Genomic DNA, 63,686 nt, shown 5'->3' with positions numbered 1-63,686 from the left:
GATGTGCTCATTTTTTTTCTGACCAGTATTAAAATAATGTCTCCCAACATGACAAGGTTGGACAGATTTGCTAGTAGCCTCTTTAAAATTTTGTCAGTGTCCTAAGCTTGGGGTGCCTCAGCTGTGACACAGACTGATTGTGTATGCAGCATCCATCCAGGCCCTCTTGAGATTGCCCATCCTGGGGATTAGGAGGCAAGTGGAGCTGAGCAAACATGAAACTCATACAACCTCCTATGCCATAATGTTTATTGTCTCTGACTCAGGGGTCTTGTGTTTTCTGCTAGAATCTATGAAACTGTGGCTGACTGACTTACAATAGCCCTCCCAGTTCTTGAATAGTTTTGTTGAAGAAGACGAATTTCTGGAAGTGATAATGGCTTTCTAGAAGAGGAAGGCACATGCACTCCATGGGCAAGATTAGGGATGAGACTCCTCATATTCAGTTGTGGATGCTCTTGCCCAAACCTTGAGTGAGGACTAAGGGTTCTCCACTGTCACACCAGTTAATGAGGCTGAGGACCAGGAAGTAGGTTTGAAACTAGCCACCTGAGAGTGCTTTTGGTTACTTTACACATCTAGGTGGAAGGAGGAAGGGTCAAGGATGCCTCAAACTTGGCTTTGAGTGTAATGCTATATTGGAAGTTTGTTTGATTATCCCCACGCAGCTATCTGGCTGCTTGTAATGAAAAGTAAATGTGCTAGTGACTTCCAGTTTTAAATCCAACATGTGAAGTACTTGGAAGTTGTCACTTCCAACTTTACGACAAGAAAAAGCTGGACAAGTGAAAACTAATGACTTTTCTCAGACTCAATAGAGAACTAAGGATGCAGGGAGAAACTGCCACCCTGAAATCTGGGCAGAGTTGCATCCAGAGTGTCAGATTTAAGATATGCTTACTTGGAACAGCAGGCCCTGGAGCCATAAATTGGTAGAAACACTTAAGTGCTAATTTTGATGAATTTCTGGAGCCTGAGTTGCATGAGAATGAGTGTGAAAAACTCATGGGGGCCACAATCTTAAGGAAGTCTCAACATTTTTATGAGCTTTACTTCAAAGAACACCACTAGGTTCTGATGGTGAATATTTGAGAAATAGCCCTTGTGACACTAGCAAGGGAAAGGAAGAGTAATCACTGTGAAATACGCCTGGAGCCTTCTCTATAGCAGAGGCCCACTTTCCAGGGTAAAGAATTTGTCTGTGCCTAAATCATCTGAATGGAGGGCATCTTCCTGCTCTATCTCCTGTTAACCTTACTGTCTCACCTAAGAGGAGGAAATAAACAATCAACACATATCATGCCTTTAAGGAAATAGATTGGGAATGCTGAGCCAGGGAAGAGAGTAGAGACCAGTGAAGAAAAAAGATATATGACTGGAGAAACACTTGTGAATATCACAGCCCTGGGACAAAGGTCACTAATAGGCTGAGATTTAATTGGAAGATTATAGAATGCTCTGACCGCCCCCCATGTTACCACCACACCAACAGGGATCCACTGTAGTAACATCGATTACCATTGAAAGAGCTGTAAGAGGCAGGCTTCCAGAGGAAGAATTCTTAAAAAAACACAAAGTCAAAAGGGAGAGAAAAATATAGATACTAGAGGAAATAGAACCTTCTGGCACCTATAGCTACAGAAAACATTAAACATGGCCCAATTCTAGAGAAATTAACATAAATCCCCATACTAAAAGCCCATTTACCTCCATTCCTTTTACATGACACAGTATGTCCAGCTTTCAACAAAAACTACAAGCAAGACTCAAGCAAGGAAAAGCAGTCTGGAGAGAGAAAGAAATCATCAAAACCAGACTCAGAAAGGACACAGAAGTTGACATTATCAGGTAAAGAATTTGAGATAACTATGGTTGTTATATTAAGATCTCTAAATGGAAGGACATGCAGTATTCAAAAACATATAGGTCATTTAAGCAGAGAGATGGAAACTCTAAGAGTCAAAGGTAATGCGAGAAATAAAACATCATCCTATAGACATAAAGAATGCCATTGATGGGCCCATCCTCAGTCCGCTGGACATGGCTGATGAAAGAATCAGTGCACTTGTAGGTAGGTCAACGACAACTTTCCAAATTAAAACACTGAAACGCAAAGATTAAAAAAAAAAGATAAAGGAAGATCCAACAACTGCCTGTTGATTTACAAAGTAAAACATGCACGTAGTTAGAAGACCAGTGAAAGAAGAGAGAAAATGGAACCAAAGAAATATTTAACGCAATAGTGGTTGAGAAATTTTGAAATTAATGACAGACAACAAACCACAGATCTAAGATGCTCAGAAAACACCACACAGCATACAGAGAAAACAAACAAACAAGACCCTACAGGTAGGCATAACATATTCAAACTGCAGAAAACTGAAGATAAAGAGAAAATCTTGAAGAGTCAGGGGAAGTTAACACTTGTCCTGTAGAGGAACTTTCTGACTTCTCATCAGAAATCACACAAACAAAAGGAGAATGAGGTGACATATTTAAAGTACTGAAAGAAAAAGAAACCCACCAACAGGGGCTGGCCCCGTGGCTGAGTGGTTAAGTTCATGTGCTCTGCTGCAGGCGGACCAGTGTTTTGTTGGTTCGAATCCTGGGTGCAGACATTGCACTGCTCATCAAACCACGCTGAGGCAGCATCCCACATGCCACAACTAGAAGGACCCACAACGAAGAATATACAACTATGCACTGGGGGGCTTTGGGGGGAAAAAGAAAAAAAAAATAAAATCTTAAAAAAAAAATAAAACCCACCAACAAAGAATTCTATATCCTCCAGAAGTGAATGGGAAATAAAGAAAACCAAAGAAATAGAATTAAAAATTTACCCCTAGCACCCAAAACGTTTGCAAGAAATGTTTTAAAAAAGTTTTTCAGGGAGAAGGAAAATAATGAACGTCAAAAATGCAGAGATCACATAACACTTGTATGCAAATTTCATAGACACTTTATATATAATTGTGAAAAAAATGGAAGCAATTAACATGTTATTCAAAAGATGAATGGTTAAACATACATGATACATCCATATAGGATACTCTCCAGAGATAAAAAGAATAAGATATCAAGCTATGTAAAGACATCGATGAATTTTAAAATGTACATGGCTAAGTGAAAGAAGACAGACTAAAATGTTATGTACTGTGTGATTCCATGTAAATGACATTCTGGAAGAGGAAAATTTATAGAGAAATAAAACAGATCATTGGTTGCTAAGACTTTGGGAGAGGGAAGCTTGCTTAGTTGAAGCACAGTTGATTTTTTTTAGGTAGCAAAACTGCTGTATATGATACTGTAAAGATGTATATATCACTCTACAGTCATCAAAACCAATAAAATTTTGCAACACAAGTAATAATTCTAATTAAAAAAATAAAATCCAGGATGTTAAAATGGAACGCCAAAGAATTTAACTGGATTACAAATATGTGAAACAGCCTCAGTTAACAGAGTAGGGGAAAAAGGTGCTGATCTAAGTAACTGCAGCAATGAGTGGAATCAGTGAGACTAAAGTCCAAAGGAACTGCATAGAAGCCTTGCACTCTAGCTGGTAAAGTTATTTCCCACAATATGTATATACTGTGTACTATGTATATACTGTATACTATATACTATGTATACACTGTTCTGTGATTCAGTATGTGTTGAAATTCACCAAACACTCACTCCTCATCTCTTTTAGGCCACACTGATCTCCAAATTGTTCAGGTTTTCAGTCTGCAATTTAGATACAGAGTAAAATGGTAAGTACAAAGAATGAAGCAGATACAGAAATTTCATTGGTAATATTTTCTCTATAACTTTTACTTCCAAATTTTTACGTTACATAGTTTTATTTACTAACTTATTTTTAATTGCAAAAATTTTACTTACTAATTTAAATGTTTTAAAATTTAACTTTTCATTTACTAATTTACATGTTTTTAATGTTCTTTTAATATTTTCCTCAAACTCACTACCCTATCTCTAAAAAACCCTTCTTAGTTCTCAAGATTTCCATATAGCTTTGTCTTTATCTTTCTCTTCTCTTTCCTTCTCCCACGTCATCCAATTTCATGAACCCGTATTTATATATTTCTCTTAGCTTCCCTATCCTTTTATCTTATTTTTCTCTTTCCTTTACCAAAGATAACATATTAGCTTGAAAAGCACTGGGCTAGTTTCTATTACATTTAGGATTTATGTAAGCACTTACTTTAAGCCAATTAACAGAGCTCTTAATTTTGGCCATACTATCCAGAAGTAAAATATGAATGTATGACATTCATAACAGACACACATACAGAGTCTCCAGACCTATTGCTTTAAAATTACTCCTATGAATCAGGTAATGTAATATAAAGCTCCTACTTATGAATCCATATTTTGTTTTAAGCCTTTTTACCAATATTTGTGGAGAAGACACTCAAGATGCTAGATTTTTGGCGAGGGCACACTTATGGCCGTTTTTTCCTCTTCCCCTTTTTTCCTTCAATTCTGAGAATTAGCTACATCACAATGGCACAGAAAAACTACTCAAGTTTTCTCCCAGATGGAGTTTTTGGGGCATAAACCATCCAATTAAAAGCATTTCCAACAAGTTAAAATGCACCCAAGGGATGACTCTCCAGGGATGCTTGGGGGTTCCCCATGGCAGTAAAGCTGGTGTTTGACTGACAGCAGGCTGGAGAAGGGTGCAGAGCCCGACTGCAGTTGTCACTAGCTTTAAGATTTGGTGAAGTCCCACTCAGCGCAGGCATTTAGTCCCTGAGCCAGCACCAGGCAAACCAGGGAAGCAGGAGGCAGAGGCCTGGAGCTGGCTGGGGGCTGGGGCTCCCAGTGCCAGGGTTGAGAGTTAAGTATAGAAGCTCCAGGTTCTGCTCAGGTCTAGCCTGAACTTAACTTCAACTTGGTAACAACAGAGGAGGTGACAAACAAGACAGACAAGGAAGGGAAAAGAGGGGATTAGGCCTCACACTCACAGCTGTTTCCACAGCCTCTTCCCAACGACTATCAAGATAAGGGTCACACAACGGTTCCCAGTCTGTGGCACACAGTCCAGCAGGACAGTTCACAGAATAAATCACAGGTCTCCTATCCTTCTAACTGACTCAGTAGGTGCCTAAAATACTCAACGGGTTAACCGCCAAGAGAGGGCACCCCACTCATGGTCGCCGGGGTGATCAGGCCCAGAAACCAGAGTGGGGGCTTCCAGGGGTGGAGCCTTTGACTCTAAAGATTTTTTTTCTTGTTTTTAAAGCTCAAAAAGAGCCCCAAATGGGCATTGTAACTTTAAATTATCCTGGGTTATCTTGCCGGCTGTTTACAGTTATCTCCAATTTTTTAGGGGGCCTTTCCCAGGTGGCTGCAACAAGCAAGGTAAAACCTTATGGACAAAAGTCTAAGAACAAAGTAATTTGGATCCACTAAAATAAATGATCTCTAAGGGCCTTCTAGTCTGACATGCTTTAATTTTTGTAATTCTTGAGTTGCTGAGAACAATGCCTATTGAGGCTGACTGACCACCTCCTAAATGTTCTAGAACCCTTGGACCTGCCAGCTGCCTTTTAAATCAGAGAAGTAAGCAAACATGGCCTTTTCGTGTTGTCACAACACCAAATGAGGAAAATTAGAATATTAGATCAAACAATTCAATATGCATTGGCAACTACTGTGTGCTGGGAACTTGACATATTTTGTTTCATCCAACTCTGACGATTCAATACGGCAGGCTTCACGGCTTCATTTTACAGCTGAGGAAACAGAGGCTCAGAGAAGTGAATGGGAGGAAAGCTGTTGGGCTGTGCCTGTTGATAAATGCCAGAGTGGTAGGGCCTTCTGGAAAGCACTGGTCACACGATGCTAAGAATGCCCTGGTCTACCTTACATCTCTGAGGGGAGGTGGAATGGAGGGAGTGGGGTGAAAGGAAGCCCTGAACATGAAGCCAGGGCTATCAGACTACCTCGTAAGGTCCTGAGGGCAATGACTTCACCTTCCCAATTCTTTATGTCCAACATCTAGGACAGCTCCTGATAGACAATAGCCTCAGCATCCACCAGTCACACACTGGAGGGGACCCCACTGAAGTGGAACACAGCCTGAAAGGAGCCCCCAGAGTTCTGTGACTACAGGCTGTGCACAGCTTTACTCTTGTAGTGTGGGTAGAATGAATGCTTCCACAAGCGGGGCAGCCTTGGCCAGATCCACCATACCCACCACACTCACACTTCAACAGAGACTAGAAAAAGAATAGGCACTGAAACCAGCCTATTCAGGCAAGGCCCTTAGTAGGTAGTAGCCTTGGTCAGTTGTGTCATCTCCCTGAGCTTCAGTTACTTCATCTGTGATTCAGAAGAAATTGTACCTCTTCAGAGGAGTGTTACAAACACTGAAAGCCATGCCGTTCATATGGACAGTTCCTTGCACATAGCAGAGATGCACCTTTCTCACGTCCCGTCCTTTGTCAGTGGGTGTCGGGAAGCTTGCACGTGGTCTGTGTGAGATGGCATCAGGAGGCAAGGCTACCACTACAGCAAAAACAAATTTTGAGATGACTTCTGGAGCCAAATGACCATTGCTCTTGGATCACGTCCTGTCTGGAATTTTCTACTGCTTTACCCCAAGATGTGTATGCGTGTGCGTGTGCATGTGCGTGTGTGTTCGTTTGTAAGACTTGTACACTGCAGAAGTAAATACTCATTAGCTTTTCTCTGAGCAAACATTAAAAGAACAAAAATTCAACTTAAGTCACAGAGAAAAGCTTAGATATTAAGGTGACAATGTGACAGCAGAGGTTAAATGATGTCTGGCTGTGAAGAAAACTGCTGGACACAAACAGGAAAGCGCTATGAGGTCATTATGCTTCAATATATTGTTATAATCTCTATGCTAGGACTTCTCCATGCTTTGCTTATGGAAAATCTGTTTCCTTTCTCTCTCTGTTTTCTCAGATCAGTGGTGCTTTGCATACTCCTTGTGGCTGTGTCATTGCAAACTTGTAAGAAACGCTGAGCAGAGAGAGTTTGGTGTCTGCCATCTTGACGAGCTTTCTCTAGTAGAACCTTTCTGAAGGGAGGTCTGTGTGCAGTGAGTGGTTAACCTCCAGCGTGCCCTGGAGAGACTCGGTCAGTTGTGTCTGTCCCAACTTTGCAAATGTCTCAGCCTCTAAAGACAGAAAAAGCACTGAAGACGTGACAGAGGTTGGATCCCCAGCTAGGCAGACACTTTCCCAGATGTGTGACCCTGAGCAATTCACTACCTCCCCATAAAGTCATTCATATTAAAGGAGATAATACTTGCAAATTGCCTAGCACTATACCTGGCACATAGACATGCTACATAAGGGGAAACTGGCTTACGACTTTACTCTTATATGTGTTTTGGCTTACTGCATTCAATGGGCCAAATTGATAGGTGCCTATTCCAGGAACAGACACCTTCCAAGCCAACAGCTGGCTCACCGATGGTGTGGTCCTGGAGGGCAGAGGCCATGTCCTCCACATTTCTGTTCTTCATTTTCTCACCTGCACTTTCTCCTCACAGTAACCCAACTAAGTTGACATTACTACACCTGTTGTACAGATGAGAAACTGAGGCTCAGGGTGGTAAAGGTACTTGCCTGAGGCCTTACAGCTAGTGAGCAACTGAGCCAGCGTTGGAACCCAGTTCTCAACTTCAAGTCCGATAGTGCCCTGCAGGTCACAGTCAGAGCAAATAACCCACAGAATTCTCTTCAGTATGTGTGGTCTGCCTCCCCAGCAGGTCTGTAGGCCACTCCAAGCTAGGGCCAAGGGCTTCCTCATCTCCATCCCCAGCGCAGAGCCCAGATTCCCCACCAAGTGGGCACCTGGAAAACTCGTCTGTTGAATGGAGCCCCCATGTGAACATTTAGAAACCCAGCAGATTTTTGCCCACTTGTACTTCTGCCAACTTCATCACGCCTTCTGGAGACTGGAATAAAGCCGGCTTTCAGGACTCTTGGTGTGCTATGTTCAGACAAGAACAGCACAACTGCACAGATCCCACTGTCCAAAGTGTTTGCTAAGTGCTCGCTGATTCTTCAGAGGAATTTCCCAAGATCGTTAAAAGAAACAACAACAGGGTTTGAGATTCTAATTGGGACCAGAAATTGGACAACTTTGGAGCTGGCCAGAGAACTGTGAAGCTCTGAAAACAAACGCTCACCTTTCTTTTCTCCCTCTCCTTGCTCCCGGCTCTTGTTAGAGCCTTTCAGCTACAGTTCCAACTCTCCTTAGCAACAAAGGCAGGGTTCCCAGAGTCGGGTGCCTCAGGAATGCCAGCTCTTCCCTTTATTAGCATTCAGGGCCCTTCATCTGCCTGCACAGTTGGCCACGGACCGTGTAAAAGGCAAAGCAACTTGGGGCAGGCCCAGCATTTAGCATGGCTTGTGGTGAAACGGGATGCTTCCAGAAAGAGTTTCTAAACAAAAGGCATCAGTATTATTCATGGAGCCACCAGGCTGCCTGGGGCACAACATGGCTCTGGCTCAGCCACATGCTGTCTGCCTGGGCTCTGTGTGAAGGCATGGTGTGGCCTCCCCAGACACAGCTTGGCCCTAAATGCCAACAGTTTGGAAGGTCTTCCTCCTCTTCCCCCCGCACTACTGTCCAGTCTCTCCCCAGGCTCAGTTTATCCAGGTTAGACAATGGCTGGACTCTAACTGGCAGTGGGAGTGCCCGGCGGGGGGGGGGGGGGGTTGACAGGGTTAAATGTTCAGATGGTAGGACAATTGTGAACAGATGGCACTGCTGGGAATGGATTCCAGCAAATTCACAAGCACATTAAACTCTGACAAAGACATATCTGGTGGAGGGAAATTGGTACCTTGTACCAAGCCCTTGTTCAAAACACACACCCACTTTCCGACACAGTCTGAGAGTTCCACAAGGGGACCCCTAGCCAGGTTCTGTCTCATTGGAATTCCAAAATACTGATCAATAGCCAACCTCTGAGATATTCCAACCAGCAAAGCTGTTTCTCAACATTCTCATAGATCCAGCCCTAAGCAGAGTTTCCATCAGCCTCTCTATGTGTGAACTCCTTCAGGGATGTGCACCTCATTCTTTTGTCATCTTTTCTCTCCAGACAGCTCCGATTTGTTCTTCTTTTCTACCCTCCCTTGTGACCAAAGACAATGTTGTAAAGCTTGATCAATCATTGCAACAATGACTGCACCAACACTGTGCCTGCCCATTCTGAGAATCAGGGATTAAAAAAAAAAAGGAAAACAGGAAGAAAGAAAGAATAAGTGAAAGAAAGGAAGGAAGAAACAGAGAAAGAATGAAAGGAAGGAAGAGAGGAAGGAACTGTTTCATCCTCCAGAACTGACTGGAGTTGGGAGGGGGCCTCAGGAAGGAGGAGGAATTGGGGAAACAGATGTGTAAGCAGGTAAATTAGTTGGTCAGGACCGTTGTACCAAGTGCTACACACTGGGGGCCTTAAACAACAGAAATGTACGGCCTCACAGTTCTGGAGGCTCGAAGTTCAAAACAAACGTGTTGGGGCGAGCCCGTGGCCGAGTGGTTAAGTCTGCTTGCTCCACTTCAGCAGCCCAGGGTTTCACTGGTTCGGATCCTGGGCGTGGACATGGCACCGCTCACCAGGCCATGCTGAGGCGGCATCCCACATAGCACAACCAGAAGGACCTACAGCTAGAATATACAACTATGTACTGGGGGGCTTCAGGGAGAAAGAAAACAGGAAAAAAAAAGAAGATTGGCAACAGATGTTAGCTCAGGCGCCAATCTTTAAAAAAAAAGTGTCCACAGGATTGCTTCCTTGGACTGTGAGGGAGAATCTGTTTCAGGCTGGTTTTTTTTTTTTTTTTTTTATTAATGTTATGATAGATTACAACCTTGTGAGATTTCAGTTGTACATTTTTGTTAGTCATGTTGTGGGTACACCACTTCCCCCTCCGTACCCTCCCCCCACCCCCCCTTTTCCCTGGTAACCACCAATCAGATCTCCTTCTCAATATACTAATTTCCACCTATGAGTGGAGTCATATAGAGTTCGTCTTTCTCTGACTGACTTATTTCGCTTAACATAATACCCTCGAGGTCCATCCACATTGTTGTGAATGGGCCAATTTCGTCTTTTTTTATGGCTGAGTAGTATTCCATTGTGTATATATACCACATCTTCTTTATCCAATCATTAGTTTCTGGGCATGTAGGCTGGTTCCACGTCTTGGCTATTGTAAATAATGCTGCAATGAACATAGGGGTGCAACGGACTCTTGAGATATCTGATATCAGGTTCTTAGGATAGATACCCAGTAATGGGATGGCTGGGTCATAGGGTATTTCTATTTTTAACTTTTTGAGAAATCTCCATACTGTTTTCCATAGTGGCTGTACCAGTTTGCATTCCCACCAACAGTGTATGAGGGTTCCTCTTTCTCCACAACCTCTCCAACATTTGTCGTTCTTGGTTTTGGATGTTTTTGCCAATCTAACGGGGGTAAGGTGATATCTTAGTGTAGTTTTGATTTGCATTTCCCTGATGATTAGCGATGATGAACATCTTTTCATGTGTCTATCGGCCATATTCATATCTTCTTTTGAGAAATGTCTGTTCATGTCCTCTGCCCATTTTTTGATCGGGTTGTTTGTTTTTTTGTTGTTAAGCAGTGTGAGTTCTTTGTATATTATGGAGATTAACCCTTTGTCGGATAAGTGGCTTGTAAATATTTTTTCCCAATTAGTGAGCTGTTTTTTTGTTTCAATCCTGTTTTCCCTTGCCTTGAAGAAGCTCTTTAGTCTGATGAAGTCCCATTTGTTTATTCTTTCTATTGTTTCCCTCAACTGAGGAGTTGCAGTGTCCGAAAAGATTCTTTTGAAACTGATGTCAAAGAGTGTACTGCCTATATTCTCTTCCAAAAGACTTATTGTCTCAGGCCTAATCTTTAGGTCTTTGATCCATTTTGAGTTTATTTTGGTGTGTGGTGAAAAAGAATGGTCAATTTTCAATCTTTTGCATGTGGCTGTCCAGTTTTCCCAGCACCATTTGTTGAAGAGACTTTCTTTTCTCCATTGTAGGCCCTCTGCTCCTTTGTCGAAGATTAGCTGTCCATAGATGTGTGGTTTTATCTCTGGGCTTTCAATTCTGTTCCATTGATCTGTGGACCTGTTTTTGTACCAGTACCATGCTGTTTTGATCACTGTAGCTTTGTAGTATGTTTTGAAATCGGGGATTGTGATTCCGCCGGCTTTGTTTTTCTTGCTCAGGATTGCTTTAGCAATTCGCGGTCTTTTGTTGCCCCATATGAATTTTAGGATTGTTTGTTCAATTTCTGTGAAAAATGTTCTTGGGATTCTGATTGGGATAGCATTGAATCTGTATATTGCTTTAGGTAGTATGGACATTTTAACTATGTTTATTCTTCCAATCCATGTGCAAGGGATGTCTTTCCATCTCTTTATGTCATCGCCTATTTCTTTCAAGAAAGTCTTGTAGTTTTCATTGTATAGATCTTTCACTTCCTTGGTTAAGTTTATCCCAAGGTATTTTATTCTTTTCGTTGCGATTGTGAATGGGATAGAGTTCTTGAGTTCTTTTTCTGTTAGTTTATTGTTAGTGTATAGAAATGCTACTGATTTATGCACGTTAATTTTATACCCTGCTACTTTGCTGTAGTTGTTGATTATTTCTAATAGTTTTTCTGTGGATTCTTTGGGGTTTTCTATGTATAAGATCATGTCGTCTGCAAACAACGAGAGTTTTACTTCTTCGTTACCTATTTGGATTCCTTTTATTTCTTTTTCCTGCCAAATTGCTCTGGCCAGCACCTCCAGAACTATGTTGAATAGGAGTTGTTTCAGGCTGGTTTTTGACATTCCTGTAGTTAGCCTGAGGGTGAGAGTTAAGAGTTTGGGTTCAGGTTCAGGTTTGGGTTAGATTGTTGGAGTGCGGGTTCAGGTACCAGTTTGGGCTAGGGCTATGGCTGGGCTAACGTGAGCGAGGGTTTAGGGTTTGAGGTTTGGCTAGGGCTACAGTTTGGGTTAGGGTTTGGGCTGGAGTTTGGCTTTGGAATCGGTTGCGAGTTGAGGTTTGTCTTGGGGTTTGGGTTTGAGTTCAGCTTGGGGTTAGGGTTCGGGTTAGTGTTAGGGTTGGATTTAGCATTAGGGTTAGGGGTCATGGGTTAAGGTTAGGGTTCAGGTTCAGGGTTCAGGTTCAGGTTTAGGGTTAGGGTTAGTGTTAGGGTTTAGGGTTCACGTTGTGGTTCGGGGTTTGGGTTCGGGTTCGGGTTAGGTTTTGGGCAAGGGCTACAGCTAGGATTAGGGGTAAAGATAGGCTTGTGTTCTGTTTGGGGTTTGAGGGTTAGGGCTGTGTTAGGGCTGGGGTCATGGCCAGGGTTAGCGGTAGGGGGTAGGGTTTAGGGGTCAGGGCTAGGAGTATGTGTGTGGTGAGGGGCCACAGGTGCACGGTGAAGGTCAGGTTAGGGTTCAGGGTTAGGGTTGGTGTTAGCGATCAGGGTTGATGATTTTGTTGGCGTCAGGTGGGGGCAGGGCCGAGGGCAGAGTCCAATTAGGAATAGGGTCCGGGTCGAGGGCTAGGAGTGACAGTGAGGGGTCTGGGATTATGGTTAGGGTCCTGGTCATGGCTCACTAAATTTAGCCTACAGTGGCAGGAACCCCACCCCGGGTCCTGTCGACAATCGGCTCCTCATGCCGGGCCCCTGACCTACAGCCCACGCCCTTGGCCTCCCCAGCCCACACCCCCAGGCCGGAGCTCCAACTCTCTGCACAACGAGTTGAGGGCATGGGGCTCCTGCAGGAGCCAGGAACATGCCTCAAGCTCCTACCCACGGACGCTGCCACTGCCAGCACGGCCTGCGAACACACCAAGGACCGGACACGTGCGGTGTTCACCTCTTTGCAACCTCAGCCATCAGCCCAGGCCAGACAGCAGGGAGCGCGGTGGCCCCAGCGTGGCCGGCAGGGCCCGGGGGAGGCAGCAGCGAAGCACACAGAGCGAGGTCGAGGTGCGTACTAGCACTGTGTGCTCAGGCTCTGCTCTACTCAGCGCCCCCCGATTTGCCCCTGTTCTCCCGGGGGGCACTCCATTGTCACGTCCACTTACGTGTTCGCCAGGTTGGGGCTTCCGGGAGCCCCACGGGGGAGGCGGGGGAGGGGAACCAGCGGCGGGAAAAGGATCCCTTCCACAGCCTGCAAACAGCAAACCCCCAGGTCAGGAGGAGCCGAGAGCGGAACTGGAGAGTTGGACAGCCAGCATAATGTCTGGATTAGGGTTAGGGTTGGGGATAGGATTGGTTTAGCGTTGAGGTTAGAAGTTAGGGTTAGGGGTTCAGTTTCGGGGTTCGCATATTGAGTTAGGGTTTGGGTTTCAGATCGGGTTTGGGTTAGGGGTTAGGGTTGGCGTCGCAGTCGGGGTCAGGGGTCAGTCACGGTCAGGGTTAGGGTCAGAGTCAGGAGTTAGGGTTAGGGGTTAGGGTTAGAGGGTTAGGGCTAGGGCTTGGGTCAGGGTCAGAGTCAGGGGTAGGGGTAAGGGGATTGGGGTTGAGGTAAGTGCTAGGGGTGGGGTTAGGGTTAGATTTCGGGCTAGGGCTAGGGCAAGGTTAGGATTGGCTTCGCGGTTGGGGTCAAGGGTCAGAGTCAGGGGTTACGGGTTAGGGTTGGGGTTAGAGTTGGGGTGAGGGTGAAGTATTAGGGTATTAGGGTTGGCATTGGGTTTAGGGTAAGAGGGTAGAGGATTAGGGTGAGGGAAACAGTGGAAACTTGTTTCCTGCCACACCAATATTACCAGACTGTTCCTGTTGATTTTGTTTTGGGAAACAAAGTGGGAAGGGTGGGGTGATAACAGAAATTGACGGAATGGAAATACTAGTAAGAAGAGAAAATAAAATTATTCCCAGTGCCTCATATTCACTTATATGAAATTGGATCCCATTAGCCATAAAAGTAAATGACACAAGAATCAGGCATTTGAGTTTGATTAGTTGAGTAAAGTGGTAAAGTTATACTAGCCCTGTGTATTGATTATGGCTAGGTTTGTGTGTGTGTGTCCATTAAATACAAAACTTGGGCTGATGTACTTACTATGATACATATCACTTCGTTCCTAGCATGCAAACTTCTTTAAATGAACAGGAATGGCATCCATCCCAATTCATGCATATCATCAAGAGAGAAGAAAACCTTTTCTATGCTTTAAAAGTTCCTCTAATTTGCTTCTAATTTATTCATGTAGAAACAATCAAGAATTATTATCGTTATATAGATTATTCTCTGGTGTAATTGCAAACTATAGGTTGAATTCTCTGTGTAGATACTCTGACAATACAAACTATAATTCTTCCTGGCATAATCATCTTTAAAACATCAGTGAGCACTGTGTTGTTCTACATGAAACATCACTTTGCAAACTTTAATTTAAACACTAGGTGTCACTGTTATTTTTCCATTGGAATTATCATTTTTTTCTTTCCTTTTTTTTTCTGTTTAGACCTGGAAAGGTAGAGGGCAGTAATGGGAAATCATACAAAAGTGACAGTGTTTGCCTGATGACTCACAATTGAAAGTTGTATTATCTTCCTTCCTGCTTCTCACCTACTTGCTAAGCATCACTGGCAACTTAACCATCATCACACTCACCCTGGTGGACACTCACCTCAAGACCCCCATGTATTCTTTCCTTTGGAATTTTTCATTCTTAGAAATTTCCTATACTACTACGTGCATTCCTAAATTGCTGGCTACTATGGCAACTGGTAACAAAACCATTTCCTATAACAGTTGTGTTGCTCAAGTGTTTTTTGCCTTCCTTCTTGGAGCATCAGAGTTTTACCTGCTGGCAGCTATGTCCTACGACCGCTATGTTGCCCTCTGTAAGCCCCTGCATTACACCACCATCATGAACACCAAGATCTGCATACAGCTCGTCCTCAGCTGTTGGTTTGCTGGTTTTTTGTCATCTTTCCACCACTCATCTTAGGCTTAGTCCTTCACTTCTGTGCCTCCAACATTGTTGATCATCTCTACTGTGACGCTTCTCCCCTCATGCATATCTCCTGCTCAGACACACAGCTTCTGGAGATGATGGGATTCATCTCAGCTGTGGCAACACTCATAGTCACATTGGTAATAGTGATAATATCCTATACCTATATTGCCTTGACCATTTTAAGAATCTCTTAAGCTAGTCAGAGGAGAAAGGGTTTTTCAACATGTTCTTCTCACTTGATTGTGAGATCCCTTTCTTATGGCAGCTGCACCTTCGTGTATCTTAAACTATCAGTCAAACAAAGAATATCTCTTTCCAGGGGAATTGCAGTGCTCAATACCTCCATTGCTCCACTTTTGAATCCTTTCATCTACACCTTATGGAACCACCAAGTGAAAAAAGCCTTCATGAATATGATACACAGGGTTGTTTCTTTCTCAAGCAAGTGAATATACTATTGCATTATATATAAAGGAAATGAACAAAGTTGTCTGAAATAATACCAGTGTATCCAATAAAAGCTCCAATACATAACTTCCTCCTTTTTCCCCCTTTCATTTCTTTGATTTTCATCTTTATCTCTTTTCAAGTTTTATTTTCACAAAAATCTTTGTTCTAAAGATGTTAATTCTTTACATTCTTTAATAGAGACTTTTTTTCGCATCTTTCTTCCTTTTCCACTGGATGTATGACAGAAATTAAGTATTTAATCTGCTTCATCTGTCTTTCAATTCTAGTAGTCAAGACTACAAAATATATTTCACTTGGAATTATATTTAATGTAGCATGTGATGCAAATTTTATTACTATCCTTCATTTGTGATCACGTACAAACTACTTAAAACTAATATTCATTTATATTTTTTGTAATACTACCAACTTATTGGTGCACATTCTATTTAAAATAATAAGAAATTGTAACAGAGATTAGCCATAGTGTTGATGCTCATCTTTAAAAATGTTTATTTCTTTAAAGAAATTATTGTTGTTTTAAAGTACATTCTATAGAAACTAGTTATGTATAAGAAAGCATATTTGACAAATACTATCTAAAGGAGCAAATAAAAGATAGGCAGGAATAAAACTACATGTAGTATATAAGTGACTAGACAATTAAATAGGTTTATGTAGAGTATGTAGAATGAACCAGATCTTAAAAGATATTTGAGTCATGAATATAATTTCAAGAAAAATGGTCATTTAAACAAATTATTACATTTTTTCCTTGATAATTTAGACATAATTTTTTATCCATTTTTAGAAAGTACACCTAATAATCCTGAAGCATTATCTAACTTTTAGAAATTTTAAGAGCAAAAAAATATATATGTAACATTTTGAGACAATCTAATAAAAATAAAAGCTAAGGCTCTCTCACTATTCTGATTAATTTTGATTCTGTTATTTGCCAACAGGAAGAATTTGTTTAAAACACAGTCCAAGTTAAACCATTAATTTATCATTGAGCCATGCTGTGATGCTTTCTTATGTATTTTTAAATATCTGTCATCTATTCCCTATTTACCATATAGGCTGTTCTTTAACTCTTATTAAGGATCTAGCACTTCTAAACTAAGACTCCCCCGTTCCACTCCCAGGCAGATTAAAGTTACATCTATCTTCTCTGTTATTTCAGTTTGACTATGACATATCACTTCATATTGTATCTATTAGAACAGCTACCTGTTGGCCTCTGAATCCTGAATCCCTGCGTAGTTTATTATTGCTGTTTTTTGGTTTTGTTTTTGTTTAAATTGGGTCTCTAATAGGTAACACAACTTTTTAAGACAGGTACAACTTATTTCTTGAGAAAGCTTCCACCTGAAATGCTGAAACATTTTACCTTGAAACGCTTTCACCTTTTCTGTTCCAGTGAGGTCGGCTAGATAAGAAATATACCATTAAAATAAGACCTATATTTTATTCATTAGTCACTAAATTACAGGCACTGATAGGTGTTTTATACAATTCATGTAGTTATGGAAACAGTGTGATATAATACTTATTATTAGCATTATGCTTAAGAGCAAAAGATAACTCAGTGAGGCTAAGATCATTTTGAAAGATATAAAGCCAAAAAGAATAGTGAAAATTTAAACTCAGGAAGGCTTGGTTTTCATTACTCCAATTGAAGATATTGATATCTTTTAAACATTTATTTTAAGCCTGTTCTCCAGACATTTCTGAGTTGTCTGGTAGAGGATATTTCTTTCCTTTCCCTATTGAGCACTCTGAACGAAAACTAAAAGAGTATTTGTAGTATGGCTTTTATCCTGCTTGCTATCATCCTTACCTAAAGCTCCAACACTCTTGGGCTTTCTATCTTCTTGTCTCAAAACTAATAAGCTGTCTTGAGCCCTCTAAGTACTCAATCAAATATCACCTTTCCTAAGAACATTGTCTGTGTTTCAAGGCACAGTTAGTCACTCAATTCTCTGGGCAACCTCATCCTTAATACATTGTTTTTCAAGTAACTCACTGGCATCTATCCTAACTTGTCAATTGATATGCCCATAAATTTAGCTCTTTTGAATTAATTTTTCTGAACTGAATTCTCTTAGATATCTACTTCTCTGTCTGTTTATGGTCACAGTTGTGCTTTTGTTCATTCATCAAATTAATCCTCCAGAATTTAAATAAAATACCTATGACTAAAAGACTGTCATTTGGGGTCCGGCCCTGTGGCCGAGTGGTTAAGTTTGCGCGCTCCGCTGTGGAGGCCCAGGGTTTCGCCGGTTCAGATCCTGGGTGCTGACATGGCACCTCTCGTCAGGCCACTCTGAGGCAGCGTCCCACAGGCCACAACTAGAAGGACCTGCAACTAAGGTATACAACTATGTACCGGGGGGATTTGGGGAGATAAAGCAGAAAAAAAAAAGGAAGACTCTCATTTGTTATTTAAAAGAGACCTATAGAAACTCCCATACTTTGTCTCCAGAAACATCTCAACTTGTGGTCAATTAATAACATAAAATCTCTTCTCCTCCAAATAGAATTTTTATTTGAAAAATTTTTATTATAAATACAACATCAATATTTTTATTAAGTTGAAAAATAAGGTTAGTTCATCTTGGCATTAACTAGGTTTAGAACCTCTATAAGGTACAGATAATTCTTTCATAAAAATAAGTTCTACGGAGAAATCATTTTTCTATCTTAAATGTAATTTCCTAAATTTTAGAGTATATTTCTCATCTTTAGTGCTTTTTCCCCATATGGCATATTCACTGTTCCGTGTGAGGTAAGACAGATGCCAGCTCTTCAAGGAACACACTGAAAAGCTGAGGGTATTCAATGTTAGCCACACTCTGCCCTGCACCCCATCCCCCCCCAGCCCCCCCAGGGAAGAGTTGTGATCTGTTTGCAGTGACCTGTGCCAGCTTGATGGAGGGGCTGAAAGGGATAAGATGAAATTGCTCTTCTTACCCGTTTCACTGTGTTGATCTCAATTTTGTGGTCGTCTGGGATACTGCAAATCCTTACCTGGTCATAAAGGCATTTTAAATTTATATTGTTAGTAAATCTGCTTTTTGGTGAGAGGACAAGGGCTAGGTTTCCTATTCCACCATCTTGATGAATCATTTTCTTATTAATGTTTTGAGGATTCTTTATATAGTATAGATATGTGTCCTTTATCTGATATACAATTTGCAAATATATTCGCCCAGTTTGTAATTTGTCTTTAATTATAATGAGTGTCTTTCAAAAGCAGAAGTTTTCTAATGTAGATGAAGTTTCATTCATAATTTTTCAAATGGGTCATCCCGTTGATGTCATATCTAAGGTATGTTTGCCTAACCCAAGTTCACAAAGAGTTTCTCTTATGTTTTCCTTTAGAAGTTCTGTGGTTTTAAGTTTTACATGCATGTCCATGAGCCATTTATATTTAATTTTTATGTAGTTTGAGGCACAAGTTGACATTTATCTTATGGCATATAGATATTCAATTGATTTTACACTATTTGCTAAAAAGACTGTCCTGTATTCTCTGAATCACCCAAGCAGAGCTCTGTGAGACAGAAAACAATAACAAAAACCAATAAGGACAGGGCGAGCCCTGGTGGCCTAGTGGTTAAGTTTGGTGGGCTCCATTTTGGTGGCCTGGGCGCAGTTCCCATGCGTGGACCCACACCACGCCCCTGGCAGCAGCCATGCTGTAGTGGCAGGTCACATACAAAAAGAGGAAGATTGGCGGTGGATGTTAGCTCAGGGTGAATCTTCCTCAGCAAAAACAAAACAAAACAAAACATGGCAATGAAAACAAAAACTAATTCTTTAGAAGATAAATCTAATTGATATATCTCTAATTAGAACAGTCAGGGTAAAATATGAATGATGATTTTAGAATTGAGAAAGATGACATCATTACACATCCTACAAATTTTAAAGGGATAATAAGAATATATTATGACAACTTTAAGCCAAAAAATAGATAATTTATTTGAAATGGACAAAATCCTTAAAGCAAACTGCCAAAGATTGCCCAAGAAGAAATATATAAGGAAGAAATAGATAAGGGCTGAATTGCCCTATGTCTGTTAAAGTGATTGATTTGTAGTTAACAGCTTTCCCACAGGAAAAAAAAAATTAGCTCCAGATTTGGTGAATTCTACCAAAAATTTTTTAAAATACCAATTTACATACATTCTTCCAAAAATTTGAATAGGAAGTGAAAATTCCCAATTCATTCTTAAGCTGGCATTGCCATGGTACCAAAAACAAAGACAATAAAAGAAAATAAAACTACAGAAAATAGTCTTCATGAATACAGATACAGAAATTCTTTAAAATTATATCAAATTGCATCCAAGAATATAAAAATGATAATACATCTTGACTGAGGGAGGTTTGTCTCAGGAGTGCATTGTTGCTTTGACATGAGAAAAAACATTGATAATTCATTATGTTAACAAATAAAAGAAAAGCATTACACACAGATGAAAAAATCTGATAAAATTTAATATCTATTGCTGAGAAAAACTCTGAGCAAACTAGGGACAGAAGAGAACTCATTAACTTGATGGAGGGCACCTCACATTAATTGACAGCTAAGAGCATACTTACGTTAAAAAACTGAATGCTTTCTCCTCAAGATCAAGGAAAAAAATAAGATGTTCACACTTCTCACTTTTATTCAACATTCCGTTGGATGTTCTAGCCACTGTTAACAAGTAGAGGAAAATAAAAGGCAACCAATTAGAAAATTAGAAATAAACTATCTTTATTCACAGATAACATGATCTTCAAAGTGGAAAAAGTCAATGAAAGCTACAAAAATGTTACTTTAGTAATGAGTTTAGAAAATTTGCAGAATATAACTCAAATACAAAACTTAATCCTATTTCTATATACTATAATTAAAAATTAGAAATTAAAAATAAAAAATGCAATTTTCAATTATAAAACTTGAAATCAGTCTGGGATCAATCTGACAAAAATTTGTAAGATGTTTACACTGGAAACTATGCAACATTGCTGAGAGAAATTAAGAAAACCTTCAATAAAATGAAGAGAAAACATATGTTCATGGATCAGATATAATGTTCATAGATCAAATTCAATGTTTTTCAGATATTAACTATCCCGGAAATGATCTATATTCAATGCAATCTCACTTAAAACCCCTGAAGGTGCTCTGTGTGTGTGTGTATTTGTGTGTGCAAAATTGACGAGCTGATTCTTAAATTCATATAGAAATGTGAAGAATCACCTGGAATCACCAAAATGGCTTTAGGAAAGAACTATGTTGGAAGGTTAACACTACCTCATTTTAATATTTACTATAAAGCTCCAATAATCAATGCGGTGTAACGTTGTCTTGAAGTAGATAAACAGATCAAGAAAACAGAACAGAGTCCAGAAATAGACAACAGGAGTATGAAAAGCTGATTTTTAACAAAAGTTCAAAGACAAATCTGTTGAGAAAGGATAGATTTTTTCAAGGAGTTGATCTGACGTTTTTCTTGTATAAGAGCAAAGCGTTTTTGGGCTGCCATTCAACCCTGTGAATTCCTATAGTAGACCTGGAGGTTTCTTAAAAATGCATGGCAGTAAGCAATTTTTCTTCCTATTTAAACACCAATAAGAAGTCTTTTTTGATTTGCCTTTATTGACTTTTTTATTAGCCTAAATGTATATAAATAACCTAAATATATATAAATGAACTTGTAAACTAAATTAATATATATTAACTAACTAAATATATATCTTTTAAAATATATATATATTAACTTAAATATATATGTAACTTAAAGTAGAAAAAAGTACATATTCTTTAATTTATCCATTTGTAAATGGTTTCTTCAGTCTGAAATTGCCGATGATGCATAATTACATGCTACAGTCAATTCTAAATTGTTTCCCATACATTAGTTCTCTTTATACGATATTCCTCAGAATTTTTCCTTTGGAACTTGAGGGATTTTTTTTGGTTTATATGCATTTTTGCCCATCCCTCCCCAATGGACTCTGCTCTGCATATATAATTTAAATAAAAGCATACGAGTTATTTTAAATACATTTTTCTATCATTTTTATTCAACCTGTGCAAATGCGCTAAGTTGGTTTGTCTTTTGAGAATGAGTATCAGGGTGATTTTTCAAAACCAGGATTTAGGATTACATTACAATTCCTGTGATGGTCAATGGCTAAGGCAGTATTGACTTCCAGTGATTAGATAAAGATTCTAATTATAATAGTTTTTAAACTTTGTACTGAGAACACACCATTATTATTATCAATTTTCTTGACGGGCTTTGCTATCCTCCAATGGACAGCAGTTGTTTCCCAGTATATACAACAAATAAAACAAAGCAAAATACGATAAAAACAAGCAATATATTTTAGTTAAAAATATTGTGTCTTTTTTCAATTAACCTTTTGGAAATGTATTCTTGTTTGTGTGTATATAATTTTGGGTGCTGTTTTTTTACTTCCTCCATATACGTTATAAAACTATTAAATATCCCAGAAATTATATTACTCCCTATCCTTTCTACATGTAAGGATTCCATTTACTTGCATGTTGTACTGTCCCTCTGTTGTGTCAGACATGCCAGTCTACTTCATTATATGCATTACCTGCAAACTTTTAAAAGAAATGGGTTACTAGAACACTCTTCACTATCTTTATTCTTTTGTATTTGACATTAATATTGCTGCCCTGTCTGTTACTTTCTTTCCTTATTTGGAAAAAATAAGCTTTTCCAAGCTTTATGTCATTATTCAAAGCTAATGTTAGTGAATAGTTTTAATATTTTTAATGGCAACTGAAGTCTTAGAGACTTCAACTACTAACTGGTCACAAGGTTTAATTGTAAAAATATGTATTTCTGTCCTTGCTGTGACTCCCATCTTTGTCTACCTCTGATTTGAGAAAGTGTGTTCTAGGAGTTAGTCATACAATTTCTGTTACCATGTGGGTCTAACAGACTGTTCTAGAACTATGTTATCTTAAATTACAGGGGAGAGTTGCTCAGTATTTTTTCCACATTGCTTTACCCGGGGCAGCATGTAATTCTTAAAGAGAATCAGAGAAAATGAAACTTAGATGCAATTGTTTATGAATAAAATACATTACAACACCTGTTAATACACGACCATATGATGACTCTACCATTAAAAAAATTTGTAAAACATGAAAATTTGGTAGTCAAATTTAATTCCCTGAATTGGACTTATTGTGTATTTGACTTAATTTCTGATTTTGAAGTTAAGTTCAAATTATAGTTGCCTTACCTTCTTGAAACTATTTTATTTATTGTTCCCCATGTGTGCAAGGAAGAGATGTATGTTGACAAAATTAATTACGATTTTATCCTCTTTTATGGTCATATTTTATTATCAATAGGGAGATTTATAACTACTGATTTTTATGGGAAGAGGCAGTGTGGACATATTGTGCTTCTGTAAAGAATTTCCACATTCCCTCAAATTCACGCTCACTGTGAAGTTTGGTACTCAGGTATCAATGATTTTAATGACATCCATCTTCTGTTCCAGATAAGTTGCATTTTGCGAAATTTTGTTCTTATAATTGTTGCCATTCAAAACCTCAAAATAGGTTGTTATTCTTTAAAATGAAATAAAAAGTGCAACTCAAAAAACTCAGGACATCACCTGATGAAAGATAAGCAGCTGCTCCAAGAGACAGAGATTCCATATTGCCAACTGTACCCTTATAAGATGCTACAGTTTTATCGTTTTCTACTTACTACAGACTCAAGGGATCTATTGAAATAAAACGAAGAAAGAAAAACTCTTCTTTTGAGATGAGAAAAGTACTGATTATTGGCAATAGAAGACACCGTTGCAATCTACTTTTAAATGAAAGCCAAAGTGAAAGTATCCCAGAAGAGATCAGAAGTAATTGAGAAAAATCAGTGAAATATTGAACAGGATCGTCAGCAGTTCACTGTCCCCGGCAACACTGGGCAATCTCAAGCTGGTTTACACCAGCACAAGACATCGCCTCACTTCCAGTTAGCGACAGAGGCAATGTTAGACTTTATTATAAACTGTTTTCCACTCTGGTGTATGTATACATTATCTATAAGTATTAATTCTACATAATATATCATCGGATTAATAAGGTGAAACTTGGGGTGGATTTTTGATGAAATTTTTTTTGATCCTTCAAGTGAACTGAATTTTGTCTATTAAATACATTTTACCTTGATGCCCAAACCCTGAGACAATCCAATGCCCATCAGCTGGTGAATGGTTTAACAATTGTGGTATATGCATGTAATTGGAATAAACTAATGATATGTAAAAGGCACAAATGAATCTTAGAAACATGCTCAGTAAATGAAGCCAGATACAATATCTAGGTACTCTGTGACTCTATTTATAATTCTGGAAAACACTAAACTCTAGGGACAGAATCTTGTCAGTGCTTAGGGGCTGAGGGGGAGGAAAAGTGGGTTACTACGGAAGTGTCCTCATGAGGGGCCTTCTTAGGGTGATGGAAACATTTTATATAGAAAACATGTCGGAAACATATATATCATTTTATATATGATAGTGCTGGTTGTATGGCTATATATGTCTGTTAAAGTTCATCAAACCGTACACCCCGAAAATGTGAACTGTTTTGTAGTTAAATTCTATCTCAATAATCTATGTATCAAATATATTTGGATGCAACTTGCCACTTTTTTAGTAGGCTATTGAGAAGATTACTTAGATCTATACTGTCCAATATGATAGCCACTAGCCACATGTGGATACTCAGTATACATATAAATTTAAAACTATGAGCATTAAATTAAATAATTCAGTTCCTCAGTTGCAGTAGCTTCATTTCAAGTGCTTGATAACTATAGGTGGCTAGTAGCTACCATATTAACCAGCATTGACATAGATAATTGATATTTAGCTGTCATCTTTTCTAATGCATACATTTAATTGTGTAAATTTTCTGTAAATGTGTCTTTAGTAGATATCTCATAATTTTGATATGCTACATTTTATGATATAGCCCCGAATTTTCTCTAATTCCTTTCTGATTTCTTTTTTTTGGTGAGGAAGATTGGCCCTGAGCTAACATCTGTTCCAATCTTCCTCTGCTTTTTGAATGTGGGACGCTGCCACAACATGTCTTGATGAGCAATGTGTTGGCCCACCCAGGATCTGGACCCACAAACCCTGGGCCGCTGAAGCGGAGTGTGTAAAATTCACCATTATGCTGCTGGGCCAGCCCCTCTGATTCTTTTTTTTAAACCGATTGGTTATTTAGAAGTATTTTGCTTAACTTCCAAATATTGGGGACTTTCTAGTTATTTGTCTGTCATTGATTCTTGCTTAATTCCACTATAATTAGAAAGTATACTTGTAAGGATTTAATCCTGTGGAATTTTTTTGTACTTCATTTATGCTAAGCTCATAGTCAATTTTGTAAGCATTTCATGTACTTTTGAGAATATTAGGTATTTTGAACTTGCATGCAGAATTTCCTACTTATCACGTGGTAAAAAAGAACAAAGCTTAAGTTCTTTTGTATTTTTGCAAAGACTAATACATTTATAACAGTTTAGTTATTGTAATTTTCATCTCCATAATTCCGTTTTGGTTTCTTATTTCATTTTTCTGGTTTCCATTTTGTCCATACATTGCTTTCTTGACTTCTCTACATCTTCCTTCAGTTCTTTTAGAAACTTTAAGATAGTTGTTCTCAAGTCTTTGTCTAGTAGCTCTGTGTAGTAGATGTAGCAGATTAAGTCTTTTTCAGGGACACTTTCTGCTGCTTTATTTTGAATGGGCCATACTCTTTTGTTTCTTTTTATGACCCATGATTTTTTATTGAACATTGGACGTTTCAATCCAATAATGTGGTAACTCTGGGATTCAGATTCTTCCCCCTTCCCAGGGATGCTGGTTTTTTTGTTATTGTTTCTGTTTCTATTTTATTTTATTTTTATTATTGTAGGCTTTCTCTGACCCAAGTAGCAGCCTGAGTATAAACTCAAGGTCTTCTCAGGTTTCTTCTGAGACTGTGCCTTCCCCTGTGTATGAACAGTCTCTTTCTAGTTTTCCCTGTATATACATTTACTTTTTAATGTCCTAGGCTTTAATGTGTGGCTCCCAAAAGGGGAAAAAGGAAAATGAAGAGAGGGAAAAGGGCACTAGCCCTTTCAGTCCCCTGAAAGTCACTTCAGCTAAAGAGGGAAGGGCTTACTATAACGTGGGGAAGGTTTGACAACAATGGCCGCTTACCTTTTTGTCTGCACCTCTGTGGTCACAAGCAGCAACAAGGGATCAGATTGCTAATATTGGGAGGACAGGATCCTTTTTGCCCACCTTGGCTCCTGCAAGCTGTGTGCAAGCCGCTCCAGGAACAGGTACACAGCTGCCTGCCATGGGTGTCGGGGTGCAGGATGGGTAGCTGCTACTGAGCCAAGAGCTGAAATTATGGCAATTAAGAATTTGTCGTCCTACCCTCCCCCTGGAAGTCGCAAGTCTTCAGCAGACTCTAGAGTTCCCAAATGATTACATCAGACAGATTCTGTCAGTGCAGCTGTTGTCTAGGTGGGAGACAGATTCCTGGTGCCTCCTAATCCACATCTTCCCCAAATTCTCTCAAAAATCTACTCATTCTCATGACAGGCTTGTAAACTCCAAGTAAATGACATATTTGGCTCAAGCAGATTCGTGGTCAGTCAATATACTCCCTTTTTCCCTACATTAATCAATCAATGTATCAGATATCAGGTTTTTAACAACTGTTCTCTAATAATTTTGACCACAATTTATCATAACTCAAATATTCTGAATTTTGAAGATAATCTCTAACATTGATTTTTTTCTACATTGGAAGAAAAAGCTATGTCCTTAAGATATTAATTTGGTTCGGTGAGTTTTTTTCTTTTGCCCCATTTAATGTCTGATTGACTGGGCTGCAGAAACATCTGAAAAAGAATTCCCTTTAATCTTGTGACAACTTCTCCTCTTTTTCGTGGAAATCATTTGTCAAATGTCACATAATTTGTTTAGTATTTGAGAAGTTAAAACTAATAAGTAATTATCACCAAAGACTATTATTTCCTCAAAAAAGAATCAATGTAACAGTCGTGAATAGCCTCTTTGGAAATCCCCTTTCTAATCCCACTTACAAACTACTTAGCTGTACAAGTAGTTAATTGATCATTCCAGCATTTATTTCCTAGTTGGCTAAAAGGAGATAGTAAGAGCTTTGTTCTATTATGGAGTTATTCTTAGCTTTGATGAGATAATATTTATATAGGGCTTAGTACTTAGTAGCAACCAATACATAGGATAATTTGTTAATTTAATTATCACACTATCTAAGGAATATAAGGAGAAAGAAAAAAACTCAGAAAATTAAATAAAACAAATTTGATGCTATGAGTCAGGATATAGTACTTGAAAAAAATTGATTTCCACAGAAATTGACCATAAAAATTCTGACCTTTATATCTGCCCATGATCCTGATCACCTAATTGATCAACTCTCTCAGCATACTAATTAATGCAAGAAACCAGAATAATGAGAATAATAAATCTACTAGTGAGGACATAATGATGATGATGATGTAACTGATGGACGGATAATGGTTTCCAAACATAACAGGGCCTCATCCCTGGAACCTGATGTCCAGAAAAAGGTCCTTACAGACGTGATTAAGTTAAAGATCTTAAAATGGGCACATTATCCTGAATTATCTAGATGGGCCTTAAATGCAGTCACAAGTGTCCTTATGAAAGAGAGGCAGAGGGATATTTGACACAGAAAGAAGAGGAGAAGACAAAGTGAACACAGAGGCAGATACTGGATAATGTGGTCACAAGCCAAAGAAAGCCAGCAGCCCCCAGAAGGCAAAGAAGAGGCAAGGAATGGAGTCCCCACTTAGTGCCTCTGGAGGGGGAACAGGCCTAACAACAACTTGATTTTGGCCCAGTGAAACTGATGTCAGACTTCTGGGCTCCAGAACTGTGAAAGAATAACTTCATTGTTTTAAGCCACTCATTTTATCTTAATTTATTACAGTATCCACAGAAAACTAATGCACTGCTCACTAAAAGAAATGACAATATATACATAGTTATAGTATCAATATTAATAAAAATCTAGCCTGAGGAACATAAGGAAGGGAAAGAGTCTTTTACTTCCTAAAATATGGCATTCAAATGTCTTAAAAATAAACTTCCTGGTACAAAAAGCCTAAAAGTTCTGAAATAAATTGAAAAGGAAAATGAAAAGGTGAATGGCTGAGCTGGTGGAATAGTAAGTGAAATCTGCAATGTCTAGAAAGATAGAGTGACCGAGTCCTGAAACAGATCATCACAGATAAGAGTCAGGGAACAGGTGTTGGCCCAGGTATTGGACTTTGCTGGACTTCAGAAAATGGGGGGATGAAGCAAAGTTTGGGTGCCATATACCGTTGTTTGTTGTGTTGCATGTAGCTACATGGAGCTGGAACCGGGGAAAGCTATCGTCCTCAAAATTTGAATGAGAAATATAAAATCTTCCCCTAAGAGAGAGAAATGTGGACACTTAACTCCTTTGACCTTGAGTATGGGTGGAAGAAAGAAAGCTTCCTTTAGAACTTCTTTCTCATCCCTACACTTAGACATATTCGGAAGCAGATTGCATACTTCCCCAAAATTTTAATGCCACCAAATCAAAATTAAGTTGACAGAGGTCCCAGTGATGAACACCCAAACACCTAACAGCTGCAAATGCCAGTCCTCTTTGTAGAACTCAAATATGCACGCGGATGCCATTCTAAAGAATGTGACTGCACAGTAAAATATCTCATAGTATTTGCCTGGCAGGTCATTACAAGTAGTCACAAACAGAAACAACAAACTGCTGAATAGACTTATAAAAGTTGCGGAAGTTTGAAGAATCATACAAAGTCTATCAAATAATGTATAATAGCTTAATGAAATAAAAGTAAGGCAATTTTATGTAGGGATAAGAGACTACGGAAGAGTAAGTTTTAGAAAAAATAGAACTTATTGAAATGAAAATAAAAATAGTTGAAACAAAAATTTATATATAGGTTAAACAGCTAATTTACATATTTGAGGAGTGTGTAAACAGGACAACACTTCTCAATAACTTATTTAGAATACAGCATAGAAAGGCAAGATAATATAAATGTGAGAGTTCACAAAACACTGCATATATGATGAGATGTTCTAATATATGATGGATTGGATATTAAGTAGCAGAACATATCTAGAACAAGGAGAAACATTTATTAGGAGATAATAGCTACTAATTTTCCATAATTGATGAAAGAGACCAATTTATATTTTTAGGAAACCAAATAAATATTAGGCAAGTTTAAATAAAAAGAAATACACGAGAAGTCAAATCTTAATGAAATTACTGAAACTGCAAGGATAAAGAGAAGATTTTAAGGGCAGTAAAAAAGTAAAGATAGATTTAGAGACACAGGGCAAATAATAATTCAACAGCAATTTTGTGATACAAAGATAGTTTAATGATTTCTTAAAAATATGGAGAGAGAACTGTCAAATTAAACTTGTGTATGCATCAAAATAATTATTTAAGAATTGGAGTTTAAAGGTTTTTTTAGGCAGAGAAATAGCCATGAGAGTTAGTTTTTCAACAGCATCAGAAAATGAGAAAAATATAAGCCACACATTCAGAGGCAATATTTGCAGCCAGAAATGATTAGCATCTGCAATATATAAAAACACTCTTGTGAAACCATAGGGAATAGATAAACAATCTACCTAAAACTGGCTTAACTTCACAGGACCTGACATATCTGAAGATGAGTTTCAATTTCTTTTCTCTAGGGAAATGTCGTTAACGTCACTATGAAGAAAGTAATTTCAAAGAACTTTATATAGCAATCCTCAGATGGAAAGCAGCTGGAAGAATGGGAAATATGAAAATCATAAGCTTGACATAAATTGGAGAGATAACAAGGTAGGGAAGAGTTATCAGGCCAGAATACAGGGAAGTGAGATCCAGGAAAATAAGTTTAGACTTTGGGCCTCCTTTTCCCTGAGGGAATTGCTGATTCAGAACTGTCATCACTGAGGAAAGCTCAGTGTTTTTGACTGATTCCTGGGTCCAGGGAGTCAGACACAGGGCGCATCAGAGGAGACTTGGTGAACACCTCTAATTTGGGGTTGAGAAACTCTAGTAAGGCACACTCTCACGAGTACTGTATTTTCAGCTTCAAATCATCTCAACATGTGCATTTGGACTGAGATTATCCTTGATTACTAGCGGCCTCAGGTGCCTGGCAAAACCAAAATTTAAACAACTTTGGAGGAAATATCATCATCCTAATCCACATTTTTTTTCCAATTGCACATCAGATGAATACGGTGGACTAACTTCTGTGGTGCTGGATTGATGTGTTGGTTTGAACTTGTGTTATTCAATATATAGAGACATTACAGAAGCACATACAGATGTAAATATCTGTATATATGTGTGTGTATATAAATGTATACATGTGTATAAATATGAGTGTGGGTATATATATACACTCTGTATATATTTATATGTATATTGTGTATGAGTATATATGTGTATGCCTAACTGTGTGTGTGTTTATGTGTTTGTGTAAATCTGGCCACTGTGAGGACCTGGGAATGTTGATCCCCCCAACAATGAGCATATGTAACACTCATAGAACTCAGATCTTGGCTTCGAAATAACTTTCTTCACTATTAAAAAAAGCAGGACTCCTTGAAGAAATGGTTTAGACCAAGGATGGTGTAGAAAAGGTACAAGATGAGCCATTTTGTGGTGCCAGGGAATCAAGAAGCCCTCAAAAATTGATGGAGCATGTGAAAAGGACAAGGGAACAATCTTGAAGAGTTCTACACTGGCCAAGTCTGGGGCAATAGAGCATCAAAATAAATAACGATAATAATGAATAAAATTGGAAACCACAAATCCGTAATGATATGAAATAAATAATTAATCTATAAATTGGAAGTTTTTCCAAGGATTGAGATATTTATATAGTATTCAAAGTACTTACACAAAATACTAATTTCAAAGACAAAAGAGTAGCTTTAGGGTGAGCAATCCTGTAAACAGCCATATTAATCAAGAAATAAAAGAAAATATCACCAATCATGGGAAAAAATGAAATAGTGTCATGCCTGATAGGATTCCATGAGAAGACATCATTACTTCTGTAATATTCCTGCCAAAGGTTAATAAATTTAATATAATCATGCAAAAACTTCAGAGAAAAATTCAGAGACATAATATATAATTACTGGAAAATAATTTCCAGTCAACATTCTTGAGAGTTAAGGAAAGACTAGGGAACTATTCCAAATTAAAGGAGATTAAAAATTTATGACAATTAAATGAAACGTAATTCTAAACTGTATTCTTTTTTCTATAAATGAAATTTTTAGACAGCTGGTGAAACTTGAATAGGATTGGAAAATTAGATGTTAATAATGTAGCAATGTTAATGTCCTGATAATTAAGGTTGTATTGTGCTTATCTAGTACAATATTCTTTTCGTCATAAATACAGACTACTAAATTGAGTAGCAGATGGGGCATCAAATGGCTCAGGAATAAAAGGTCCTTGTTAAATATTTTTTCTTTGTTTTACATTGTTTCAAAATAAAAATAAATAGGGGACCATTTAATACTTTATTGTTAGTGTGCTTGAGTCTATTCTCACTCTTAGCTACCCTGAGTCCAGCAGAGCAGAACCCTGCCTGGACTTTTTGCACCATCCTCTCATGTTCTGACGCTATATCAGACGATGCTCCACTGCGATTCAGAGGGATTTCATGGATGATGTATTTGGAAATGGGATCTCAGTGGCATAGCTTTCAGCGTCACAGCAACAGGCAGCTGCCACAGTATGACAATCAACAGACAGACAGGTGGTGTGGTTCTCTGACTGGGAAACGAACCCAGGCCATGGTGGTTTCCCATTTTGGGGATGGGTCACAAGCAAATTAATGGGATCCTAACATATATGTTACCTAATGGAGGAAACAAACAGGCTCCTTTTGGGGCTAAACCTCTTTCCAGTAAAATTGCTCATATCGTCCCCGAGCCGTGGAATATCTGAAATTCTTGTTGGCGTTAAGTATAGAGTTTAAGTCACTTCTAGTTCCCTTTGGGGACAATGTCTCTTCAGTTTTATAGTTAAAACAATTTACAGTGGTTTTTAATTCCTTATTTCTTTGTTTTCTTTTTTTCTCTCTCTTTTTTTAACTTAATTGGTATGTTCAGTCTCCAGAGGGCATTTCTTTTTCTTTCCACTTTCTATTTCAATTAATCCCTTTGTGTCTCTTATGAGGAAAATGATAAAACTGTGGCTTTCGTTAGTGTACAATTGGAAGCAAAAGTTCTTGGTTACAAAATTTGAGTTCCTTTCATCTGAGAGATTTCCCAAAGATTTTTCACTTAGAATTTTTATGAAGATGTTTTCCTCGATTTAAATATGCAAGAAAAACCCCCAGAAAATAAACCTTATCTGGCATGAAAGAGGATTCTAACTGAATTATCTGTAGTATCTGGGTCCTGTGATTTTAATGAGTGTAAGTGAAAGTAGAAGACGTTAGCAGATGCATATAATTTCCAGATTGCGTATCTGTTTTGAATCTTTTTCCAGAAAAACATCGGAATTAAATTTCTTCTTGAAATACTTGAATATTTTATAGTATTATAAAGGGAGAATATTCTTCATTTATTTTTGACTCTTGTTTCTACCATATTCTCAGAAGGGGAAAGTTATATCAATATATCCTGGACATGGTAAGTCATTTATAACTTAGAATAGGTATCTAGATCATAAATGAAAGCAACTCTGCAACCCCCAGTCAGGTAATATTCACTGATTTTTAAACTGTCATATTCTTTTCTATTTTTATGTAGATCCAATATTCAATACTTCCTGATTAAATACAACTAATTATGAGAAGACTGATGTATTTGAAACCCCTCCAAAATAATCATGAAATGAAATGAGATGAAGGAACAATGGAGAGGTACCGCAATCGGACAAAATAATTAATGGTGTATATTAGCGTATTTCAATCAAAGAGGAAATAGGTAATTTCTATATGTTCCACATATTTAAAAAGTGCTTTGATCAACTAAGAATTTTTGCATAACATTGCAAGTTGACACTAGCGTACTAGTCTAGATGTCACAAGAGTTTTTTCAATAATTTATGAAATACACATAGAAAATACATTTCAAGTAATACTTATGTTCTCTCTGTTTAGAACATTTAAACAGAATTCAGCTCATTTGGGAATGAGTGGCTAAAATTTAAATTCTCTCTCAAGTTCAAATGGGGAAAAAGGAAGGATTTAGTAACGTTGTAAAGATCACTGTGGCTTAAATGTCAGTTGGAGGCTGCTTAGGTTGATCTATGCTGTTGTATTAGGTATCATCTGTCTTGTCAAATTGGATCAAACTTTTGAACTTGTTTACACTTCTGATTTTTTTTTAATGTCTGTAGCTTTTAAAAAATTTGGTTATTTCCACTTTTGGAGTTTTCCTATTTCTATTTAATCTGACTCAAATCTGAAATGAAGAACCAGTCAAGAGAGACAGAATTCATTCTCCTGGGACTGACTGATGACCCAAAATTGCAAATTGTGATTTTTATATTTCTCTTTCTAAACTACATGTTGAGCATGATGGGGAATTTATCCATCATCCTCCTCACCCTACTGGATCCCCACCTCAAGACTGCCATGTATTTTTTCCTCCAAAATTTCTCTTTCTTGGAAGTTTTATTGACAACTATCTGTATTCCCAGATTCTTGGTCACCATCGTGACTAAAACCAAAATCATTTCCTACAATGGTTGTGCATCTCAGTTATTCTTTTCCCTCTTCTTAGGAGTTACAGATTTTATCTACTGGCTGCCATGTCTTTTGACCGTTATGTAGCAATCTGCAAACCCTTACATTACCCCATCATTATGAGCAACAAAATGTGCTACCGGCTGGTCCTCAGTTCGTGGACAGCCGGCTTTCTGATTACCTTTCCACCCTTGGTCTCGGGACTGAAACTGGAATTCTGCACTTCCAGAGTAATTGATCATTTCATATGTGACACTCCCCCTGTGCTGCAGATTTCTTGCACAGACACGCGTTTCCTCGAATTGGTTTCATTTGTCTTAGCTGGTGGAACGCTCATGGTCACGTTGCTCTTAGTAGGTTTTTCCTACATGTATATTATCAAGACCATTCTAAAAATCTCCTCTGCTCAGAAAAGAACAAAGGCTTTTTCCACGTGTTCTTCTCATATGATCGTAGTCTCCCTTACTTATGGGAGCTGTATCTTTATTCACATGAAGCCATCAGCAAAAGAAAGGGTGACTTTATCCAAAGGTGTAGCTGTTATCTACACCTCAGCTGCCCCTTTGTTAAACCCTTTCGTTTATAGTCTAAGGAACCAGCAAGTGAAACAAGCCTTCAAAGATACTCTCCAAAAGATTTTTTTTTAATCAAAAAATGAAGAAAAAGTTTAGTTTTAAAAATCTCTTAGAAAAGATAAAAAATATTTACTTATTTTTTAAGCTTACTTAATCTGTCCTTCGATTAATTAACCTTCTCCAAACATTTTAACCAAACCTTTCAGCACAATGGCCTTTTCCTTCCTACTTCTCTTTATGATTAGCATTCCTTTTATGCTATAGTGAGAGTCTTCTCTTCTAGTTATCAACACAAACGCTAAGTTTTATTTACAAGAGATGGTACTGACCTCCTCCTCCAAAAATAACTATTTTTTTAGTAATTAAAAAAAATTGGCACCTGAGCTAACATCTGTTGCCAATTTTCTGTCTTTTTTTTCTACTTCTTCTCCCCTCAAACCCCCAAGTACATAGTTGTATATTCTAGTTATGAGTGCCTCTGGTTATGCTGCGTGGGACGCCATCTCAGCATGGCCTGATGAGTGGTGCCATGTCCACACCAAGGCTCCAAACCAGTGAAAGCCCTGGGCCGCTAAAGCGGAGTGTGTGAACTTAACTGCTTGGCCATGGGGCAGCCCCTCATCAGAATTATTAATGACTGTGTTAATTCCTTTTGATCTCTCTGGAGTGAGCTACAGGAAACCTGCTTAGAGGTTATTGAATAAAATAACTTGAGGATTTACGTGACCTTTTCATATTGCAGGCCTCAGCACTCTGGTGGTTTCTCAAAGCTACATCTCTGTAACCACTCTTTTCTACTGGAACTGTTGAAGTGATAAATCATTCTATCTCCAAGACCTATAATTTCTAAACAGTCCTCTCCACCAAAAGAAATATATTGGTATTCAGCCAGAATTCCAACTTGACTTGGTTTCTGGTCTTCTGCATTGTGTCTTGTGAGGCTGTTTTTTAAAGCATCTGGGGATTAGTCCTGGGAAATAGAACTAGCATAAAAGAAAAGAAAAGATTTCGTTAACCCTGTGACTCTTGTGGCTAATGAAAGCAATCGCTGGTGCAGCTCAAGGTTAAAAAGAAGAAGAGGGGAAAGGGTAACTTCTCACCAAATCGCCTGATCTCAGCAAATTATTTCATTAACAAATAATTCAAATTACCGTTTCTGCAGTGGCTCACTGATTCAGCAGAGCCAATTCGGCCCCCCAGGAATTTCAGATCAAATGAGCATGCTGTGGGCTACATAGACCCTCAGTGTTCACACTGGCTTTTCTTTCCAGGGCCATTCCCCACATTCCAGGTAAAACAAATGCTACTTTGTGGTTTGTGACCCTCATATCAATCTACTTGAATCGCTCCCATTCTGATAGCAGTTTTGAAACCAACCACTTAACACCCTCAAAAAGAAGAAAAAAAAGACAAAGAAAGAAACATCTGAGAAGTTGAAGAGTCTGAAAGAAGTCCAAGAGCACCAGGAGGCCAGCCGTCCCGGAGACGTGGGAGACAACAACTTGGCTTCCTTGCCCTCTGGTCTTGAAATATAGGGACACAGACTTCAGTAATGGACAAGGCATTTGCAGAATTCAGAGGCCAGGAATACAGGGATCCCCTCTCCTGTGTTGTACTTCTTGACAAGTAGACTGTGTGACAAATTAAAGGTGGTATTGAAATAGTGCTCAGTCTTCCATTGCAAAAAGTATTGAACAGCTGTCACTCCTTCAACTGAATCCATAAGTCTCCCAAGCCTTACAAATAATTATAGCATGCCTAAATTACTTTCCTAATAAACCACTTCATGAATTTAAAAAGGAAGTAATCACAATCAGTAACTACGGAATATAGCTGCAATACTGTCAGTGACAGGAACTGCAACTAGTACTTCGAGTTATTCTACATTCAAACTAAAAGAGCTTCATAATGTATTGGCACAATGAAGAAAGTAATGTGAGACCATTACAAATGGAATAAAGCAAAAAGGAAGACATATGAAGATCAATTTTACTTTTTACGTTTGTTTTTTCATAAATCACACAGAATTGAGGCATTATTAATGATTTCCTGGGAAATTATCCAAGTGTTGAACCTAACATAGTCATTGATAGGTCACTGATAACATAGGTCATTGATAACATACATGGATAGGCAAGCAAATGGAGTTAGAAAAACTTAAGCAATATAACACCAAAAAGAAAAAAGAAAAGGAAACATAATATGGACTTTGGTGATGAATGAGTACATATCTCAATTAACGAATTACGTGAGATGTTAGCTGAAGTCAGAAATAGAAAACAAAATATTTAAATAGTCTATTAGAGTAAAGTCTTTGATATGTGGGTCATGTATTGACACTAACTAAATTGTGCAGCTAAATTTCAATGGCTGATAAGCCTCTTGTTATGTGGTAAGTAGCATTTATTCAAGTACGACCAAGGGAAGAATCTCCCAACATTCTTACAAAGATGACTGATGAATTGGAGAATGTATTCATTTTGATGAACTCTAAATTTGTGAAAAGACTTTCACATAAAGTTTTTTAATATGGAATATTCTGTGGCTGAGAATGAAGAAAAACATGAACAATAACTTGTGCTACCAACTTGTAGTCAGCTCTTGGGTAACTGGCTTCCTAATGATATTTCCCTCCTTGGTCTTGGGAATCAAGCTGGATTTCTGTGCTTCCAAAGCTATTGGTATCTTCTTCTGTGACACTTCTCCTATCTTGCAGATCTCTTGCTTCATAGAATTGATGGCTTTTGTCTTAGCTGTGGTGACACCTGTTGTCACTGTGTTGTTAGTGGGCTCCTCCTACACGGACATCATCAAAACCATTCTAAAATTCCCTTCTGTTCAACAATGAGCAAGAGCCTTTTCCACCTGTTCCTCACACGTGGTTGCTGTCTCTATTGCTTATGGGAGCTGTATCTTTATGTATACGAGACTGTTACCGCACAAGGGCATGATCTGTTCACCACGAGACGAAAGCCAGTCGTCAAGAGGCAAGATGGTGGCAGAGAAAGGGCATTTTATTACAGCTTGCTAGCAAGAGGGAAGATGGCCAACTAATGTCCAAGAGAACCATCTTCAGGGGGGCACAGAATCTTGAAGCAGTTATATAGACCAGTGGGTTATAGGGGAGGGAGTTAGGAATGTTGACCCTCTGGTGTTACAGACTGGGAGTTGCCAATGAGATCTTTCAGTTCTCATTGATGATGGCTATCAGCATAGACTCTCTGTTTGGGGGGGTCATCACATTCCTAAGGAACTAAAAAGAACAAAGTTATCGTCTTATCATAGCTGGCAGGTGTATGCACTAGCAGGGGTCATAAAATCTACAGAACAGGTGCAAATCCAGCTGGGTTAGTTAGTCAGAGGTCATTTAAAGAAAAGGTCCCTTTTCTACAATGGCTTCCCTTATGTCAACCTTGTGTTGAGCCAGTATCAAAACCATCAGCAAAGGAAAAGGTAACTTTAACTAAAGGTGTGGCTCTACTCAACAGGTCTGTTGCTTCTTTACTAAACCCCTTCATTTACACCCTAAGGAATCAGCAGGTGCAAGAAACTCTCAAGGATATGTAGAAATTGCTTGTAAAAGAACTGAAAACTGTGCATTTTAAAAAGACTGCCTTCTCTGCCTGAGCACCTGTTTTTGGGTCCACCCATGCTATTGCATGCATCCTTAGTTCATTCTTTTTTTCTAATGTGATTTAGCAAATCTCAATTTAGCATATTTGAGTTAGCAGATTTAGAACCTCTGGTGTCCTTTCGCCATAGTCAGTTTACCCTCCCCTGTTCCCACAGCTTGGTATTCTTAATTCTGCATGAGATCTCTTCACAAAACTGAATCGTTTACTTTGACCAGTGTGAAAAGTCAGTACATACTATATTCCAAAATGTCAACTCTTGAAAGTCTCTATCCTCCCATTATGTCCTTTTGAAATAAACTGTCTGACAAAGGGAAGTTAGTTGGAAGGGATTATTCCCCATGCCTTGGTGACTCTACTCATCAATTCCCATCCTCCAAGGCAGCTGAAATTACAGGAATTGTCTTTAGAGAAAAATAAGGAGGATACACATGGAGGAACACCAACCACCGCTTTGTTGTTCTTTCTAGCATCTCATCTCAACTCCAAATTAACTCCATCTACTATTTTTCCTTGATGCAGCAGTTTGCAAGACTCAGCCTGCTCTTCTCTTTGGTGCTAGCAGCTCATTTGAGCTAGTGGAGTTTTCACCCAAAAGGACTTGCTTTTGAGTAGTACACTGTCTTACTTCCTGTCTTTACTAACCATGAATCGGCATATTTGGTTTAAAGTTATACTGCCAAATATATATGAGATCAGAAAATACTGCAATCGTGGGAAATTACAAATTGAAGATTCTTGAAGTATGGATTCTATATCACTCAGGGTTCAGTAGAAAGTAGAATTTCTGTATGTATTCTGAAAATAAAGGGGATACTGGAAGAATTGCAGCTTTTAAAAATAATGGGAGAGATGGGGGAGCAAAAGTTTGAACAACAGATAGAATGTTGAGAAAGCTAATACCACAGATCTCAAGATGAAGCCCTGTACAGAATTGTTGAAGAAAGCTTAGTGGGAAATTGCAATAACTCAGTAACTTCTGAGAAAGCATGTACCAATAGTCTAAGCAGTAAAGTGGGTAGCTCTCACTGAGAATCCACTATGGATTTTGCCTCTGCTCGCCAGTATGACTATGAACATCTCTGGAGATGGATAATAGCCTCTGCTTCTCTTCCAACTTCCAAATTTTGCACAAAGTCTTCTCATTGACAAACTATAAATTAGAAGCATACAGGGAAGGGGACTCTGGGAGACGGCATCCACTTTCTCCTCTGCAATTAGAGAATGACTAAGAAAGTCATGTGTGATGTTGAGTTGGCAACAGACAATTCAGTGCAGACACCTAAAGCCAAAGACCTGGTCTCAGAAATTGCAAAGCATTGCTTCTGTCACTGGCTCTGCCCAAAGACTGAGGTCAGTAGTGGAGACAAGTGAGGAGAGATGGGATTCATTTTGCACCTTCTCGTTCAATTTACCATCGTTAAATAGGACACTGTTTGAAGTGTCTGACATTATGACTGCTTAAATCCCTGTAATACATTCAGAGTACTTCAGACATCTTTGGCACCCTGGTTGAAAAGTGTGTTCTACAGGGCACACTAGATGGTTTTCTGATGGAGAAAAGAACGAGGGAAAACTGTGGTAAAAGTAGGCAAACAAATTATATTACTACTAAAGTAATTTAATTTTCCCAGGAGACTTGCAAATTTAGATATTAAGCTCTAGAATTGTGTCCCAGGGAGAATGAGACCTCTGCTACAAGGTCTTCTAGGATAAATTCTTTACACTCAACAAATTCTAGACCCTAGGAAGAAAACTCTGTTTGTTCATTTGTTCATTAATTAATTCATTCATGCAATTTTCTATCAATTTTTTTAAACCTGTGCAGATTGCACGAAGTGGGTTTGTTTTTTTAAAATGAATGTCAGGGTGATTTTTCAAAACTAGGATTTAGGGTTAAAAAATTAGAACAAATGTATATCTCAGAGTCATTTTGCCAAAATATTGAACATATATGTACACTAATTTTTGACTTTGATATTTATTTTCCTACTTACAAATAATTTGAAGTTCATAATATCCTGTATCTCTTAGTTATACTGAAGGTATGTGTAATGACTCATTTCATATACTCTCCTTGCTTATCTTTGTTATTTAAAAAATAAGTAAAAGAGGAATATTTATGCAGCTAGCATTACTCTTATGCATCCTGGAAGTTTAATAGGAACGTCATAAATAATAATATATCTTTCATAGAGAATAGACCTGATTACCTCTTTTTTACAAATGTGTAAACTGATGTTCAGAAAAGTTGAGTAACTTGCCTGAGGTCTTCAGCTATAATAGCCAATATAATAGCTTGATTTGGAAAAAACAAAACAAAACAAACAAATGAAAAATTTGTGTTTGCTCTATTCTATACATATTTGAAACTCTGTAAGGACCTGAAAATTTTGCATAGCCTTTATTAAGGACTTGCACAATTTTATTGGCTTTTTTCACTCACACTATCTCATTTGGGCATGTTTATATTATGATAGTCTCATCAAGGAAGGTATTAACTCCTAATATTATAATTGGCATGTAAAGTACAACATTAATCAAAACAAGAAACTCTTCAGTTGCCATTCTTGGTGAGCAAGAAGGGAGCAGGAAAAAAAGTACTGTGTCTTAGCTGTATTATGGTACCAAAGATTCTTTTTGGAAGGCAGATTAAAAACAATGGAGTTAACGAATGTATTTAGTACAATGTGGTAGATTACTAGTTTAAAAAAATGGCATGGTGGGGCTAGCCTGGTGGCGCAGTGGTTGATTAAGTGCACACATTCCGTTTCAGAGGCCTGGGGTTTGCTGGTTCAGATCCTGGGTGCAGATATGGCACCGCTTGGTACTCCATGCTGTGGTAGGTGTCCCACGTATAAAGTAGAGGAAGATGGGCACCGATGTTAGCTCAGGGCCAGTCTTCTTCAGCAAAAAGAGGAGGATTGGCAGCAGTTAGCTCAGGGTTAATCTTCCTCAAAAAAAAAAAAAAAAGACATGGAGTATTGGGTAGAGATCTGCGTCAGGAATTAAGATATTTGGTTGCTAAACTCTACCTGAAAAATAATGTTAAGGGAAACAAACATCACACTTAATGTTGTTGTTTGCATGTTGTTACTTTTTTCTGCCTCATTGGACGCTGTCCCCCAAGTGTCCTTTTCCGATTTCAATACTAGTGTGTATCGTGTTTTGTATTCCTTAGTGTTTTGTGTACATTCCTGGTCTGGCAATTTCTATTCACTGAATTAGACCCCTTGAGCCAGAGGCAGAGAGAAGAGATAAAAAATTAACTGGCTTGTACTACGTAAAACTCTATGTAGAAGCTATACCAGAGAGTTTTAAAGCACCTTCTGATATTTTTTTCTCTTTACTATCTTTTCTCCTTTCTCACTCTCTGTAGTTAGAGAAATACATTCCCTCTGGAAAAAATGGAAAATTTCAGACGAAAACATTGACAGTAGAATGCAAATTTATTCAATGAGAGCAAATGTTTTCAGAAAGGTGGTTTCCCTGGCTTACAACAATGGCAATTGCTAATATTTTTTATATCCCAGCCATTCTGAATGTCAGCGAGCCTGTATGAAAATCACAGGTAAGTCGGTCATACAGGAGGCAATGGCGGTCTCCCGAACCTTATCATTGATTCATTACTTATCAGCTTAACTTTTAATCAAATTGACTAGGATATATTGGAGTTATATATTGTAACTGGCTAAATTAAAAAATGTAAAAAGTGGTTAGTGTATATTTTTATTATAGCAATTTATTCATTCTCTGTTAAATAAAGGCAAGAAATTACTATCCCTTGTCTGTGTGTTTCTAATTTAATACAGGCTATGTAGTACTTTGTTTAAGACTTTAATTGCAGGTGGTTTTTGATTGTGTTTGATGTTTGGTAACTGTACAGATATGTAAGGTGCGCAACCTCTCTGAGCCTTGTTCTGTATTTGGGAATAAAGATAGGAGTTTCGTAGGTGTGTTATAAGAGCTAAATGAGATGAAATACAAAAGTCCTTAGTATTTCTCTGGAACAAATAATGCTTTTGCTAAATCACAATTACTATGAATATCCTTCCTAGCAGTTAATTCCAACTAAAGGAAAAATAAAGATAATAAAACAGCTATTCTAAAAGAATATTAAGTGCAATGTGTTTTATAGAGTACTTTCATTTGCATTATTTCAATTACTTCTCAAAAACACCCTTGAAATTTCAACTCCATTTTAAACAAAGAAAACTGAAACTTAAAGAAATTAAGTAACGTATCCTAAGTCACAAATCCATCAAGTGGCCCACTTGTATTTTAATCCATGTTTCTCTAACTGCAGAGCCCATATACTTTCTCTGATAATAGTTTATTCCAGAATGTCATAAGAAATTAATAGTGTTTTGATACTATACTATAAAATACTATAAAAGATACTGTAAAAATAATAATCTTTATTTGTCTTGCCTTGTTTAAATTATAGGTGACTAGATAATGAATGGAAGATGTCAGGTTATGAGTTGATATTCACCACTAACCTCTACAGATAAGAGTGTCACTATGTCTGAAATTATTATTAAATGTGATGATGATCTCTCTTTTCCTTTGATTTGATTTGATTTGATTAACCCTGGTATGAATGTTGAGAATTGAACCTGCCCATCATTACTGAAATGAAGAAATAGAAACTATTCAGATTTCTCCAGGGAAACAGTCGACTAAAATAATTGTGAGAAAAGAGTAAAAAGCATCTAATAAAACAATCCTTCCAACCACTGGATCTCCTGAGGGGAGGAGTCTTTGCTTCATTCAGGCCAAGAGAAGTTATTAAAGGAACCTGTGTCATAGCCTAAAGCCCAGAATGATTGAACAGTGTGCAAAATAAATGTAATTAGGAAGCGGAACTAGATTTTACCCATGGCATTGAATTAAGCAATTTTCCTTTTCTCTAATGTATTAGCCTAAACCCTGAACAACTCTTTAAACTCAAAGTAGAAACTAGAAACAAAGTGATATGAACAATAAAGCACATTGCTTTGGAGATATGGTTTGTGAAATTTTTGTAATGGCCTCTAATGAGGTTTAACTGAAGAAGAAAGAATTTAGTAAACATAAAAATAGTTGAAGCAAGTAGACTTTCAAAGTTATTGCATTGATGAAGGATATTTCCACCCGATGTAACCACACGAGAAGTAAGATGAAACCAGTCTAAGGCTCTTATCTTCAGTCTCTTGGAGGAACATCCTTGGTCTTCAAACTTAATGTATCCTTTAATATAGAGTCCTTTTCTCACCTTAGGTCTCAAAGATATCAATAGCTAGTTTATCTAAAGAGTTATTGTTAACGTTAACTTGATGATAGGGATTTTGGAAGGGCAAGATATATAGGTGTTTTCAGAATGGCGCCTTGAAGATGCTTTGTGACTAGCTTATTTAACAAATATGAAATATCATTGTTGATTTTCATTTTTAATATCTCAAAGAGTCTGTCTCAGTGATTCTTAGAAGGTAAGTAAGAATTGATTTTGATGAAATGGGTGGAAGGAAATATAAAGCTTAATAACCTAAACCAAGTTCTTCCTGGGGGAAATATGGACCCGCATTCAGAAATAAAAAGCTGAAAAGATGAGCTAAATGCTTGGAGATATCCTTCACACTCTGCCTGAGTACATCCTTGTGATGGCTAAAAGCTCTAGGAATCATATGTACCTTGTTAACCATTGGTGTATTTCTCTCAAAAGCCTGACAAATGAACGAATGAATGCAAATAGTTCCTATCAGGCTTATTTGAAGTTGGTAAGTGATTACAATCCATTGAATTTTAATCAAGTTTTTACATAAAAAGTATAGTATATCACCTCCAATTCTGTGGTATTGGATTATCTCTTGCTAGGGTTTCTTTAAGCTTATTTTTTCTGGCCCCAGAAGACTGGCTATATATATATTCATTTTCAGTGATGCTCACATGAACCCCGACAGATATTAATACCTCTCTTCACAGCTGTTCATATACTCCTTCACAGGCTTAATCAGTAGCCAAAAGATGTAAGTCAATGTATATTATTCAGAAAAGTGTTAAAATTAACTGGAAACTTAAGAGGAAAAACATATGCAAAAAAGTTGAAATAAGGTTAAAAATATAGTGCAATGCTACATTATTCACTATGGAATTGTAATGATATAATATTTTTAAAAAAGGTACCTGGATCTCGAATGCCAGTAAGTTATTGCAAAAATTTCAATCTTGAGATTGAAATCAAATCTTGCGTATTTGATGAAAATGCTTTTAGTGATTTCAAGATATTAGGAAACACTAATGCTTTCAACAAAAAGCAAACCCTGCTGAAGGCAGAGTGATGTTAATGAGCAGGAGGAAAACTAATTAAAAGGAGGAGTTTTAAAGAAATTTAAGGAAAGTAATTTTGAAACTGTATTTTATGAAGTTTTCTTTTAAATTTTATATCAAAAAATTTGGCTTCTTTTACATGTCCTTTATCATGAATTTACTTATACAGGAAATTTAGGTCAAGTAGATAAATACATCTTGAAAAGTAGGTAAAGTAGGAAAATACATCTCATAGATACAACCGACACAATATTCAGCCTAAAATTTGTCATAAAATAAAGAACTGTACCTGATGGCAGTAGGTGATTCAATGACAAACTCAACATTAATTAATTAATTAGACGAGCATCTGTTTTAACCTACTATGACTATACTAGGCACTGGATTGTGTTGCAATAGCTTTGAAGCTAAGACTCTGTCCTAACTTTCAGAAATGCACAGAGTAGTGGAGGAGCTGACAGGAGATTTCAGCACAGAATGTGTGGTGGGCTGGGAAGAACGAGTACAAGATTCTTATGGAACTCGCGCCATAAGTCTTAAACGTAGTATTGTGGGAACAAGGAAAGAGGTGATTTTGAGAGTTATTGAAATCTGCTACTCACAATGCCAGTTATTTACATATATCTTCTTTAATGCAAGCTTCACAATCATTCTCATAAAGAGTACTATTACTAATGAGGGGCAGAGAAATGAAGTGGCCATTGGTAGCAAAATTGGTAGCAATGCTGCAAATAAATAACATGCCTCAAATGTGGTGATCAAATCCTAGCTGAAGATGAGAAAAGTGGATTGGGTGTGTGGGTGGGATGGGGGTGGTGATGGAGTGAAGAAGGCAGATGCACATACACAAAGTGGAAGAACAAGGCTAGGATTCAGTTGCCTAGAGTGCCTGACAGGTACTGTATGACCAGGTGATTCTACCTCATTTTCTTTGGTTGTTATTGTTCTATGTGATTCTCTTGGTGATAAATTTACTAATTACTACTTATCTTAGACACAGCTTTTACACAGGACACCATCTTAATCCCAAAGTTTTCAGCTCAGTGGTTAGGGAACATTTTCTCCATTGAACAAAGTCTTATAAGGCTTTTATTAAGTGCTAAGCGAATTTCTAAATGCTTCACATACATTAATTCACTTAATGCTCACAGTATCCTTATGAGAAGGCTTGTATACAGAGGAATAAACTGTGTATCTATAGATGAAGCACAGAGGGAGTAAGTGATTTTCAGACCTGGTAAGTGGCTTGGATTCAAACCTAGATACCCTCACTCTTCCTTATGGAAATAGCCATGGTAATACCATTTAAATTTGATGTTTTAAAAAAATTAAAACTATTTTAAAAACACATACGAATAAAGAAATTAAACAACCTCAGCTTTCTTGGAGAGTACTTATGTAACTCTAACTGAGGGAAATTCTTCAATATAATAATAATAATAGCAATTTTAAATAGGGAACTAAGTTGTATAGGAATAAAAGTCATAAAAATGACACATAGGCTGAAGTGTCATAAAATATTGCCAGGTATTCAGATATAATCAACCTCAATTTTAAGCCCTCCTACCTTAAATTATTTTCCACCTCTTTCTCCCCTCTCTCTCTACATCTGAGGTTGCTTGTGGCAATGACTTTAGTGTTTCTGAGTTCCAATGAGGTAGTAGTAGGAGTTGGAAAAACTGAGTGTTAGCAAAAGCTGATAGATGGCTGAAGACAAAACAGTCACTTAAAAAAAAGTTCGTTTCTCATTTTTGAGGATTCTTGATGTAATTAAACTTTTAACTTACATAGAAAGGGATTGGAGCCATAACACAAAGATGGTTCTCAGTGGGAAGGAACCTTGTGGTCACATCCTTGAGAGTTCACAGGTAATATGTGGAGTCAGAAAAGTCTGGGAAGAAATCCCTGCCCAATTACTGCAAGCTTTGTGATACTGACTTTTTTTTAAGTCAGCCTCAACCAAAGAGTTTTCATCCGTAAAAGAGTAGAAATTAATGGATCGCTGTTATCAATTTGCTTTAAATTTCCCCTGAGGTGAAATGACATACTATTTCAGCCACATTATGGCTCCACACTTGGATATTTGTTAAGTGACTCTTCTAGTTTGTTTTTTGTGCTTCCTCCCATAGATCTGCAGGAGGAAAACAAATAATATCTGAGAATGAGAAACCGGACAGAAGTAACAGAGTTCATCCTCCTGGGACTGTCAGATGACCCAAAGCTCCAGGTGGTGATCTTTGTCTTTCTGCTCATCACCTACACGCTCAGCATCACTGGGAACCTGACCATCATCACCCTCACCCTGCTGGATTCGCCCATGTATTTCTTCCTCAGAAATTTCTCCTTATTAGAAGTTTCATTCACAACTGTCAGTATACCCAAGTTCCTGGGCACCACTATTTCAGGAGATAAAACCATTTCTTTTAAAGTTTGTATTGCTCATTTTTTCTCATTCTCTTGGGAGTCCCTGAATTTTACCTTCTGGCTGCCATGTCCTATGACCGTTATATTGCCATCTGCAAGCCTCTGCATTACATGACCATCATGAATCAGAGAGTCTGCACTCTCCTTGACTTTGCTTCTTGGCTGGCTTCGTTCTTAATCGTATTCCCATCACTCATATTCATACAGCTCGATTACTGTAAGTCCAATGTTGTAGACCATTTTACCTGTGATTATTTCCCCTAACTACACCTTTCTTGTTCAAACTCAAAATTCCTAGATATAATGGGGTTTTCCTATGTTGTGTTTACTCTAATGTTCACCTTGGCATTAATGATTTTCTCCTACATATATATCATCAGAACAGTTTTGAGAATTCCTTCTACTAGTCAGAGGACAAAGGCATTTTCCACGTGTTCTTCCCACATGGTTGTCATCTCCATCTGTTATGGCAGCTGCATTTTCATGTACATTAATCCATCAGCAAAAGACAGAGTGTCTTTGAGCAAGGGAGTTGCTGTGCTAAACACCTCAGTGGCCCCCATGCTGAACCCCTTTATTTACAGCCTACGGAATCACCAAGTCAGGTGAGCCTTCGTGGACATGGCGAGGAAGAATGTATTGGTCACAGCAAATATAAACATGCAGTGTCATGAATGAGACTCACAGTGAGTGGAAATTTAAAACACTGACATGAATTTTGAGTGGCCTCTTCAAATCAATATAGCCTTCCTGTCATCCTTGTTTATCTCTTTCTTTTTTCTCACTGTTTACAAGCATATTTGCTTAATATATTTATTTCATTAAAACATTTTCCTTGTGTCTTTGTGACTCCTGCTTCTTTGAACAATACGTTTTTAAATTACAGCCCTTTCAATAATTATTTTGAACGTGAAATCGTGTTTGAGTTTTGTTCTGGAAAAAAAAGATGAGTCCCAGAAATCTTGGAATGGCTTTACCAATATTGATAAGATGTTTCACTTGTTATACACAGAAAACATAATTTTATGTTATTCATTTATTTTTGATAGAAATTCCCTTCTCTCTGTTGCTGACGTTTTAGGAAATATATGAAAAGTTGCTATCTAATTTAAAGAAATGTAAATGCATCCATTTGAAAAGCAAAGAATGTTTTTAATACTCATTTTAATTGGGTATGTCCATCGAATTTATCTATTAGTAAGGAGGCGTAAACCATTATCAGGATAAACTATTTTAGGGATAGGTACTAAGTGTATCTCTATATTTTTGAATCCCAAGATATCTCTCTATATAGAATGATTGATAGGAACGTATATACATACATATGTACCTACATATATGCATACATATATACACAGATGTTAAAAACTAGTGAGAATGTATGTTAGATAGCTAAGATAAATTCATTTTCTATAATTGAGTAGAAAATACACTATTTTCTGTCTATCAGTAGCTAAAAAAATAATACACAGGTCTCTTTCTCAAGTTTTGGACTAGCTTGAAAATAGCAATTATTTATACCTAAACAGTTATTTATGGTTAAGTTTTGTAGAAAATAAAAGCTTTACAACAAAGTAAAAGTTTTCCAATGTTTATAAAATTATGAGTTTATCTGTGAAAAGTTCTTTTCTTTCTGTTCTACTTAGTGCAATAATGATTGTCTAAAATATTTAGGCAAGATATGTGTTGTATGTGTGTGTGTGTTTTCCCATGAAGTCAAAAGCTGAAACAAGGGTTTATGATAGTAAATAATATTCTAAATTTTATCAACTGCACTTTTTAGTAATAGAAAACAAATTTTAATTTTAACTGGTAGTGCAAAATTCTTAATGATCGTCATGCAATATATCCTACTGGGATAAGATAATAATCCTACTTAGCATAAGATTTACTGAGAAAAAAGTGATAGAAAATGGAAATGAATTCAAAGTGTTAGATGTAAGATAGGAATGGTTTCTTAATTTCACCCTTTCCAAGCAGATTCAGCAATTAATGCTAAAGAAGAAAAATGGTGAAAACCTGAGATTTCCATATTCTCTGAGCATATATTTCCTTACCTATAAGCCAGGCATAACATCTTAAACAAGACAATGTAGGGATGGGATGAAATCTGTAATGAACATAACATAATGAGCTTTCAAGTAATAATTATGATTATCATTATTTTTATACATACTGGTATAGTTGTGAATATGTTCAGGTTTAAAATTCAAAGAGAATTTTTATATTCCTTCAGAACTTCACTCAAACTGACAGATACAGTCATAAATATAAAAATTAAGTGGCAGATTATTAGTGTTTGAAAGGATGTATAAATAAACTCCATAACAGATGAGGAGGAAAATTGCCACTCAGTTGGGGATATTTATGGAAAGCTGACAGAGAGGATTGTACATTCACACAACACTGAGGAATGTATTATACATTAGCAGAGTTGGCGTTGCTAAGAATTCCAAAATGGGGGGAATTTTTAAAAGCCAGAGAAGGGAGAGTATCTTTGGAATATTGATATTGATGTATAATGCAGTATTATTAGGAAACAGGTTATATACGGGTGATAAACCAGGAACAAATTATGAAATTCTTAAAAACTACTCTAAAATATTCGTATGGTCTATGATAATTGATTTAGAGTTATTTTAGATTCTTCGGGAGATTTTTGTGATATAAGTCTTAAGGGTGAAAGCAAATTAGTTATAGGACTGCCAGCTCATTTTACTGTTTCCCCATCAAGGGGACTTTCTCTAACTTCCTGAGAAATAGAGCACGCCCTTACCTCGCCCTTCTAACCCAGGCCAAGTGGGAAATCCTCAGAGGCCGATACTGACGCATTTTGAAAATTGTTGAGGGCAATTAATAAAACAAACCATGGACTATTTATTTTACAAGTGGCCTTACAAAATATAGCCAGGCTCTCTCACATACGCAGTGTAACCTATGGAGTCATACAAACAGGTTGGAAACTCTGATAGCGATTCTTCTGGACAATCATTTCTACCAAGGCCAACTCCAACACTACCCTTTTCTGACATAGTTACACTAATTTCTGCCACCCAAGTCCTTGGTACTTCTTTCAGTAATATCCTTATTTGGCTTTTCAAATATCTGTGGTCTCATTCCCAGTTTTTAAATCTTCTCTTATTATGTAACTGATTCTGCTCTCTCTCTTGATTTTGACTTTGCCTTTGTTTCACTGGACGCATGCCAACCATATTGACACTCCTGAAGTTCAGCCTTAATCCATTTTTATCTATTACTCTCTCACCATCTATTCCTTCTCCTGCTTTAGCTTAGAATCTGTCAGCTACACAAGTCTTTTAACACATTCTAGAAATTCTATTTTTCTACGCCTTTGCACCTAAGATTTCCCGTTCTTACTCATCTTTCAAGATCCAATTTGAAAGCTTCTATAGTTCCAGAGTTATTTATACTCAAGTAGCATGCTGCCTTAGATTTGGTTCAAGATATTTTAGCAAAGAAAAAAAAAACAGGTGAAGTAAGTTGGGTAAAGTGCTGATAATTGATGAATACGGATGGTAAGTATTTAAGAATTTATTGTATTATTCATTCTAGTTAAAGTTTAAAAATATTTGTTAAAAAAAGTTGGTTTAAAAGGTCCTGTTACAAATATTACACTTAATTAGAAATGTTACAAGCATATTCTATGAAAGGAGGTGACTGATAAGGATGCCCCCTTCCACCGCTTTGCTTCAACATTATGCTGGAGGGGTCATCCAGAATGCAGTAAATACAGAAAAATACATGCAACTTAAAAGAAATGGAAAAGACGAACCACAGCGGTCACTAATTGCAAATGACAAGGTTAGCTACATAGGTTTCCAGTATTTGCAGTGTTTTTTAATCTAGAATAAACTATTGTCAGATGTCTGCTTGACATAACAGCCAGAGCTGCTTAACACTGGGGACCTCTCAAAATTTTTCTGAGGATATGTCTTCTCAGACTTATGTTTAGAGATTCTTAATTAGAAAATTTTGTTCTTTTTTTAGATGGAGCTCATAACCTCTTGTTTCTGTCTGCTGTAACTCAGGTCCTTGAACCAAGAGCATGCCATTCAGCTCTTTCTTGTTCTCACCAGAGCCCAGGCATCTAGAGTATGTCAGGTCCCACAAAAGCTTCAAGATGGACTAGACAGACACCAGTCCTTGGGCAGCCCCTGAAAAGCCCAAACACTGTACTCCTGCTCCATTCTTCTCTTCTCCCATGAAGGAGAGGCCACTGAGCTGTATCAGCCTCCGTTTGCTTTAAATGGATCCTCTAGAGCATAAAATTTTCAAAAACTCTTTATAGTGTCATAAAACATCCTTTCTTTGAATTAAATCCTTCTAAATTAGTTGAATCTTACTTTATGGCCTAGATTATGGTCAGAGTTTTTAAGTATTTCAAAACATTTCTAAAAAGGTTCTGTAAAACATTAAAACATTTGAAAATTATGTGTAATGGTAGTTGAGTGCAGTGTTCTATTTAAGTCGACTGGGTTGAGTCCATTATTCACATAATTTAAATCTTCTACACTTTTACTATTTGTATCATTGCTGAGTTATTTAAATCTCCTAGAACAGCTGTGGAGTTGTTTCTTTCTCTTTGTAGTTATGTCAATTTTTTATTTTTTAAAATAGTAATATTGTATTTTTATTCAGACAGAAATTTAGAATTGTTATATCTTCTTGGTGAATTTAACTTTTTTTAATCATGAAAAACTACTAATTCTTTCCTATTGGAAGTACACTTTATTCCATAATGTCTACATTGACTAATATTGATATAGCTATATCAGCATTAAAAAAAATATTGTTTACAGGGCATATATTTTATCTATCAATCATTCACTTTTGAGTGGATGCTAGTCTGTTATGCAGAATATCTGTAAGACTAAGTACATATTTTTATTCCTTGATCAAAGCACCTAGTTATTAGGTACTCTCAATGAGGACATACATATGGACAGAGGAAGAGGATTTTTTGAAATTTGTTTTGAAGAATTCTAAAACATTTGTTCCTATGCCTTACTTGTGCCTCTGGACCTATTTGAGTCTGCTTTCCTAAGCACTATCGTCTTTTTTTTTTTTTTTTTTTTTTTGAGGAAGATTAGCCCTGAGCTAACTACTACCAATCTTCCTCTTTTTGCTGAGAAAGACTGGCCCTGAGCTAACATCCATGCCCATCTTCCTCTACTTTACACATGGGACACCTACCATAGCATGGCCTGCCAAGCGGGGTGCCATGTCTGCTCTGGGATCCAAACCGGTGAACCCCAGGCTGCCGAGAAGTGGAACCTGCAAACTTAACTGCTGCACCACCGGGCTGGCCCACCAGCACTATTTTCTTTTGATGATGGATTTCTGTCATGAATGACCAGCATTATAGCTCGGAGGGTCCTACAACACTCAGTTCATTATGGAAAGCTCAAGTCTAATGGTCAATTGAAATCCTGTGGTTTGTTTTTTAGTCTCTACTTGGACCCAGTAGCAAGCCAGAAAGTGTTGTTCAAAAGGAGAATTTAAATGTGCAATAGGCTGCTCCATAATCACAGTTTGTTACGAATTTCCACTTGTGGTGAAGCAGAAGTGCCATATAGCATCCCTATTTGTCACTGACACTTCAAATAGCATTAGAACTTCTTGGTCATTTGGCCCAAGTGGAAGAGGACTTATACTAAAACCAATACGAAATTTCTTATGGAAAAACAAATATTCAATAACAATTAGGAAATTTTGACCAAAAAAGAGCAATATGAGAGGACTAACCATACTGATATTAAAATACAACATAAAGCTTCTATAATTAAAACGTACTCAGGCATGAAAAGAGAGATCGATGGAGTAAAAAATGTAAGTGATACATTTCTGAGTTTACCTATTTTTATAGTTTTAACTTTTGAGTTATTCTCACCACTTCACATATCTGAAAGATAAAATTGAATGAGGAAGAATGGGAAAAAACCCTAAAATTGTATACTCACAAGTGAACGTAATTCTAAAACAAATCGATAACCATGTAGGGATGAGAACAAAGAACTGAAACAAGTAATTTTTCAAGATAACATTTTGACAACTGGCCAAAAACTGCAAAAAAATTTGGACTTTATAGTAGGCTTGTTGTTATAATATTAGGAGTAAATAATTCAGAAACTATTTTGTGTGCGTTGTAGAACTGAGTAATTGTTGTTGGAGCCAGGTTTCTCACTGTGGGGAAAGACATCCAAATGTGGTACAAGAGAAGAAGTGGAAAAATTCTGTGTTATCACACTGGAATAAGAAATGTCAATGTGAATTTACCTTTGTATACAATGTTAAAATGTATTTCCTTTCTCTGTTACATGAAAATTCCAAGGAATAATGATAACCCAATAGCAAGGAGCCCACAAAGCATACAGATTTTGGAATCTAAGTACCATTTTTTGCTAAAAATAATCTCTGAGAGCTGGAGAAATGGTTGATTCCAGGACTCAACATTGAAAGAACAAGATGGACTGGAGTGTCTTGTTCCAAAAAAGAAAGGTGCAAAAAAATGTAGCAACATGTCAAATGATATAGGATTCACTTAGAAAGAGCTCCCACTGACAATATTAGGACAATTGAAGCACCAAAATGAAGAATGATAAAAATTGATAAAACATATTAAATAGAAGGGCACTAAGAAATAAATTAACAAAAAATTGATAAATCAATAGGATTAGAGAAGATAATGCTTTTCTTTTTTTATTGCAGTAACATTTGTCTATAACATTATATAAATTTCAGGTGTACCTTGTCATATATTTCAATTTCTGTGTAGATTACATCCTGTTCACCACCCAAAGACTAATTATGATCCATCACCACACACATATGCCTAATCATCCCTTTTGCCTTTCTCCCTCCTCCCTTCCCCTCTGGTAACCACCAACCCAGTTGGTGTTTCTATGAGTTTGTTTGTCATTGTTTTTATCTTCTACTTATGAGTGAGATCATATGGTATTTGACTTTCTTCCTCTGACTTATTTCACTTAGCATAGTACATTCAAGGTCCATCCTTGTTGTCACAAACGGCCAGATTTCATAATTTCTTATGGCTGAGTAGTATTCCATTGTGTATATATACCTTCAGAAGAGCTCCTAAATACAAGAGAGAGGATATAGCACACTGGTAGAGCACAGAATGAGAAAAGAAGCATTCGTAAAGGTAAGAATAACAGTTTCTCTGTTTTTGTGAGAATATAAGTTTTTAACAGTTTTGAGTGAATACCGAGGAATGTGATTGCTGGTTTGTACAGTAAGAGTAAGTTTCTTTTTGGGAGAAACCACCAAACTGCCTTCCCATGTTGCATTCCCATCAGTAATCAAAGAGAGTTTCTGTTGCTCCACATTCTTGCCAGCATTTGATGTTGTCAGTGTTCCCGATTTTGGCCATTCTCATAGGTGTGCTGCACTCTCTCGTTGTTGTTTTAATTTGCATTTCCCGAATGACTTATGATGCAGGACATTTTTGCATATGATTATTTGCCATCTGTATATCTTCTTTGAGGAAGTGTCTGTTAGGATCTTTTGCCCTTTTGTTAATCAGCTTGTTTGTTTTCTTATTGCCAAGTTTTAAGAGTTCTTTGCATATTTTGGATACCAGTCTTCCTTCAGATGTTTCTTTTGCAAATATTTCTCCCAGACGGTGCCTTTTCTTCTACTTCTCTTGTCATTGTCTTTCATACAGAAGAAGTTTTAATTTTAAAGAAGTTCAGTTTATCAATTATTTCTTCCAGGAATCATGCCTTTGTTGTTGTATCTGAAAAGTCATTGCCATACCTAAGTTCATCTAGGTTTTCTTCTGTGTTATCTTCGAGGAGTTTTATAGTTTTGCATTTCACATTTAGGTATGTGATTCATTTTGAGTTAATTTTTGTGAAGAATATAAGATCTGTGTTTAGATTCATTTCTTTTTTGCATGTGGATGTCCCATTGTTCCAACATCATTTGTTGGAAAGACTATCTTTGCTCCATTGTATTGCCTTTCCTCCTTTGTCAAAGGTCAATTGACTATATTTATGGAGATCTATTTCTGGACTCTATTCTGTTCCATTGACCTATTTGTCAAGGTAGTAACACACTATCTTGATTACTGTAGGTTGATAGTAAGTCTTGAATCTGAGGAGTGTCAGTCCTCCAACTTTGTTCTTCTTCAATATTGTGTTGGTTATTCTGAGTCTTTTGTGTCTCCATACAAACTTTAGAATCAGTTTGTCAATATCCACAAAATAACTTGATGGGATTTTGATTGGGATTGCATTGAATCTATAGATTGTATTGGGAAGAACAGATAACTCGACAATACTGAGTCTTCCTATCCATGAACAGGGAATATCTCTCCATTTATTTAGTTCTTTGAATTTTTCCTCAGAGTTTTTAGTTTTTCTCCCAGAGGTCTCATACACATTTTGTTAGGTATACGTTTTTTTGGATGCTAATGTAAATGGTCTTGTGTTTTTAATTTCAAATTCCACTTGTTCATTGCTGGTACATAGGAAAGTGATTGACTTTTGTATATTAAGCCTGTATCTTGCAACTTTGCTGTAAATGCTTATTCATTCCAGGAGTCATTTTGTTGCTTATTTGGATTTTCTACACAGATGATCATGTTATATGTGAAAAGTAACAGTTTTGCTTCTTCCTTCCAAACTTCTGTACCTTTTGTTTCCTTTTCTTGCCTTATTTCATTTGCAAGGCCTGCCAGTATGGGGTTGAAAAGGAGTGGTGACGGGGAATATACTTACCTACTATCTGATCTTACTGGGATAGCTTTGAATTTCTCATCAATAAGGATGATGTAAGCTTTATCAAGTTCCTCTACATTCCTGGTTTACTAAGAGTTATTATCATGACGGGGTATTGGATTTCGCAAAAGTGTTTTTCTAAACCCTATTGATATGATCACATGATTTTTCTTGTTTAATCCATTGATCTGATAGATTACAATAATTGATTTTCAAATATTGAACCCATGTGGTCATAACGTATAATTACTACAATTTCTTTTTTGGTGAGGAAGACTGACCCTGAGCTAACATCTGTTGCCAATCTTCCTCCTTTTGCTTGAGGAAGATTGCCCTGAGCTACCATTTGTGCCAGTCTTCCTCTATTTTGTATGTGGGATGCTGCCACAGCATGGCTTGGTGAGCAGTGTTTAACTCTGTGCCCAGGAGCCAAACCTGAGAACTTCAGGCTGCTGAAGCAGAGAGCACAAACTTAACCACTGTGTCACCAGGCTGGCCCCTACAATTATTTTTATATCTTTACAAAGATTTTGTTGAGGATTTTTCCATCTATCTTCATGAGAGATATTGGTCTGTAATTTTCTTTTCTTGTAATGTTTTTGTCTGGTTTTGGTATTAGGGCAATGCTGGTCTCATAAAAGTATTATGTTAGGAAGTATTCCCTTTCCTTATATCCTCTGAAAGAGATGGTAGAGAATTAGCATAATTTCTTCCTTAAAGTCCAATAATATTCTCCAGGTAGCCTATCTGAACCTGGTGCTCCTGTTTTAAAAGGCTTTTAATTATTTTTTCAATTTATTTAATAGTTAAAGGCCTATTCAGATTGTTTATTCATTCTTGTGTGAGTTTTGGCAAATTGTGCCTTTCAAGAAATTGGTCCATTTCATTGAGGTTCTCAAGTTTGTGGGCATTGAGTTGTCATAGTATTCCTTTATTATCATTTTAGTGTCAATAGGATCTGTCATGATGTCTAGTTTTCATTTCTTTTTTCTTTTTTTTTTGAGGAAGACTAGCCCTGAGCTAACATCTGCTGCCAACCCTTCTCTTTTTGCTGAGGAAGACTGGCCCTGAGCTAACATCCATGCCCATCTTCCTCTACTTTATATGTGGGGTGCCTGCCATGGCATGGTTTGCCAAGTGGTGCCATGTCCGCACCCTGGATCCGAACTGGCAATCCCCAGGCCACTGAAGTGGAACATGCAAGCTTAACCACTGTGCCACCGGACCGGCCCCTTTCATTTCTGATATTAGTAATTTGTGTCCTTCTCTCTTTTCCTTAGCCTGGCTAGAGGTTGATCAATTTTCTTAATCTTTTTAAAGAACTAGCTTTTGTTTTCATTGACTTTTCTCTGTTGATTTCTTCTCTAGTTTTTCTTTCTTTTCTTTTGCTTACCTTGGATTTAATTTGTTCCTTTTCTAGTTTTCTAAGGTGGTAATTTAGATTAATGACTTTAGATCCTTCTTCCTTTCTAATATATGCATTCAATGCTATAAATTTCTCTTTGAGCACTGCTTTTGCTGTATTCCACAAATTTTCATAAGTTGTATTTTCATTTTCATGTAATTCAAAATATTTTTAAGTTTATTGTGAGATTTCTCCTCTGTCCAACATGTCTAGAAACATGTGGTTTAATCTCCGCATATTTTGGGATTGTCCAGTTATCTTTTTGTTATTGATTTCTAGTTTAATTCCACTGTGGTCTGAAAACAGATATTGTATGATTTCGATACTTTTAAATTTGTTAACAAGTATTTGAGACCCAAAATGTGGTCTCTCTTGGTGAATGTTCCTTGTGAGGTTGGGAAGATTGTGTCTTCTTCTGTTGTTAGGTTAAGTGGTCTCTAGATGTCAATTTTATTCAGTTGATTGATGGTATTGTTGAGTTCATCTATGTCCTTACTGATTTTCTACCCGTTAGATCTGTTCATCTCTCATAAAGGGGTGTTGGAGTCTCCAATTATGATAGTGTAATCATCTATTTCTTTTTTGCAATTTTATTAGTTTATGCCTCACATAGTTTGATTATCTGTTGTTAGGTGCATACACATTATAAATTTTTTTGTCTTCCTGGAGAATTAACCCCTTTATCATTACATAATGTACTTCTTTGTCTCTGCTAACTTTCCTTGCTTAGATGTCTGCTCTGTCTGAAATTAATATAGCTAATCCGACTTCCTTTTGATTAGTGTTAGCATGATATATTTTTCTTGATCCATTTACTTTTGATCTATATGTGTCTTCATAGTAAGATGGGTTTCCTAGAGACACTATATAATTGGATTTTATTTTTTAACCTGCTTTGACAATCTCTGACTTTTCATTGGTTCATTTGGAGTATTGATATTCAAATTATTATTGATATAGTTGGATTAAGATCTTTCCTATTCATTACTGCTTTCTATTTTTGTCCTTGTTCTTTTTTCCTATTTTTTCTTTCTGCTTTTTTTGCATTTTGTTGTTCATTTGAGCATTTTATATGATTCCATTTTCTCTCTTTTCTTAGCATGTTGGTTATACTTTTTTTAAAACTTTTTTTAGTGGTTGCCATAGAGTTTGCAGTATACATCTACAGTAATCTAAATCCATTTTCAAATACCACTTTACCACTTCATAGGTAGTGTGAATACCTTATAATAACAAAATAATCCTAATTCCTCCTTTCCATCTTACAATTTATGATTTATATATAAACATACATATATATGATATATACATAAGCATACACAATCAAATACATTGTTGGCATTATTATTTTGAGAAACCTGTTACCCATTATATCAATTAAAAAATAGATGTTTTTATTTTACCTTTACTTATTCTTTTTTCAATGCTCTTCCTTACTTTATGTAGTTTTTGATGTACCTTATTTTCCTTCTCTCTGAAGCACTTCTTTTAACATTTCCTTCAAGCCAGGTGTACTGACAAGAAATTCCCTTAAATTTTGTTTTTCTGAGAAATTCTTTATTTATCCTTCACTTTTATTTTTCAGAGGAAGATCTGCCCTGAGCTAACATCTGTGTCAGTCTGCCTCTATTTTGTATATGGGTCATGGCCATAACATGGCTGCTGATGAGTGGTGTAGGTGTGCGCCTGGGACCCCGAAGCTGGGCCGCTGAGCAGAGCGTGCCGAACTTAACCACTAGGTCACAGGGCTGGCCCTTATTTCTCCTGCAATTTTGAAGGATAATTTCACAGGTCCAGAATTCTGGGTTGGTGGCTTTTTTTCCTCAACACAGTAAATATTTCACTCTTCTCCCTTCTTTCTTGCATTGTTTCTGAGGAGAAGTTGGATGTCATTCTTATCTTCTGCTATAGGTAAGGTGTTTTTTGCTCTGGTTTCCTTCATGATTTCTTCTTTATCTTTGATTTTCTCTTCTTTGAAAATGATATACCTAAGAGTAGGGTTTTTGTAGCATTTCTCGTCCTTGGTGTTTCTGAGATTCTTGGATCTATGATTTGGATCTGACATTAATTTGGACAAATCCTCAGTCATTTTTGTTTCAGATATTTCTTTTGTTACTTTCTCTCTTTCTTCTTCTTCTGTTATTTCCATTACATATATGATACATCTTTTGTAGTTGTCCCACAGTCCTTAGATATTCCATTCTGTTTTTCTGTCTTACTCTTCACTTTTTGTTTTTGAGGGTTCTATTGATATATGCTGTAGCTAGAGATTCTTGCCTCCATCATGTCCAGTCTACTAACAAGATCATCAAAGGCATTCTTCATTTCTCTGACAGTGTTTTTTATCTTTTGCATTTCTATTTGGTTATTTCTTTGGAATTCCAACTCTTGGCTTCCCTTGCCCATCTGTTCTTACATTCTGTCTACTTATTCTTAGAGCCCTTATCACATTAATCATAGTTGTTTTAAATTCCTGGTCTGATAATTCTGACATTCTTACCATATCTGGTTCTGAATCTTTCTCTGTATCTTCCAATTGTGTCTTTTGCTTTTTGATATGCCTTGTAATTTTTTGTTGACAAACAGACATGATGTACTGTGTAAAAGGAACTGATGTAAGTAGGCCCTTAGAAACGTATTGGTGAGGTGTGGGGTGAGGGAAAGAATTCTATAGTCCTACGGTTATGCCTCAGTCTTTGAGTGAGCCTATGCCTCTGGACTTCAAATTTTTTTCTCCTTGTTTAGGTGGGTGAGGATGGCTAGAGTGGGCTGGATTTGCATAATTCTCTTCTTTCACGTGGAAGACTAGAGGACACTGGAGTTGGGTATTTCATTTCCTGCAATAAATTCTATCTCATTCTTCTTTTGTATTGCTCTATGTTTAGTATTTTTTAGTAACTTATTTGATACTTAATAACCTAGAGAGCCTCTTTTATGGATACATTTTATTATATGAGGAAAGAAAATAGAATGTTTACATATAAGATTAAGTTATCCCAGTTTTTTACTCAGGAAGAAAAAAAGTTTATTCTTCAGAGAAATCCTCATTTAGGAACTCAAGAAACCTCTCCCAAAACCTTTGCACATCTAGATATTTTCTCATTCAGATAGCATGCAAAATACTCCATATGCTTCTGGCCTACTTCTTATGCCCTTTCTATCTCTCTGGACATTGTTCCCCAAGTTTCCTGTTCTAATATTGGTATAAATGTGGATAACATTTTTATAATCCTTAATGTACTTTCCTCTTGGCCTTTGTTGGCACATTTGCTTCACTGGAGCATTTCCCAGGAGCCTTGGGCATATCTTGCAGATAAAACAGCATGCGGCTTATGCGGGTTAAAATTCATATAGAAACCATGTCCAGAAAGGCCCAAAGTAACTCCATATCCAGCTTCTCTTCAGTAATTTTGCTCCCAAGGCTACAATGGAAAATATATCAAAGAATATTAACTATAGAAATAAAATAATTCCAAAAGTATTGAGAGTGATTTTTAGAAATGCTGGATTTCTTTTTTTTTGCTTGAGGAAGATTGGCCCTGAGCTAACATCCATGCCCATCTTTCTCTACTTTATGTGTGGGACGCCTGCCCCAGCATGGCTCGATTAGCAGTGTGTAGGTCTGCACCCAGAATCCGAACCAGTGAACCCCAGGCTGCTGAAGCAGAGTGTGTAAACTTAACCACTGCACCACTGGGCTGGCCCTTAGAAGTGCTAGATTTCTTAACCTAACAAATAGTTGTCCATATATTTTTTAAATAATTTCAACCAGCAGAGGCAGTGCATTTGTATGACAAATAGAGGTAAGATTATAAAGTTAAAGCCCATGAAAAATTTTCTTTTCTTAGCAGTGAGTCCTTAATTCTTAGCTCAGCTTTCCATCAGATTGAGTGGAATAATTTGGAGGTACTAACTTTTTCTGTAAGTATCAAGGATTATGAAAGATGAGCATGTTTACATTTCTCATTTGTCATAATAATTTATTTCTTTATTAATTTTCAGAAAATTATTGCCTCTGAGTTTGGTCCTCCTCATTGAATATAGGTTTAATAAGCAGCACATGCTTCAGTTTCAGACAGAAAGAGTTTAGAATTCCAATTCTACCATTAACTAGCTGAATGAGCTTGTTTATTTTATTTAACCTCTCTCAGTGTCAGTTTCTTCAAACTTAAGGTAGGGTTATTGTAATGAGTAAATGAGATAAATACATAGAGCCTTAGTATTGACTCTCAAATGAGTTCCTTCAAAAATGATGATTATTGTTATTTTATAGTGGAACTATCTTCCTCAAATGTGATAACTAGTTTTATTTTTAAGAATAATAAAAATAGCAGTATCCACTCTCTGGGAGTACATACTATACAATTTTTGTATGAATTAATTTTACTTTTTATTTAAAGTAGTCCTCAGTGGGGCTGGCCCCGTGGCTGAGTGGTTAAGTTTGAGTGCTCCGCTTTGGCGGCCCAGGGTTTCGCCAGTTCAGGTCCTGGATGTGGACATGGCACTGCTCATCAGGCCACGCTGAGGCGGTGTCCCACATGCCACAACTAGAAGGACCCACAACTAAAAATATGCAACTATGTACCGCGGGGCTTTGGAGAGAAAAAGGAAAAATAAAATCTTTAAATTAGTCCTCAGAATAATTCCATGAAATATTATTTTCATTTTTAAAATGAAATACCCTAAAATTCAAAGAAAGTTGCATTTTTAGTCCATTTCTCTTTAAATGCAAAGCCTAAAGTTTGCCCCAATAATCCCGCACATTGTAAATTCATATTAAGTCCTGATGCCATACTTTCTATAAGGATTCCTTTTCTTTTTTAACTTAAAAATTATCTTCAAATATGGATACGAGTTAACAAGCTGAGACGATCAGGGTATTAGTAGAAGATCTCTATAAAAAACCTGTAGATTTTGAGAGTGATTTATGTGATTCTTGTTTTCCTTCATTATTCCTATTCATGCTGGTTGGTGCTTTGATCTGACTTGATCTGACTTCCCTTTCCATTAGGAAAAAAAAGCAACTTCATTTTTCTTTCAGAGGACTCAGGGAAATGGAATTCTGAACTAATTTTAGGAATATTCTAAGGCAGTCCTAATGCAATAATCTAAAAAAAACCCTAAGTTGGTTCTCATGAGATTTTTTGCATTCAGTCACGATGAAGTTCTTACATGATATTAGATGTCAGCAAATACAGTTGGGAATGGAATGAATCACCCCAGAAAAAAAATTAGGGGTTATTATAAAGCCAAATTATTACTCAAGATATCAAATTAAACCAATATTCGGTTCTCTTCTCTGACAAATTAACCTAGCATATAGACCTACCAGGAAGAAAAAATGGTCAAGTGAGAGACAAAGATAGAGAGTGAGAAAATGGTGTAGTAATGTTGAGGGTGCAGATTGCTTCAAGGATGCATGTGTTCCCAGCTTTACCTAGGACTTCCTAGGAACTTTAACTTAAGAAGAGAGAATTTAGTATACATGTAGAATGCAGGATGGTAAAACAAGTTTCCAATTATAGTGTGGAATTTAGGAGCTTCTCACAATTCATTTAAAAAAATAAGGAAAAACAATTTCTTAACCCTTTAATAGGCCTTTAAATATTTTTACTTCCTTATATTGGACAGTTAGGGGAATACTATTGTTCTTTTCTCAACAAGACCGTCCTTAAAATTCACCATTTCCAGTTATTTCACTTAATGCAATGGCAAGTATTTGTTTATTGAATAGATTAACTTTCACTTTCAATGAGCCACAAGCTTGAGTCAACAGTGAGATATTCAATAAAATTAGAATTCATTAAAAAGATAGGGGGAGAAAGGAATATGGAGCTTGTTACCATAAGTTATATGTGACTAGGAAAACAAATGTAGATGAGTAGTTAAGAAGTTAACCTGAAATGGTGTCTTACAGTTTGGATATATTATTCACTATTCTACCTAAACCATCACAGAAATGGCTTAAAGATCAGAGCCATGCCCAGCCTTTAATTACAGAGGATTGTTCAGTGAGAACAATGACATTTATGTTTGTAAATATCTATCATGTACTTGAATTGCCATTAATTTGCTTACAGAATATGTCATTGTAATGTCTGTTTTTCTTGTAAGTTCTCTTCAGCCTGTTCACTCCAGTCCCTGAGGAAGAGCAAAGGAAAGTGTTCATTTTCTTGTGAATCTCACATGTTATCCCAGCAGCATTGGCTGCCATCCATCTCAGCTGGAAGTTTCTTCAAATCATCATAGTGATATTTTTGGCTAAATACTGAGTGAAAATACTGAGGTGAGTGATAAGAGAGCTCAGGCATGTCAGAGAAAAAAACTTGAGAAATTTCACAGTATTATGATGCATTACATACTACAAATCAACAATCCTATATCTTTAAATTAAATATTCTATTGCAAAAATTTCTCTCATGACACTGAAATGAAAACTTTACTATTTAGTGACAGTACACAGAATGAGTGATATGAAAATGGACTGGTTGAATTTATTCAGGGAACTTTTAACTTCCTTTTAAAATGTGTTATTATCATTATTATTATTATTCAGGAAAAGAGAATAAAGGGCTTTCCTGTGCTGTTACATTGATTACTTCAAGGTATTGACCAAATAGAGCTTCTAATAAGTGAATGCTGATGTAGACAAGAGGAAAAACATACAAATATAATATGGGTTAGGATGCAGAATATGTGTATATATATATATATATATACACACACACACACATATATATATACAGAGAGAGAATAATGACGCCATTTAGATGGGAGAAATTTTGAAGGAAAAAAAAGTTCTGCAGAAGATAATGTTTTACTTAGATAGTCATACAATTTGGTTTCCTTAGCCCATGACATAGATCCAATCTACTAAATTTCTACTCTGCCTCCTCTCTACTCTATGCTTTCTAATATCTGACAAGAGCATGTCTAAGAATTCAGTGTCTGTGTCTTCAGATGAGGAGTAGGTGACTGGAAAAGGTGAATGTGAGCCAGGGTGGAAACGTAGAAAGCTGTCACATTGTTAAAGGTTTAACTCCAACAACTCAAATTTTGGAGACATATCCATTTGAGTTACCTTTTTCCTGACATATATGACTTTCCTATATTATACTACTAAGTAATAATATGAGAAATTAGGTGACAGAAATTAGGAGATGAGACTCTTTCCTTGGGGCTGAAGAAAGGACGAATAGTGTTTCAAAGGGAAGGGAACACTTTAGGGAAGTCTTTTTAAAAGTGGACAAGTGGTGCTTCTATTTCAGTAATTCAAATATTCAGAAAA

At 37.1% G+C, this 63,686-nt stretch overlaps 3 pseudogenes; all 3 read left to right on the top strand.

Moving 5' to 3' along the window:
* OR6C335P (olfactory receptor family 6 subfamily C member 335, pseudogene) lies at positions 14,506 to 15,426 on the top strand (annotated as a pseudogene).
* Positions 33,013 to 33,938, top strand: OR6C334P (olfactory receptor family 6 subfamily C member 334, pseudogene; annotated as a pseudogene).
* Positions 45,969 to 46,900, top strand: OR6C340P (olfactory receptor family 6 subfamily C member 340, pseudogene; annotated as a pseudogene).

This window comes from Equus caballus, chromosome 6, assembly GCF_041296265.1.
Source record: "Equus caballus isolate H_3958 breed thoroughbred chromosome 6, TB-T2T, whole genome shotgun sequence".
NCBI classification, from domain to species: domain Eukaryota; kingdom Metazoa; phylum Chordata; class Mammalia; order Perissodactyla; family Equidae; genus Equus; species Equus caballus.
The sequence above is the reverse complement of the archived record's forward strand: the minus strand, read 5'-3'. Positions and strand labels throughout refer to the sequence as shown.